Raw genomic sequence first — 68,191 nt, 5'->3', positions numbered from 1 at the left:
TTTTTATTAACATATTTTTCAACAGGGTAGGAATGTAATGAGGTGATGGACCTGAACAGCTATGGAGTTGGAGCATCCCAAGAGTCCCCCATACCCTTCTTCCCACTCCCCTCCTCCACACACACTCCCACTTCTTGGCCCGGGCATTCCCCTGTACTGAGGCATATAATCTTTGCAAGACCAATGTGCCTCTCTTTCCAATGATGGCCGACTAGGCCAGCTTCTGATACATATGCAGCTCAAGACACAAGTTCTGGGAGTGGGGGGGTACTGGTTAGTCAATATTGTTGTTCCACCTATAGGGTCCCAGTCTGGGACATATATCAAGATAAATCTGGCATGGAGGTGCATGAACACTTTCCTGTACTGAAAACAGAATGGTGGAGGTAGAAGTATGATGCATGGTTAATTGGCCACCAAGTTAGCATTGTGTTCCTGGATTTCATCTCAGGACAAGGAAGTGGAGAGTCTCTGATGGCTTCTGTCTAGCTCCTTGAAAGGTTTTACATCCATGACTGGGAAGCATATTACAGGAACAGCATGAAATAGACTGCTGGCTTGTAACAAATTTGCTACAGATATGGTATGGGGAAAGCCTTATCAGAGAGACCTTTGTATCACTAGGAAAGAAGTCTGCGTGACCTTACTATAGCCTTACCTTACAAGATCCATGGTCTCAACAGAAGCTCTTTGGAAGGAGGACAGAGAATGTGCTTGTTACCTGTAATAAGGGGCCTCAGAAGTATTGCTCAGCCTGGTCAGTGCCTATTTCACCTTACTCTGTCCATGCAGAGGAACCCAAGGTGTCATCACACCTTCCCTTTGAGCCGTGTCTAGGCACAAAAACGCCAGGACACAGTGCTGGTGTCCCACTCCTCACTTATGCTCAATTTTCAGCTAATGAACTTTTTAAACAAATACAGTGTGGTCACTTGTTATTGATAGTCTTGACATCTTACTGAGGGCACCAACTGCTTGACTACACGCAACTCTCTAAAAAGTCTGCGCCCTGCGACATATATCAAGATAAATCTGGCATGGAGGTGCATGAACACTTTCCTGTACTGAACATAGAAAGGTGGAGGTAGAAGTATGATGTATGGTTAATTAGCCACCAAGTTCACATTGTGTTCCTGGATTTCATCTCAGGACAAGGAAGTGGAGAGTCTCTGATGGCTTCTGTCTAGCCCCTTGAAAGGTTCTCTGAGCTTTGGCCTCAGCACTTAATACTTCCTGCTGGGGCAGCAACACTAAAGGAAGCTAAGATTATCATCAGCACAGTACCACGCTAGCAGCAGTGGATATTACTCAGTTGTTCAGATGATGATACTCACTTCCATTTGTTCTTAATGTGGGCTGAGGGGAAAAGAGAACATGGTCCTTAGAATGGAAAGATCATTTTCACTTCTCCATCTTCCCAGAAAGAAAGACTGGAAGGGAGAGAATGGTAAGTTCTTTATAACAGACAAGAATTGGCTAGTGAGGCCTTGCATGTAGTGTTTGTTTCAGTGTTGTTTTCTGAAACAGGGTCTCAAATACTCCATGTGGACCAGGTTAACCTTGAGCTCAGACAATTCTGCTTCCACTTTCCTATATTTGGGCATCCAATTGGGGTCTCCAAGTACTATGAATACAGAACTGGTCATTGTGAGAGACCTGGATAATCTAATGCTAATGCATGTACCGCCCAGTATAGCAAGAGCCTTTGTGTTCTATCTCTACCCCCTATTCAGATAGTTGCTGTCATATGACAGCCAATTATCAACACAGAAAAACAACTTGACTCAGAGCAAATTCATGGTGTCCACATCCTGTTGTGTTCTGTATGAGGCTTGTTAATCTTACAATGGTTCATAAACCATTCCATGGGACCCCTCCAATTAAAGGTCAGTATGCAGTTATATCTAAAATGGTCTGATCAGAACACCACTGGATACTTCCCTAACTTTAAATGAACTAATTGTGTTTTTCATTTGTTTTTGTTTGTTTGGTTGGTTTGGTTTTGGGGTTTTGGTTTTCGTTTTTTTGTCTTTATAAGTTAACAAAGATGGATTTTTGAGGCTATGGCTCAACCCCCAAAACCTGAGCTATGGTTCTGATCAATCAACTTTAGGGTCTGCATTTAATGAATCATTCATGTTTGACTGAGATTGGGTTTTATGGGATTTGGGGGGCCAAACATGAACCCAAATACAAGATGCTAGGCCTTTGCTCTGTCAACTAACCTGTCTATAGTATTAGCCTATACTTTGTACCTGCACATCTGCAACTCTGTTGAATATATTATTTATTACATACAAAATCTCATGGTCTAGCACACAGAGGGCTATAAGCAATACTGATTGGTGAGATTGGTGCAGTGAGAAAAGCCCCCACACAATCTGAGGGCCACTCATTGGTGGCTCCAATATTTCAGTTTCCTCTACCAAAACATCTCTCGACTGTTGTCAGAACCATGATGACTGCATGATGACTGCATGTCTCGCTCCTAAGGGATCTTGGGGCAAATTTCAAATGCTAAGCACAAGGCTTCATGAGTGTGGCCCCTAACACACACCCACACTACACCTGGCCCTGCAGGCTCAGCCTGGATGAGATTTCATACACCTGTACATGATGAGACAGGAGTAGATTTTGGCTGCATATTTGAACTGGTATGATTTCTCAGTAGGTTTTAATGGCTCCTATTGCTGATTGAGGAAAATTTAAGGTAGGATGAGATATTTCTGAGAAGGGTTTGGAAAGGAAACACTCAGTTAGATACATAGGAATTACTTAGGTGTTGCCAATCAAGCCTAGAGCAAACCCTGGCTTTGGAAGGAGGATGTGCTCAATGGCTATGCCCCAGGAAAGGGCCATTCAGCTTCCTGTCAGTACAGGGAAACATTAGCAGGGAACCAAAGGCTGTATGTACTCCATGACATCAGCAGTCCCTTCTTGGACATTCTATTGTCTCCTGGAGAGTTCTTAGCAACCTCCGTGATGTCACCAGTGTTGTAGTAACAACAAACTCACTGAGATTTCTCAGTCAGAGGCTGGATATTGCAGTGATGGCCTTGTTTGCCCGACTCTGCAGACTCTTTCAGAGAGCCAATGTGAATGGGAGAGAGACCAGAGAGGGGAGGAAGGATGCTAACCTTCCACCTGAGAGTAATGAAGGACGAAGGAGGTGGACTTGGCGAATGTGGAGTAAGTCCTGGGAAGTGGATGTTGAGCTTCCTGGTAGGGGTGGCCTGAGCTGGCCTTTCCAGTAATGTGGAACTGGAGACTCTGGGTAGCGAAAACATTTCCATGGTTATCACAATTCTTGAACATCAAGGATTTCAGAACAGTACTTTTCCATCCCCTAAGGAAGGAATTGACAAGGTCAAAGCTGTTATGCTATGAACCTCAAGTCTTTTTTTGCACTGGGTATTGTGGGTGTTACATGGGGACAGAATGAGACCATCAGGAGTGACAATGGGTCTAAGCAATGCCAGTTTGGGGGAGGGAAATCCTGCACTTCAGTCCATGGCTTCTTTTAGCTCCTGTAGTTATCTGACATTAGTGACAGGGAGAGAAGGGTGCTCCAGACCAAGACCTCATGTTCTCAGAACTACTCTGACCTCCTGTTTGTGAAAGTTCCTACCTTAACTTTCTTTATCACCAATTGTAGGGGGCAGGTATTTCTACACTGTAAACAAAGAACTATCAGTTGATAGACCCACAGGAGGATTCTATTCCTACTTCTGGGATGGTTTATGTTTCGGGGGGGGGGGCGGCGGGGAAGTTGATTATTGTGTTGACTATGTTCTCCCCCTGCATGACTTTTTAAGCCAATTCCTTGGCTTAGAGTAACACTTAGAATATCGGAGCATCTCCAAGATCTCAAATACTTTTGAGTAGTGTATTTATCATCTGACTTGTGAAACCACAGGGCTCAGGGCTCTGAAGCCAAATTGTACCCTGGAGAAGACATCTCTCTGGTCCTCATAAGCATGTTTAAGGAGAATGAGGAAACATCTGCCTACTTACATCGCCTGATCTCTCTAGAGTGATGGTAGAACTGAGATCCACTGAGAAGAAATCTCATGCTGGCACCAATCTCTTGGTGGTGTCACGAGGTTACAGGCATTTTTCCTTCTCTGTGGTCAGTCTACACTCTTTGCATTCTCACATCTAATATTCTGGTATTCATCTACGTACAGTGGCTCACAGACAGACAACATCCTCTGTACCTGTCACAAGCAAAAAGCAGTTTGAGAAGGAAGAGAAGGAGCTGATCAAAAAGATCCAGCTCACTACCAAGGAGACAAATGAGCTGAGAGATCGCCTGATCTACGTGACCGAGGGATCCATGAACAAGAGGTATACATTGCTCCAAAACCTGTGGTGTCAGTCTGGGGTCTGCAATGCCTCCCTCATCTTATGCTTTTAAAGGTGTGGGGTCTAGGAAGCTATGCCACCAGAACATACCTGGGCCCCACTTCATGCCCCTAAATACTTATTAGAGGAGAGGCTGCACCTGAAGATTTGTCAGGAGTGAGAAGGGTAATATCCTCCTCTGCTCCCTCCACTTGAAAAGAGGAACTTGGAGTCTGAGTGAAGAACTCAGGGATAGAAGCAGTGATGATTTCCTATGGTTCTTTGGAAAGCCTTTGACAGCAGGTTTCTAGGTAATGGGAGTTTGTAGTTGTGTTTTTACTTGTCTCGCAGGTGACAGTGCTGGAACCTCCAGGTAGCAGCTGGAGGGGCCTGGCCCACATGGTTCTTTTCAGTGCTTGATTAGAATGTCTGAAGTTCATGCCTGTCCCTCCTTGTCTGTGTGCCTTATACTCTGAGGCAGTAATGTTGCATACATTATTCTACCTGTCATTGTGTTCCCTTTGTCTCTGTCTGTCTATTTGTCTGCCTGCCTCTCTCTGTCTCTATGTCTCTGTCTCTGTCTCTGTCTCTGTCTCTGTCTCTCTGTCTCTCTGTCTCTCTCTGTCTCTCTCTCTCTGTCTCTCTCTCTGTCTCTCTCTCTCTCTCTCTCTCTCTCTCTCTCTCTCCCATTCTCTCACTCTTTCTTTCTCCATCTTGTGTATAGGTCTAAGTCTGTGAGTCTATGTGCATGCACAGGTACTGACCTGTGAAGATGTTTTGTATGTTTTTATTTCTCTCCACAATTTGGAATCTAGGGGTAGGTGTTTTGGCCTGAGGATTTACCTGCCTAACCGTTTCCAGGTGAGGTGGGTCCTGAGGTCTGGGAGTCCCCACTTTAAATAGCATTGCACTTTGACTATGTGGTCAGAAGTGTTCATACATTTGTATCTATTGAGCAGATTATATATCTGTGGAGATTTCTGGCCTCATCTCCAGAATTATGTGTAATATCTGTCTCTACAGTATTAGGCATCCAGGGTTTAGAATCCCTTTTATGAAAACTGGAGAAATACCATCACAGGTTTCTGGTGGGCAAAGACCCGTAGCTTAGGCTCCTGAGAACATAACTGTTTAGTCTGCCCTTCAGCACTACTGAGTAAGGCAGAGAGCCAGGGCACCCTCCATCTGGATGCCTAGCTTCTGGTGTTCTGGGGCTAGGATAGCCAGTTTCCCAAGGATAAGAAAATCCCAGCATTTAGAATGCAGAGTGTGGTTTCCATGGCTGCAGTAGTCCAGGACCCAGCCTGAGTTCATGTGTTACTAAAAGCCTAAGTTCATGGAGTTCTGTCTTCCTGGGGTCAGGCCCTACCACAGGCAAACTCGACATTATAAAGAACTGAAATTAAAGGAGAAGGAGATCATGACATATCTACACAACTTAGAGATGGAGAACATGGAGGCCCGAGAGAACAAGCAGGAGTTCAAGAAGGAGAAAAATTTCTATCGGTAAGTTCTTGTCAGGGAGGCCAACACTTGTGAAATGGCCATTTCTACTTTCCTTTTTTTCTGGTCTGGACCATCTGCAGGTCTCCTTCTATCCTTTCTGCTTTTCAGCCATCAGTTTGCCTTGGATCTTTTGGACTCAGTTTTCCTAGGCCTCTTAGAGACTCTTACCACTGCCAGTGTTCTCCAGGCATCCTCTGGAGCCTCTAGACAGACAAGTGATTCAGATCATGAGAAAGTTTTATGCTGTACTGGGCCTCTGGGGCTCAGGCAGGTTTTACAGAGCTAACTGAGGTGTAACACAACGATAGAGTGCCCTCCCTGTGGTTCTACTGACTTCCCTGATTTCATTTGCAGCCTACTAATTGGGATTGCCCCAATTCATTGGCTGTCATAGGTAGATGGAGATCTCTCTTTCTTTTGGAGAAACATGGACCCTTTTTGGCGTTTGGACTGCAGCAAAAATTTCTTCTTCCTTGAAATGGCTGGTTGCTGTTTGTACAGCTGTCATGGATGTATTGAGGTGGATTGTATTAGGTCTTCATTGGAACCAGGGTCCAGGTCAGGTTAATGGGACCTGTAAGTAGAAATGGGAGGAGGAGGCTGCAGGATCTTACTATGCAGAGTGTGTTTCCAGTAACCTGCACACCCGGATCCTGCTGGAGGAGAATCTTATAAAGAAAAAGTTGGCGATATTGCAGCAGGAGAGCAAGGAAATACATGCTGATTGGGCCATCATTCAAGAACGTTTGGTGGAGTTGAACCTGAGTTGTAAAGATGAACAGGAGAAGACCAGCAACCTGGAGACTCAAGAAAATCAGGTAGGGACAAACAATTTCGTAAGGCTATGACTATGTGATACCATTGGCACATTAGATCTATCTTTGCTTCCCCCACCAACTTTCTAGTCCATACTCCCAAGCAGCCACCCTCCTCATGGAATATAGCTGTTCTTTGCTCTGTCTTCACACAAATATTCTGGGAAATTAGTCTCTTGTGAGACACTGAATTAGCCTCTTTTGAGACACTGTTACCACTGGCAAGTGTACTTTCAACTCTGCTTTAGTCTGCATTCCACTCAGGGTGACAGGTGAATAACATGTCACATTCTTGCATGCATGTCTTCAAGATAGGTGGAATGCTATGTGGAGGTTAAGTGAGTCCTGGGTCCTTAGACAGGAGACAGGCAGAGGTCATATGACATTCTAGGTCAATTCACCTTGGAGGGATTAGAGCCAAGTACAAATGTCAAATGAGTGCTTCTCATTATCATTGATCTGGGTGGCATGTGGCCTTCTCCTTTCTTCCTGTAATCCACTGAGGTCTCTTCCTTTGCCATGTTCTTGTTTGGAGCTGATAGAAGCCTGAGTTGATCTTTTTCAGCCCAGGTTTTGTGACTGTTTTTGAATACTTTGCCTGTCTGCAGATTTCACAGCAGTAATTTCAGTTAAAATATTAATGTTGACTGTCAAGTAAAGTTGAGGAAGTGGGAGAATGCAGCCTGAGAGCTGCCATGCCTTTCCCCACCATTCCTGTGTCTTAGTAACTGCCTTCCTCTCCCAGGTCTCAGAAGCTGCAAGAGAGCTGGGATTGGCCACAGCTGAAGAAGACAGCATCTTGCAGAATGAGTTGCCATGCCAGGAGGCCCCTGCTGAGCACCATACCCAGAACCCACCATCTTCCTCGGATGAATCTTCCTCAGATGAATCTTCTTATAGCACATGTCCTGCGTGGGAATAGGCCCTACCGAGGAAGCCATGGCTGATTCAGGGCATTGTTCCCTTTTCTCTTCAGACAACGACTCTTGGTAGAGAACTGAGGCGGCTGCACTGCTACCAAGTGTCCAAGAGGAGCAGCAGGCTGGAGGGCTGTGCTGCTAAAAGTGCAGAAAAAAGCTGCTGAACAATAATTTTCCTTTAGAGTTTTGGTTGAAGTTTTCATTTTTGTTCTTTGAGTTATTGTTATGTTATTTAGAAGTTATATGTTCTTGTTCTTGTATTTCATTGTTTGTTTTTGCCTTTATCTCTATATTAATTGAACTTTTAAAACCTATTTTTTAAAAATTCTATTTCTTATGCAGAAAAATTGATTTGCAAGTAGTGACTCTTGAGACAAGCTTCCTTATTCAGGTGTTCTATCCCCTGCTGTAGACCTAGAACTCACATCCAGTGATGGATCTTTGTAAGTTCCAGGCAGCCAGGGCTGTATAGTAAAGTCATAGCCTAGCCACCTAGGGGTATAAAAGGTGATGATCTTTTGTGTCAATGATATTACTTACCCCATGGAAACACACTTGATGATGTAATCACTGCCATATTGCATCCATTGTGTCATGAATTCTATTACTGGTAACATATAGCACTCTATAACACACATTCATTCATGATCCCGTGAACCAGATACTGAGTAATATACAGCCATTGTTCTAGAGCGGCTGCAGATATAAAAACACTCAGAAAGGAATATAAAATAAATCAGGAAGGCCAGAGCCATCTGCCTCAGTTTACTTGCAATAGACCATCAGTGATTGAGGAGAACAATGGCTTCCCTTTGGTTCTGGCCTGAAAGGGTCAGAGCCGTTAACTGGGGAAAGGTCATGGGTCATCCCTCCTGAAAGGGAGGGATGTCTAAACATGACTTTCTGTGAGCCAGAGTTTTTCCTTGTTCCTAGTCAAGAGTTAATATTTACCCTGAGAGAAGATGTCCTTGGGTCTTCAGATAACAGTTTCTTCTTCTGAAATTCATTCTTGTTATGAGAAAATGACTCCAAAATTGATAATATTGTTTGCCAGATGCAACTAAGTAAAAATGTTATTTTTTGAGCAAAATTTGCAAAGTCATACCCCATGTTTTTAAGCTGTAGAAATCAGTAAAGCTTTGCTACTTGCCACCAGAGCGGTAGTCCATCTGTTTCTTTAAGGCATTCTCGAAGCTGGTCTTCATCAAGTGTTAACCACATAGCAGATATAATGACCTTCCATGGCTTGCTGGGAAATAGCTTTTGATAGATGCTGCTGTCCTTGACCATAAACTTGCTGTGTTTTTGCTGTTGCTGATTAGACTTATGTTTAACATTTATGTGAATGGGTGTCTTTCCTACTGAATGTAATACAGTATGTGGCTCCTCCTGAGGGACATTTCTCTCAGAGGACAGAAGAAGGAACCACAACCATTCCTGGAGATGGTTGTTAGGCACCATGTGGGTCTTCTAGAGAGTAGCAGATGCTCTAACCTGTGAGGCATCCCCACACCTCCTGCAGTTGGCTTTTGTCCTTCCAGAGAATGTGCTGTTTAGATGGCCAGGATCAAGTCCAGTTGAGTGGAGAAATCTCAGGAGATGTGTAGGTACAGTGCCTGACCTGCGCATACTCATTGTCCTATGCTGCCAGGCATGTATGCAGGGCTCTGAAGTTACCACTGGCAGTTCTGTGTTTAGAGCCTTTTAATTGGACAAAATGGGGTAGGGGGAAAGTTGTGGATTGCTGTTTGTGTTTTCTGCTCCCTCAAGAGTCCCTAAACACGGGTGCAGTCAGGTGAAATCTTAATTGGTCAGATAAGGCTAGAGGCTCTTATTGGACAATTGGGAACACAGGCAGAGCTGAAATATTAGAGAGTGGAAGTGTGATGGAGAAGAGAGAGGGAATGGAGGACAAAAGATGGAGGAATAGGAAGATGGTGCTAGACTACGGGGCCCTAGTGTCCATAAATACCTGGGGATTTCATAAATGGGAAATAGAGTAATGTAGGTACATTTTCCTGATCTAAGTGTGCAGGTTGTATTTATATGTGTTGAGTTTTGTATTGCTTGAATGGGCACTTTGTGCTTGTAGATTTCCCCTAAGTCTTTTGTGTTATTATTTTAAGAGGTAGAGGGGAAGTGTGAGTGGCAGTCAGCTCACTGTAGGCTAGCCACAGGTGGTGGATGGCATTGGAAGTATGAACAGCCTGGCAGCAGCTAACCATGGGAAACAGGGCAAGAGTGCTGCATGGGGCTGGCCACTCAAGGTTACCGAGATCATCTTGCCTGTCCCTAACCACTTTAGCATGGATTGGATTTTGTTTTTATGTTTTGTTGTTTTGGTTTTGGGTTTTTTTAAGTTTCTTTTTTTGCTACAAGCTACAATCATGCATTTCCTTTTGTGCTGAGCATAGTAGCAATCTGTCTGTATTAGTCGGGGTTCTCTAGAGTCACAGAACTTATGGATAGTCTCTAGATAGTAAAGGAATTTATTGATGACTTACAGTCGGCAGCCCAATTCCCAACAATGATTCAGTCACAGCTGTGAATGGAAGTCCAAGGATCTAGCAGTTACTCAGTCTCATGCAGCAAGCAGGTGAAGGAGAAGAGCTAGAGCTAGACTCCCTTCTTCCAATGTTCTTATACTGTCTCCAGCAGAAGGTGTAGCCCAGATTAAAGGTGTGTTCCACCACACCTTTAATCCCAGATGAAAGGTGTAGCCCAGATTAAAGGTGTTTTCCTTAAACTTGGAGATTCAATCTTCTGGAATCCATAGCCACTATGGCTCAAGATCTCCAAACCAAGATCCAGATAAGGATCTCCAAGCCTCAAGATAAGGGTCACTGGTGAGCCTTCCAATTCCGGATTGTAGTTCATTCCAAATATTGTCAAGTTGACAACCAGGAATAGCCACTACACCGTCCAACTTGAAGAAAACAATAAAAGATCCCCCATGCTCTGTTTCTTTTGTCTGTGATCCAAGCCCTCCCCAAACTGTGTAAAAGCCCTGTCTGATAAGTTTGTTGCAAAGTGGGAGTCTTAACATAAGCACAGGGTAGGTGGTGGAGTGAAGGGTTTGATAGGGGAATCTGGAAGAGTATTGGGTGGCCTAGGGCAGGCCAGCTGCTGTAAGCATTCAGCATACACACCTATTATCCCCTGCTGTGTCTATTCTTATCCATATTTCTACATGTAAGAGACTTTTCTGTTAGTTTCTGTAATTTGTACATAGTTTTTAAACTTTGGTAATAAAAAAGTTTACTTACTGAAAGAATGGAATATTGGAACATGCTTCCCTCCACCCAAATTCAGAATAGCTACAGTCACAGTCCTGTAGAATACATACTCCTTTTGCAAACAAAACAGGCTCAGAAACCAAAAAAAATAACAAAAAATAACAAAACAAAACCCCAGTCCACACAGATCAATTTTAAGAGTACAGATGTCACAGCATCTACTTTATTCCTTACATGGAATTTTAACTCCAGAAGGGAAGGCAACATAAAGTGAATGACCATGCTGTGTGGCCTCCTGTGGAAGAAGTGACTCGGGCATTTCCAGGACTGTTTATAAGGAAGGTATTCATAACAAAGCTGCCTGTCACAGTGGGGATTTGCTGCACATCTCATAAAAGTCTCTTCTTGGTCAAATCCCCCTAAGTTCTCCCTGATTTAATCCTAAGAAAAGCCTTGAGCTTCAGTGCAAGGGACAATGATTCAACCCAAGACAGCCACCACCATGCATGTGACTAGTAGAGGCTATCCTACCTATGCATGCCTTGGACCTAAGTAGCCAAAAGTGGCTTTCACTGTTTCTCCAGAGGGGCCAGCTAAGCAACTGTGAATCTGAACCAGCTACAGCAATCTCCAGTCCCAGTCCTCTGCACTCCTAAACGTGGACCTGACTGAAAGAAAAGATGGGGAAAACCTAACAACGATTCCTTTGTTTACTATTATTGCTGCTAACACAATCGCTATTGTTTTTATTCCCAGTGAAGGCCCTGGGTCTACACTGTAATAAGAAATAATATTGATCTCTTATCAATAGCTAGGCAGCTGTCTCAGCATCTCACTTAAACAACATCAATGTGAGGTCTGGATTCTTATCATCAATGACAGATAAGGAAGCCAAAGCTCAATATGCTGGGCCCACTTGCCCAAGGCTGTACTTAGAGCTTGGCTCTGAGGAAATGTCAGTCCTGATTATGCTCACCCACTCTTCCTTCTTTGATACCACACCCAACTTGCAGGGTAACAGACCATCTGCCCACATCATTGAATTAGTCCTGACCCCTCATCACTGCGCCTCCTAGTGGTCACAGTGATCAATGCTCTACTCTCCACAAGCCCGAGCAAGTCCTCATCTTGTGAGGTGAGTGAGGACTGAGTGAGGCCCAGGGAAGCCTGGCATGCTCAGGCCTTCAGTCATGAGGCTGTGGCTCTCAGCTGGCTCCATGGCACACTCCCTCACCCTGTCCTTGATTTGGTGATGTTCTGAACCCATGCTGGTATAATAGCCATCTTTGCTTTCAACTTTCTAGCTCCTATTAATTCTATCAATCCAGAAAGGTGACAAACTTACTCTGCGTAGAAAGAAAAGCAAGGCTGAAACACAAGAAAAATAACACTTTTATGCTTTTGTTCTATTTATGTTTTTTAAACTCCAGATCTGCCCTCTGTCTCTTCCACATCCCATACCTCTCCCCTGCCCCTCCTCTGTCCATGGGGATCCCCAAACCCACCCCACCAGACCTCTGAACTTCCAGAGATCTCGGTCTCTTTAGGGTCAGTTGCAACTTCTCTGACTAAACCCAGACCCAGCTATCCTTTTCTGTATATGTGTGAAGTCATAGCCACCTAGGGATACACGAGGCGATGGTCTCTTGTGTGTGGATCATGTGGCTTACCCCATGTACACACTAAGATGTATTCACCACCATACTGTATCCATGCTGTTATGAATTCTCATACTCCTAACATATAGTACTCTGTAACACACATCCATTCATGACTCTGTAGCCAAATATTGAGTTATATTTATAACTCAATTTATTTATTTATAAAATGAATCAGGAAGGCCAGAGTCACGTGCCTCAGTTTTGCTTGCAATACGGCATCAGTGATAACCACACACCAGATATGATAACCTTCAAAGTCACTCTGGGAAATAGCTTTGATAGATGCGGTTGTCCTTGACCATACACTTGCTGTGTTTTGTTGTTGCTAATTAGGAAGGACATTTGAAGCTCCCCTTTTGCCATAGCAGATATAAGAGTATATTGTGGAAGTACTTGTTCCAGGTGACTGGGTGAGTTTTACTGAATGGAACTGACTCTGCTTGGGGATGAATCAGAGAGTTAATGTGTGAATGAATTAACCCTGTGCTTCCACAAAGAGTTGCTGGCAAGCCAGGACTTTTAAAATTTCAGCACCTACACAGGCAGGATAGAGGTTTGAGTATACACTGGCACAGGTCCTCTGGGTTTTATGAACTGATTCAGCCAGAGAAAGGGTCATCCGCAACACAGTGGAAAGTGGGTGAAACTTGATTTACCCAACTGCCAAGATACTACTATAGTGGTTGGTTCTCCTTCTCCATCTTAGAACTGGAAGGGGCCTGGGTTTTACAAAGCCTACTCAAGTATGGGTCCTCACAACATTGTGTGGTTTGTTTGGTAAATGTATACATTATCCTGGATTTTTCTACTGGCACTTGTGATATGAAATAATATTTCATGTCAGCCCTTACCAGACTAAGCTGTCCTAAATGTGCAGTGTGGATCACAGTGTCTCATTTTCTCTCCCAGACTGCAAAGCATTTCTAGACTTGGAACCATGTTGCCAGCCATTCTTTTTTTTTTAAATAATTTAATTTTTACTGGGTTTTGCATTCATTTACATTTCAACTGTTATCCCTTTCCCAGTTTACCTTCCCCAAACCCCCTATCCCATCCATCTTTTCCCTGCTTCTATGAGGGTACTTCCCCACGCACCCATGCACCCAAGAACTCCCACCTCATTGTCCTAGCATTCCCCTACACTGGAACATCTAGCCTTCACAGGACCAAGGGCATCCCCTCTCACTGGTGCCAGATAAGGCCATCCTTTGCAACATATGCAGCTGGAACCATGGGTCCTCTCTGAAAATCAGTCTGGTGGTTCCTCAGAAAACTGGACAGAGGATCCTGCAATACCGCTCATGGGTATATATTCAGAAGATGTTCCAACTGGTAACAAGAACACATGCTCCACTATGTTCGTAGCAGCCTTATTTATAATAGTCAGAAGTTGGAAAGAAGCCAAATGTCCCTCAACAGAGGAACGGACAGAAGATGAGGCACATTTACACAATGGAGTATTACTCAGCTATTAAAAAGAATGAATTTATGAAATTCCTAGGCAAATGGATGGAACTGGAGGGCATCATCTTGAGTGAGGTAACCCAAGCACAAAAGAACTCACACAATATATACTCACTGATAAGTGGATATTAGCCCAGAAACTTAGAACACCCAAGATACAAGATACAATTTGCAAAACACATGAAACTCAAGAGGAACAAAAACCAAAATTTGGACACTTTGCCCCTTCTTAGAATTGGAAACAAAACACCCTTAGAAGGAGTTACAGAGACAAGGTTTGGAGCTGAGAGGAAAGGATGGACCATCTAGAGACTGCCATACCTGGGGATCCATGCCATAAGCAGCCTCCAAATGCTGACACCATTGCATACACTAGCAAGATTTTGCAGAAAGGACCTTCATATAGCTGTCTCTTGTGAGACTATGCTGGGGCCCAGCAAACACAGAAGTGGATGCTCACAATCAGTTATTGGATGGATCATAGGGCCCCCAATGGAGGAGCTAGATAAAGTACCCAAGGAGCTAAAGGGGGTCTGCAACGCTATAGGTGGAACATCAATGTTAACTAACCAGTACCCCTTCCCCCCCAGAACTTCTGTCTCTAGCTGCATATGTATCAGAAGCTGGCCTAGTCGGCCATCAGTGGAAAGAGAAGCACATTGGTCTTGCAAAATTTATATGCCTCAGTACAGGGGAACACCAGGGCCAAGAAGTGGGAGTGTGTGGGGAGGAGGGGAGTGGAAAGAAGGGTATTGGGGACTCTTGGGATACCATTGGAAATGTAAATGAAGAAAATACCTAATTTAAAAAAAAAAGAAAAGAAAAGTGGATTGAGGCAAAGTGAGTTGCGGATTTTGACTGAAGTATCTTGTAAAAGAACAGTTAAAGACACACATGGATTGAGACATTTTATTTATGTTTTTGTTAATATAGGTAAGAATTTGTATGTTTTTTCTCCAGGCCATATAAAATTCAAGTTATATAATCAGGAAATAAAGACAGGCACATTAGTTCAGATCAGGAAGACAGGCACATGCGTGCAGATCAGTATAAATACCTGTGTATGCCTCTATACATAGGAAGACTGTGGACTCCTGAGCAAGAGGGCATAATCATTAGCATAATAATATTCCTTGCTAGATGCTTGGAATATATAATAGCAGCCATGAAATAATCCTATTAGGGAACACATTTGTGCGTGTATCTATATATCCACACAATCACACACACACACATGCACACAGAACACATACAAACACACATACACACACATACACAAACACACATACAGACACATACACACACACATCCCTTTTTAATTAATAGAAGCACATGAAGCACAAATAGAGGTTGAGGTATTTATACTTGGTGACACAAGATGTTTTTTCCATCAATATTCTACTAAGAAGACAAATGGTAAACATTTAAACTAAACAGTGCAGGGAAATATATAAGGAAATGAGGACAGAGAATGCAATGAGAAAATTAATACACAGCACTGTTAATGAAATTATGTAATCTATGAGGATGCTATGTGAGGGGTACATTCTAGAATACATGTCAATAAAGAGATTTGTTGGTATAACAACAACAAAAAAAATTCCATGTATCTTTCTGGCTTTTGTACAAGTCTATATAGAAAGGATGTCTTTATTTCGAATAGAAACTAGTTCTATTAATTATTGTCTTAGGTAGGGTTTTACCTGCTGGGAAGAGACACCATGACCTAGGCAACTCTTATAAGAACAATATTTAATTGGGGCTGGCTTTCAGATTCAAATTAGTCCATTATGATTAAGGTGGGGGCAAGGTGCCATCCAGTCAGGCATGGTGCAGGAGGAGCTGAGAGTTCTACAACTTCATCTTAATACTGCTAGCAGAATACTGGCTTCCAGGCAGCTAGGATGAGGGTCTTAAAGCCCAAGCTCATAATGACAGACCTACTCCAACAAGGCCACACCTACTCTGACACCTTCTAATAGTGTCATTCCCTGGGCCAAGCATATACAAACCATCACAAGTATAGACTTGTGAAAATCTAAGGACATTTTCACGCATATGTGAATACTAATCAAGTCATTGTCCCAATCATGTGGCTCACAGAGTTCAATAATGAAGAGGTATTTTTAGGCTAGTAGGTCAAAGTTAGGAAAACACACCAAAGTATTCAGCCTGTCTACCATGAGATGGGAGGCATTAGAGCAGTGTTCTGGGCTGTGGCTTGTGCACCTCTTTAGTGTGCAGGACATGGAGAAGGCTAGCCACTTTTATTTTCAGGACTAGTGAGCCACTCAGTGGAAAGAGCCATTGGTCAACTACTCTCCTGTTGGCCAGAGATCTGGATTGGGAGATCTGGACCAAGTCTTACAACATTAGGATTGGGAAGGGACAAGAGGTAGCAAAGGCCAGAAAGCAGGTGTCATTGTGCTTGCTACATAGGCCAGGGCTGTGCTCTGGAGGGAAGCAAGGTAATGGAAGGTGTCTCTGCCTACCCCAACCCGTTTAAGAGTCAGAAGGAAGCTGTGAAGAGGGAGTTAAGATAGAAAGAATTTGCAATGGGAATTGAGTGTTCAAAACTCTGACAAAGTCTAATGCTCTGATGTGCTTTAATTTGGCAGTTTTGAAGGAGTTTTTATTAAGATATTTTTCAACAGGGTAGGAATGTAATGAGGTGATGGTCCTGAGCAGCTATGGATTTGGAGCAACCCAAGAGTCCCCAATACCCTTCTTCCCACTTCCCTCCTCCCCACACACTCTCACTTCTTGGTCCTGGTGTTCTCCTGTACTGAGGCATATAATGATTGCACGACCAATGTGCCTCTCTTTCCAATGATGGCCGACTAGGCCAGCTTCTGATACAGATGCAGCTAGAGACACAATTTCTAAGGAGGGGGGGGGATACTGGTTAGTCAATATTGTTCTTCCACCTATAGGGTCCCAGTCTGGGACATATATCAAGATAAATCTGGCATGGAGGTGCATGAACACTTTCCTGTACTGAAAACAGATTGGTGGAGGTAGAAGTATGATGCATGGTTAATTGGCCACCAAGTTAGCATTGTGTTCCTGGATTTCTTCTCAGGAGAAGGAAGTGGAGAGTCTCTCATGGCTTCTGTCTAGCTCCTTGAAAGGTTTTACATCCATGACTGTAAAGCATATTACAGGAACAGCATGAAATAGACTGCTGGCTTGTAACAAACTTGCTACAGAGATGGTATGGTGTAAGCCTTATCAGAGAGAACTTTGTATCACTAGGAAAGAAGTCTGCGAGACCTGACTATAGCCTTACCTTAAAAGATCCATGGTCTCAACAGAAGCTCTTTGTAAGGAGGACAGAGAATGTGCTTGTTACCTGTAATAAGGGGCCTCAGAAGTATTGCTCAGCCTGGTCAGTGCCTATTTCACCTTACTCTGTCCATGCAGAGGAACCCAAGTTGTCCTCACACCTTCCCTTTGAGCCATGTCTAGGCACAAAAACGCCAGGACACAGTGCTGGTGTCCCACTCCTCACTTATGCTCAATTTTCAGCTAATGAACTTTTTAAACAAATACAGTGTGGTCACTTGTTATTGATAGTCTTGACATCTTACTGAGGGCACCAACTGATTGACTACACCCAACTCTCTAAAAAGTCTGCGCCCTGGGACATATATTAAGATAAATCTGGCATGGAGGTGCATGAACACTTTCCTGTACTGAACATAGAAAGGTGGAGGTAGAAGTATGATGTATGGTTAATTAGCCACCAAGTTCATATTGTGTTCCTGGATTTCATCTCAGGACAAGGAAGTGGAGAGTCTCTGATGGCTTCTCTCTAGCCCCTTGAAAGGTTCTCTGAGCTCTGGCCACAGACCTTAATACTTCCTGCTGGGGCAGCAACACTAAAGGAAGCTAAGATTATCATTGGCACAGTACCACGCTAGCAGCAGTGGATATTACTCAATTGTTCATATGATGATACTCACTTTCATCTGTTCTTATTGTGGGCTGAGGGGACAAGAGAACATGGTCCTTAGAATCGAAAGATCATTTTCACTTCTCCATCTTCCCAGAAAGAAAGACTGGAAGGGAGAGAATGTTAAGTTCTTTATAACAGACAAGATTTGGCTAGTGAGGCCTTGCATGTCGCGTGTGTTTCAGTGTTGTTTTCTGAAACAGGGTCTCAAATACCCCATGTGGACCAGGTTAACCTTGAGCTCAGACAATTCTGCTTCCACTTTCCTATATTTGGGCTTCCAAGTGGGGTCTCCAAGTACTGTGAAAACTGAACTGGTCATTGTGAGAGACCTGGATAATCTAATGCTAAGGCATGTACTGCCCAGTATAGCAAGAGCCATTGTGTTCTATGTCTGCCCCCTATTTCAGATAGTTGCTGTCATATGACAGCCAATCATAAACACAGAAAAACAACTTGACTCAGAGCAAAGTCATGGTATCCACATCCTGTTGTGTTCTGTATGAGGCTTGTTAATCTTACAATGGTAAATAAACCAATCCATGGGACCCTCCAATTAAAGGTCAGTATGCAGTTATATCTAAAATGGCCTGATCAGAACAGACCACTGGATATTTCCCTAACTTTAAATGAACTAATTGTGTTTTTTCATTTGTTAATGTTTGTTTGTTTGGTTTGGTTTTAGGGTTTTGGTTTTTGCTTTTTTTGTCTTTATAAGTTAACAAAGATAGATTTTTGAGGCTATGGCTCAACCCCCAAAACCTGAGCTATGGTTCTGATCAATCAACTTTAGGGTCTGCATTTAATGAATCATTCATGTTTGACTAGGATTGGGTTTTGTGTGGTTTGTGGATCCAAACATGAACCCAAATACAAGATGCTAGACCCTTGCTCTGTCAACTAACCTGTCTATAGTATTAGACTACACTTTCTACCTGCACATCTGCAACTCTGTTGAATATATTATTTATTACAAACAAAATCTCATGGTCTAGCACACAGAGGGCTATAAGCAATACTGATTGGTGAGTTTGGTGCAGTGAGAAAAACCCACACACAATCTGAGGGCCACTCATTGGTGGCTCCAATATTTCAGTTTCCTCTGCCAACAGATCTCTAGACTGTTGTCAGAAGCATAATGACTGAGTGATGACTGCATGATGACTGCATGTCTCCCTCCTAAGGGATCTTGGGGCAAATTTCAAATGCTAAGCACAAGGCTTCATGAGTGTGGCCCCTAACACACACCCACACTACACCCAGCCCTGCAGGTTCAGCCTGGATGAGATTTCATGCACCTGTACATGATGAGACAGGAGTAGATTTTGGCTGCATATTTGTACTGGTATGATTTCTCAGTAGGTTTTAATGGCTCCTACTGCTGATTGAGGAAAATTTAAGGTAGGATGAGATATTTCTGAGAAGGGTTTGGAAAGGAAACACTCAGTTAGATACATAGGAATTACTTAGGTGTTGCCAATCAAGCCTAGAGCAAACCCTGGCTTTGGAAGGAGGATGTGCTCAATGGCTATGCCCCAGGAAAGGGCAGCTCAGTTTCCTATCAGTACAGGGAAACATTAGCAGGGAACCAAAGGCTGTATGTAGTCCATGACATCAGCAGTCCCTTCTTGGACGTTCTATTGTCTCCTGGAGAGTTCTTAGCAACCTCCGTGATGTCACCAGTGTTGTAGTGACAACAAACCCACTGAGATTTCTCAGTCAGAGGCTGGACATTGCAGTGATGGCCTTGTTTGCCCGACTCTGCAGACTTTTTCAGAGAGTCAATGTGGATGGGAGAGAGACCAGAGAGGGGAGGAAGGATGCTGACCTTCCATCTGAGAGGAATGAAGGACGAAGGAGGTGGACTTGGCGAATGTGCAGTAAGTCCTGGGAAGTGGATATTGAGCTTCCTGGTAGGTGTGGCCTGAGCTGGCCTTTCCAGTAATGTGGAACTGGAGACTCTGGGTAGCGAAAACATTTCCATGGTTATCACAATTCTTGAACATCAAGGAATTCAGAACAGTACTTTTCCATCCCCTAAGGAAGGAATTGACAAGGTCAAAGCTGTTATGCCATGAACTTCAAGTCTTTTTTTGCACTGGGTATTGTGGGTGTTACATGGGGACAGAATGAGACCATCACGAGTGACAGCGGGTCTAAGCTATGCCAGTTTTAGGGAAGGAAATCCTGCACTTCAGTCCATGGCTTCTTTTAGCTCCTGTAGTTATCTGACATTAGTGACAGGGAGAGAATGGTGCTCCAGACCAAGACCTCATGTTCTCAGAACTACTCTGACCTCCTGTTTGTGAAAGTTCCTACCTTAACTTTATCACCAATTGTAGGGGGCAGGCATTTCTACACTGTAAACAAATAACTATCAGTTGATAGACCCACAGGGGGATTCTATTCCTACTTCTGGGATGTTTTGTGTTTAGGGGCGGGTTGGGAAATTGATCAATGTGTTGACTATGTTCTGCCCCCTGCATGACTTTTTAAGCCAATTCCTTGGCTTAGAGTAACAGGTAGGATATTGGAGCATCTCCAAGATCTCAAATACTTTTGAATAGTGTATTTATCATCTGACTTGTGAAACCACAGGGCTCAGGGCTCTGAAGCCAAATTGTACCCTGGAGAAGACATCTCTCTGGTCCTCATAAGCATGTTTAAGGAGAATGAGGAAACATCTGCCTACTTACATCGCCTGATCTCTCTAGAGTGATGGTAGAACTGAGATCCACTGAGAAGAAATCTCATGCTGGCACCAATCTCTTGGTGGTGTCACGAGGTTACAGGCATTTTTCCTTCTCTGTGGTCAGTCCACACTCTTTGCATTCTCACATCTAATATTCTGGTATTCATCTACGTACAGTGGCTCACAGACAGACAACATCCCCTGTACCTGTCAAAAGCAAAAAGCAGTTTGAGAAGGAAGAGAAGGAGCTGATCAAAAAGATCCAGCTCACTACCGAGGAGACAAATGAGCTGAGAGATCGCCTGATCTACGTGACCGAGGGATCCATGAACAAGAGGTATACATTGCTCCAAAACCTGTGGTGTCAGTCTGGGGTCTGCAATGCCTCCCTCATCTTATGCTTTTAAAGGTGTGGGTTCTAGGAAGCTATGCCACCAGAACATACCTGGGCCCCACTTCATGCCCCTAAATACTAATTAGAGGAGAGGCTGCACCTGAAGATTTGTCAGGAGTGAGAAGGGTAATAGACTCCTCTGCTCCCTCCACTTGAAAAGAGGAACTTGGAGTCTGAGTGAAGAACTCAGGGATAGAGGCAGTGATGATTTCCTATGGTTCATTTGGAAAGCCTGTGACAGCAGGTTTCTAGGTGATGGGTGTTTGTAGTTGTGTTTTTACTTGTCTCGCAGGTGACAGTGCTGGCACCTCCAGGTAGCAGCTGGAGGGGCCTGGTCCCACATGGTTCTTCTCAGTGCTTGATTAGAATGCCTGAAGTTCATGCCTGTCCCTCCTTGTCTGTGTGCCTTATAGTCTGAGGCAGTAATGTTGCATACATTATTCTACCTGTCATTGTGTTCCCTTTGTCTCTATCTGTCTATCTGTCTGCCTGCCTCTCTCTGTCTCTATGTCTCTGTCTCTGTCTCTGTCTCTCTCTCTCTCTCTCTCTCTCTCTCTCTCTCTCTCCCATTCTCTCACTCTTTCTTTCTCCATCTTGTGTATAGGTCTAAGTCTGTGAGTCTATGTGCATGCACAGGTACTGACCTGTGAAGATGTTTTGTATGTTTTTATTTCTCTCCACAATTTGGAATCTAGGGCTAGGTGTTTTGGTCTGAGGATTTACCTGCCTAACAGTTTCCAGGTGAGGTGGGTCCTGAGGTCTGGGAGTCCCCACTTTAAATAGCATTGCACTTTGACTATGTGGTCACAAGTGTTCATACATTTGTATCCCTTGGGCAGATTATAAATCTGTGGTTATGTCTGGGCCTCATCTCCAGAATTATGTGTAATATCTGTCTCTACACTACTAGGTATCCAGGATTTAGAATCCCTTTTATGAAAACAGGAGAAACACCATCACAGGTGTCTGGTGGGCAAAGACCCGTAGCCTAGGCTCCTGAGAACATAACTGTTTAGTCTGCCCTTCAGCCCTACTGAGTAAGGCAGAGAGCCAGGGCACCCTCCATCTGGATGCCTAGTTTCTGGTGTTCTGGGGCCAGGATAGCCAGTTTCCCAAGGATAAGAAAATCCCAGCATTTAGAATGCAGAGTGTGGTTTCCATGGCTGCAGTAGTCCAGGACCCAGCCTGAGTTCATATGTTACTAAAAGCCTAAGTTCATGGAGTTCTGTCTTCCTGGGGCCAGGCCCTACCACAGGCAAACTCGACATTATAAAGAACTGAAATTAAAGGAGAAGGAGATAATGACATATCTACACGACTTAGAGATGAAGAACATGGAGGCCCGAGAGAACAATCAGGAGCTCAAGAAGGAGAAAAATTTCTATCGGTAAGTTCTTGTCAGGGAGGCCAACACTTGTGAAATGGCCATTTCTACCTTCCTTTGTTTCTGGTCTGGAGAGTCTGCAGGTCTCCTTCTATCCTTTCTGCCTTTTAGCCATCAGTGTGCCTTGGATCTTTTGGACTCAGTTTTCCTAGGCCTCTAAGAGACTCTTACCACTGCCAGTGTTCTCCAGGCATCCTCTGGAGCCTCTAGACAGACAAGTGATTAGGATCATGAGAAGGTTATTATGCTGTACTGGGCCTCTGGGGCTCAGGCAGGTTTTACAGAGCTAAGTGAGGAGTAACACAACAATAGAGTGCCCTCCCTGTTGTTCTCTTGAGTACCCTGATTGTAGTTGCACCCTACTAATTGGTATTGCCCCAATGCATGGGCTGTCATGGGTAGATGGAGATCCCTTTTTCTTTTGGAGAAACATGGACCCTTTTTGGTGTTTGGACTACAGCCAAAATTTCTTCTTCCCTGAAATTGTTCTTTGCTGTTTGTACAGCTGTCATGGATGTATTGAGGTGGATTGTATTAAGTCTTCATGGGATCCAGGGTACAGGTCAGGTTAAAGGGAAGTAAGTAGAAACGGGAGGAGGAGGCTGCAGGATCTTACCATGCAGAGTGTGTTTCCAGTAACCTGCACACCCGGATCCTGCTGGAGGAGAATCTTATAAAGAAGAAGTTGGTGATATTGCAGCAGGAGAGCAAGGAAGTACATGCTGATTGGGCCACCATTCATCAAAGTTTGGTGGAGTTGAACCTGAGTGGTAAAGACGAACAGGAGAAGACCAGCAACCTGGAGACTCAAGAACATCAGGTAGGGACAAACAATTCAGTCAGGCTATGACTATCTGATACCATTGACACATTAGATCTATCTTTGCTTCCCCCCGCCAACTTTCTAGTCCATGCTTCCAAGCAGCCACCCTCCTCATGGAATGTAGCTGTTCTTTGCTCTGTCTTCACACAAGTATTCTGGGAAGTCAACCTCTTGTGAGACTCTGAATTAGCCTCTTTTGAGACACTGTTACCACTGGCAAGTGTACCTTTCAACTTTGCTTTAGGCTGCAGTCCACTCAGGGTGACAGGTGAACAACATGTCACATTCTTGCATGCATGTCTTCATGATAGGTGGAATGCTATATGGAGGTTTGAGTGAGTTCTGGGTCCTTAGACAGGAGACAGGCAGAGGTCATATGACATTCTAGGTCAATTCACCTTGGAGGGATTAGAGCCAAGTACAAATGTCAAATGAGTGCTTCTCATTATCATTGATCTGGGTGGCATGTGGCCTTCTCCTTTCTTCCTGTAATCCACTGAGGTCTCTTCCTTTACCATGTTCTTTTTTGGAGCTGATAGAAGCCTGAGTTGATCTTTTTCAGTCCATGTTTTGTGACTGTTTTTGAATTCTTTGCCTGTCTGCAGATTTCACAGCAGTAATTTCAGTTAAAATATTAATGATGACTGTCAAGTAAAGTTGAGGAAGTGGGAGAATGCAGCCTGAGAGCTGCCATGCCCTTCCCCACCATTCCTGTGTCTTAGTAACTGCCTTCCTCTCCCAGGTCTCAGAAGCTGCAAGAGAGCTGGGATTGGCCACAGCTGAAGAAGACAGCATCTTGCAGAATGAGTTGCCATGCCAGGAGGCCCCTGCTGAGCACCATCCCCAGCACCCACCATCTTCCTCAGATGAATCTTCCTCAGATGAATCTTCTTATAGCACATGTCCTGAGTGGGAATAGGCCCTACCGAGGAAGCCATGGCTGATTCAGGGCATTGTTCCCTTTTCTCTTCATACAACGCCTCTTGGCAGGGAATTGAGTTGATTCCTCTGCTACCAAGTGTCCAAGAGGAGCAGCAGGCTGTAGGGCTGTGCTGCTAAAAGTGCAGAAAAAGGCTGCTGAACAATAATTTTCCTTTAGAGTTTTGTTTGAAGTTTTGGTTTTTGTTCTTTCAATTGTTGCTAAGTTATTTAGAAGTTATATGTTCTTATATTTCATTGTTTTTTCCTTTATCTCTATATTAATTGAACTTTTAAAACCTATTTTTTAAAAATTCTATTTCTTATGCATAAAAACTGATTTGTAAGAAGTGACTCTTGAGACCATCTTCCTTATTCAGGTGTTCTATCCCAGCTGTAGACGTAGAACACACATCCAGAGATGGATCTTTGTAAGTTCCAGGCAGCCAGGGCTATATGGCAAAATTATACCCTAGGCACCTAGGGGTATACAAGGTGATGAACTTTTGTGTCAATAATTATACTTACCCCATGGATAAACACTTGATGATGTAATCACTGCCATACTGCATCCATGGTGTCATGAATTCTCTTACTCCTAACATATAGCACTCTATAACACACATTCATTCATGATCCTGTGAACCAGATACTGAGTAATATACAGCCATTTTTCAGGAGCTTCTGCGGATATAAAAACATTCAGAAAGGAATATAAAATAAATCAGGAAGGCCAGAGCCATCTGCCTCAGTTTACTTGCAATAGAGCAACAGTGATTGAGGAGAGCAATGGCTTCCCTTTGGTTCTGGCCTGAAAGGGTCAGAGCCGTTAACTGGGAGAAAGGTCATGGGTCGTTCCTCCTGAAAGGGAGGGATGTCTAAACATGACTTTCTGTGAGCCAGAGTTTTTCCTTGTTCCTAGTCAAGAGTTAATATTTACCCTGATAGGAAGATGTCCTTGGGTCTTCAGATAACAGTTTCTTCTTCTGAAGTTTGTTCTTGTTATGAGAAAATGACTCCAAAAATGATAATATTGTCTGCCAGGTGCAACTAAGTAAAAATGTTATTTTTTGAGCAAAATTTGTAAAGTCATACCCCATGTTTTTAAGCTGTAGAAATCAGTAAAGCTTTGCTACTTGCCACCAGAGCGGTAGTCCGTCTGTTTCTTTAAGTCGTTCCCAAACCTGGTCTTCCTCAAGTGTTAACCACATAGCATATATAATGACCTTCCATGGCTTGCTGGGAAATAGCTTTTGATAGATGCTGCTTGTCCTTGCTGTGTTTTTGCTGTTGCTGATTACACTTATGTTTAACATTTATGTGAATGGGTGTCTTTCCGACTGAATGTAATACAGTATGTGGCTCCTCCTGAGGGACATTTCCCTCAGAGGACAGAAGAAGGAACCACAACCATTCCTGGAGATGGTTGTTAGGCACCATGTGGGTCTTCTAGAGAGTAGCAGATGCTCTAACCTGTGAGTCATCCCCACACCTCCTGCAGTTGGCTTTTGTCCTTCCAGAGAATGTGCTGTTTTAGATGGCCAGGATCAAGTCCAGTTGAGTGGAGAAATCTCAGGAGATGTGTAGGTACAGTGCCTGACCTATGCATACTCATTCATGTAAGCAGGGCTCTGATGTTACCACTGGCAGGACTGTGTTCAGAGCCATTTAATTGGACAAAATGGGGTAGTGGGAAAGTTGTGGATTGCTGTTTGTGTTTTCTGCTCCCTCAAGAGTCCCTAAACAAAGGTGCAGTCAGGTGAAATCTTAATTGGTCAGATAAGGCTAGAGGCTCTTATTGGACAATTGGGAAGAAATGCAGAGCTGAAATATTAGAGAGGGGAAGTGTGATGGAGAAGAGAGAGGGAACGGAGGACAAAAGATAGAGGAATGGGAAGATGGTGCTAGACTACGGGGCCCTAGTGTCCATAAATAACTGGGGATTTCATAAATGGGAAATAGAGTAATGTAGGTACATTTTCCTGATCTAAGTGTGCAGGTTGTATTTATATGTGTTGAGTTTTGTATTGCTTGCATGGGCACTTTGTGCTTGTAGATTTCCCCTAATAAATTTGGCTGGCATATTACAAGTCTTTTGTGTTATTATTTTAAGAGGTAAAGGGGAAGTGCAAGTGGCAGTCAGCTCACTGTAGGCTAGCCACAGGTGGTGGATGGCATTGGAAGTATGAACAGCCTGGCAGCAGCTAACCATGGGAAACAGGGCAAGAGTGCTGCATGGGGCTGGCCACTCAAGGTTAATGAGATCATCTTGCCTGTCCCTAACCACTTTAGCATGGATTGGATTTTGTTTTTATGTTTTTTTTTTTTTTTTGGTTTTGGGTTTTTTTTTAACTTTTTTTTTCTACAAGCGACATTCATGTATTTCCTTTTGTTCTAAGCATAGTAGCAATCTGTCCAACTTGAAGAAAAAAATAAAGATCCCCCATGCTCTGTTTCTTTTGTCTGTAATCCAAGCCCTCCCCAAACTGTGTAAAAGCCCTGTCTGATAAGTTTGTTGGAAAGTGGGAGTCTTAACATAAGCACAGGGTAGGTGTTGGAGTGAAGGGTGTGATGGGGGAATCTGGAAGAGTATTGGGTGGCCTAGAGCAGGCCAGCTGCTGTAAGCACTCAGCATACACACCTATTATCCCCTGCTGTGTCTACTCTTATCCATATTTCTACATGTAAGAGACTTTTCTGTCAGCTTCAGTAATTTGTACATAGTATTTTAATTTGTGTTATAAAAATGTTTACTTACTGAAAGAATGGAATATTGGAACATGCTTCCCATCACCCAAATTCAGAATAGCTAGTCACAGTCCTGTAGAATACATACTCCTCTTGCAAACAAAACAGGCTCAGAAACCAAAAAAATTCAAAAAAATAACAAAACAAATCCCCAGTCCACACAGATCAATTTTAAGAGTACAGATGTCATAGGATCTACTTTATTCTTTACATGGAATTTTAACTCCAGAAGGGAAGGCAACATAAAGTGAATTACCATGCTGTGTGGCCTACTGTGGAAGGAGAAGTGACCCGGGCATTTCCAGGACTGTTTATAAGGAAGGTATTCATAACAAAGCCGCCTGTCACAGTGGGGATTTGCTGCACATCTCATAAAAGTCTCTTCTTGGTCAAATCCCCCTAAGTTCTCCCTGATTTAATCCTAAGAAAAGCCTTGAGCTGCAGAGCAAGGGACAATGATTCAACCCAAGACAGCCACCACCATGCATGTGACTAGTAGAGGCTATCCTACCTATGCATGCCTTGGACCTAAGTAGCCAAAAGTGGCTTTCACTGTTTCTCCAGAGGGGCCAGCTAAGCAACTGTGAATCTGAACCAGCTACAGCAGTCTCCAGGCCCAGTCCTCTGCACTCCTAAACTTGGACCTGACTGAAAGAAAGGATGGGAAAAACCTAACAACGATTCCTTTGTTTACTATTATTGCTGCTAACACAATCGTTATTTTTGTTATTACCCAGTGAAGGCCCTGGGTCTACACTGTAATAAGCAATAATATTGATCTCTTTTCAATAGCTAGGCAGCTGTCTCAGCATCTCACTTAAGCAACATCAATGTGAGGTCTGGATTCTTATCATCAATGACAGATAAGGAAGCCAAAGCTCAGTATGATGGGCCCACTTGCCCAAGGCTGTACTTAGAGCTTGGCTCTGAGGAAATGTCATTCCTGATTATGCTCAGCCACTCTTCCTTCTCTGATACCACACCCAACTTGCAGGGTAACAGACCATCTGCCCACATCATTGAATTAGTCCTGACACCTCATCACTGCACCTCCTAGTGGTCACAGTGATCAATGCTCTACTCTCCACAAGCCAGAGCAAGTCCTCATCTTGTGAGGTGAGTGAGGACTGAGTGAGGCCCAGGGAAGACTGGCATGCTCAGGCCTCCAGTCATGAGGCTGTGGCTCTCAGCTGGCTCCATGGCCCACTCCCTCACCCTGTCCTTGATTTGGTGACGTTCTGAACCCATGCTGGTATAATAGCCATCTTTGCTTTCAATTTTCTAGCTCTTATTAATTCTATCAATCCAGAAAGGTGACAAACTTACTCTGCTTAGAAAGAAAAGCAAGGCTGAAACACAAGAAAAATAACACTTTTATGCTTTTGTTTTACTTATGTTTTTTTTAACTCCAGATCTGCCCTCTGTCTCTTCCACATCCCATTACTCATTCCATGCCCCTCCTCTGTCCATGAGGATCCCCAAACCCACCCCACCAGACCTCTGAACTTCCAGAGACCTCGGTCTCTTTAGGGTCAGTTGCATCTTCTCTGACTAAACCCAGACCCAGCTATCCTTTTCTGTATATGTGTGAAGACATAGCCACCTAGGGATACACGAGGCGATGATCTGTTGTGTGTGAATCATGTGGCTTACCCCATGTACACACTAAGATGTATTCACCACCATACTGTATCCATGCTGTCATGAATTCTCATACTCCTAACATATAGTACTCTGTAACACACATCCATTCATGACTCTGTAGCCAAACACTGAGTAATATACAGTCATTGCTCTACAGCTGCTGAGGAAATAAAAACAATCACAAAAGTATATAAAATAAATCAGGAAGGCCAGAGTCATGTGCCTCAGTTTTGCTTGCAATACAGCATCAGTGATAACCACACACCAGATATGATAACCTTCAAAGTCACTCTGGGAAATAGCTTTGATAGATGCGGTTGTCCTTGACCATACACTTGCTGTGTTTTGTTGTTGCTAATTAGGAAGGACATTTGAAGCTCCCCTTTTGACATAGCAGATCTAAGAGTATATTGTGGAAGTACTTGTTCCAGGTGACTGGTTGGGTATTTACTGAAAGGAACTGACTCTGTGTGGGGATCAATCAGAGTTAATATGTGAAAGAGTTAACCATGTGCTTCCACAAAGAGTTGCTGGCAAGCTAGGACTTTTAAAAGATCAGCACCTACACAGGCCGGGTAGAGGTTTTGATTATACACTGGCACAGGTCCTCTGGGTTTTATGAACTGATTCTGCCAGAGAAAGGGTCATCCGCAACACAGTGGGAAGTAGGTGAAACTTGATTTAACCCACACTGCCAAGATACTACTATAGTGGTTGGTTCTCATTTTCCATCTTAGAACTGGAAGGGGCCTGGGTTTTGCAAAGCCTACTCAAGTATGGGTCCTCACAACATTGTGTGGTTTGTTTGGTAAATGCTACCAGATGGATACATTATCCTGGATTTTTCTACTGGCACTTGTGATATGAAATAATATTTCATGTCAGTCCTTACCAGACTAAGCTGTCCTAAATGTTCAGTATGAAGCACAGTGTCTTATTTTCTCTTCCAGACTGCAAAGCATTTCTAGACTTGGAAGCATGTTGCCAGCCATTCTTTTTTTTTTTTTTTTTTAATAATTTCGTTTTTACTGGGTTTTGCGTTCATTTACATTTCAACTGTTATCCCTTTCCCAGTTCACCTTCCCCAAACCCCCTATCCCATCCATCTTACCCCTGCTTCTATGAGGGTACTTCCCCACACACCCTCACACTCCCACCTCACCGTCCTAGCATTCCCCTACACTGGAGCATCTAGCCTTCACAGGACCAAGGGCATCCCCTCTCATTGATGCCAGATAAGGACATCCTTTGCAACATATGCAGCTGGAGCCATGGGTCCTCTCTGAAAATCAGTCTGGTGGTTCCTCAGAAAACTGGACAGAGGATCCTGCAATACCTCTCATGGGTATATATCCAGAAGATGTTCCAACTGGTAGCAAGGACACATGCTCCACTATGTTCATAGCAGCCTTATTTATAATAGCCAGAAGTTGGAAAGAACCCAAATGTCCCTCAACTGAGGAACGGATACAGAAGATGAGGCACATTTACACAATGGAGTATTACTCAGCTATTAAAAAGAATGAATTTATGAAATTCCCTGGCAAATGGATGGACCTGGAGGGCACCATCTTGAGTGAGGTAACCCAAGCACAAAAGAATTCACACAATATGTACTCACTGATAAGTGGATATTAGCCCAGAAACTTAGAACACCCAAGATACAAGATACAATTTGCAAAACACATGAAACTCACGAAGAACAAAGACCAAACTGTGGACACTTTGCTCCTTCTTAGAATTGGGAACAAAACACCCTTAGAAGGAGTTACAGAGACAAGGTTTGGAGCTTAGATGAAAGGATGGACCATCTAGAGACTGCCATACCTGTGGATCCATGCCATAATCAGCCTCCAAATGCTGACACCATTGCATACACTAGCAAGATTTTGCTGAAAGGACCCTCATGTAGCTGTCTCTTGTGAGACTATGCAGGGGCCCAACAAACACAGAAGTGAATGCTCACAATCAGTTATTGGATGGATCACACGGCCCCCAATGGAGGAGCTAGATAAAGTACCCAAGGAGCTAAAGGGGGTCTGCAACCCTATAGGTGGAACAACAATGTTAACTAACCAGTACCCCCCTGTCCCCAGAACTTGTGTCTCTAGCTGCATCTGTATCAGAAACTGGCCAGGTCGGCCATCATTGGAAAGAGAGGCACATTGTTCTTGCAAACTTTATATGTCTCAGTACAGGGGAACACCAGGACCATGAAGTGGGAGTGTGTGGGGTGAGGGGAGTGGGAAGAAGGGTATGGGGGACTCTTGGGATACCATTGGAAATGTAAATGAAGAAAATTCCTAATTTAAAAGAAAAAGAAAAGTGGATTGAGGCAAAGTGAGTTGCGGAATTTGACTGAAGTATCTTGTAAAAGAACAGTTAAAGACACACATGGATTGAGACATTTTATTTATGATTTTGTTAATATAGGTGAGAATTTGTATTTTCTTTCACCAGGCCATATAAAATTCAAGTTATATAATCAGGAAATAAAGACAGGCACATTAGTTCAGATCAGGAAGACAGGCACATGTGTGCAGATCAGGATAAATACCTGTGTATGCCTCTATACATAGGAAGACTGTGGACTCCTGAGCAAGAGGGCATAATCATTAGCATAATAATATTCCTTGCTAGATGCTTGGAATATAGAATAGCAGCCATGAAATAATCCTATTAGCGAACACATTTGTGCGTGTATCTGTATATCCACACAATCACACACACATGCACACAGAACACATACAAACACAAATACACACACATACACATACACACATACAGACACATACACACACATCCCTTTTTAATGAATAGAAGCACATGAAGCAGAAATAGAGGTTGAGGTATTTATACTTGGTGACACAATTTCTTTTTCCATCAATATTCTACTAAGAAGACAAATGGTAAACATTTAAACTAAACTGTGCAGGGAAATATATAAGGAAATGAGGACAGAGAATGCAATGAGAAAATTAATACACAGCACTGTTAATAAAATGATGTAATCTATGAGGATGCTATGTGAGGGGTGCATTCTAGAACACATGTCAATAAAGAGATTTGTTAGTATAACAACAACAACAAAAAGTCCATGGATCTTTCTGGCTTTTGTACAAGTCAATATAGAAAGGATGTCTTTATTTCAAATAGAAACTCGTTCTATTAATTATTGTCTTAGGTAGGATTTTATCTGCTAGGAAGAGACACCATGACTGAGGCAACTCTTATAAGAACAATATTTAATTGGGGCTGGCTTTCAGATTCAAATTAGTCCATTATGATTAAGGTGGGAGCATGGTGCCATCCAGGCAGGCATGGTGCAGGAGGACCGGAGAGTTCTACAACTTCATCTTAATACTGCTAGCAGAATACTGGCTTCCAGGCAGCTAGGATGAGGGTCTTAAAGCCCAAGCTCATAATGACAGACCTACTCCAACAAGGCCACACCTACTCTGACACCTTCTAATAGTGTCATTCCCTGGGCCAAGCATATACAAACCATCACAAGTATAGACTTGTAAAAAACATAAGGACATTTTCACCCATATGTGAATACTAATTAAGTCACTGTCCAATCATGTGGCTCACAGAGGTCAATATGAAGACTTTTTTTAGGTCAAAGTTAGGAATACACACCAAAGTATTCAGCCTGTCTACCATGAGATGAGAGGCATTAGAGCAGTGTTCTGGGCTGTGGCTTGTGCACCTCTTTAGTGTGCAGGACATGGAGAAGGCTAGCCACTTTTATTTTCAGAACTAGTGAGCCACTCAGTGGAAAGAGCCATTGGTCAACTACTCTCCTGTTGGCCAGAGATCTGGATTGGGAGATCTGGACCAAGTCTTACAACATTAGGATTGGGAATGGACAAGAGGTAGCAAAGGCAAGAAAACACGTGCCATTGTGCTTGCTACATAGGCCAGGGCTGTGCTCCGGAGGGAGGCAAGGTAATGGAAGGTGTCTCTGCCTACCCCAACCCCTTTAAGAGTCAGAAGGAGGCTGTGCAGAGGGAGTTAAGATAGAAAGAATTTGCAATGGGTATTGAGTGTTCAAAACTCTGCCAAAGTCTAATGCTCAGATGTGCTTTAATTTGGCAGAGTTTTGAAGGAGTTTTTATTAAGATATTTTTCAACAGGGTAGGAATGTAATGAGGTGATGGTCCTGAACAGCTATGGAGTTGGAGCATCCCAAGAGTCCCCCATACCCTTCTTCCCACTTCCCTCCTCCCCACACACTCTCACTTCTTGGTCCTGGTGTTCCCCTGTACTGAGGCATATAAAGTTTGCAAGACCAATGTGCCTCTCTTTCCAATGATGGCCAACCTGGCCAGCTTCTGATACATATGCAGCTAGAGACACAAGTTCTGAGTGGGGATATTGGTTAGTTAATATTGTTGTTCCACCTATAGGGTCCCAGTCTGGAACATATATCAAGATAAATCTGGCATGGAGGTACATGAACACTTTCCTGTACTGAACACAGAATGGTGGAGGTAGAAGTATGATGCATGGTTAGTTGGCCACCAAGTTCACATTGTGTTCCTGGATTTCATCTCAGGACAAGGAAGTGGAGAGCCTCTGATGGCTTCTGTCTAGCTCCTTGAAAGATTTTACATCCATGATTGGGAAACATATTACAGGAACAGCATGAAATAGACTGCTGGCTTGTAACAAACTTGCTACAGATATGGTATGGGGTAAGCCTTATCAGAGAGAACTTTGTATCACTAGGAAAGAAGTCTGCGTGACCTTACTATAGCCTTACCTTACAAGATCCATGGTCTCAACAGAAGCTCTTTGGAAGGAGGACAGAGAATGTGTTTGTTACCTGTAATAAGGGGCCTCAGAAGTATTGCTCAGCCTGGTCAGTGCTATTTCACCTTACTCTGTCCATGCAGATGAACCCAAGTTGTCCTCACACCTTCCCTTTGAGCCGTGTCTAGGCACAAAAACGCCAGGACACAGTGCTGGTGTCCCACTCCTCACTTATGCTCAATTTTCAGCTAATGAACTTTTTTTTAATTATGCAAAGAAAAGGTTATTAAGAACAAAATAAGACAATGAAACAAGGAAAAAACTACCAGGACAGAAATAATCATGGAATCTGCTGCTGGGCGTAGCTGCTCGATTATAATCTCAGCACTTGGCCCTGAGTTCCAGGGGAGCCTTGGTTCCATAGTGAATGCCAGCCCTGCACTTGACAATATCTAAAACCCAAGCCAATTAAACAAAAGCCACCGGTTACAAACAAAATGACAACTATTTCTGGAGTAACAAGGTTAATTAACATTACTTAGTGTGGTTCCAATTTATCACTTAAAGCAATCCATTGGCCAAATGTACCACCTGAACCAACATCAAAAAGCACTCTACTTTTAATATTATATTTAGTGTCAAAGTTTTCCTAATACAAGGGGTCTTATTTAGAACCACTGTAACTACCTTGTTTTTCTCAAGCACTCTCCACATTGGTGCCCAGGTTACTGGCTTCACATACAACCTCTACCGACAGTAAAAGTTAAAAGCAACACCAGGTACCTGCATCCATTTAAAATACTTGCAAATCACAGGTAGATATAATTTTCCCCCGCCCTCCCCGCTTTGATAAATACACAAGCTTTGTTATAAAAATAATGCAAAAATGTTGAAACCAATCTACTATAACGCAGTATCCAAAGTAAAGTAAAAAAGGCAGTCCTTAACTTATTCCTGGTTCTGGCTATATCGTTTCTATAATTCTCATATTCTCAAAATACACCAATTTCCAGTCAGTGTCTCTATTAATTCGTCCAGCACTGACTCGAGGGAAGGCAAACCCGTCCCTTTAATGTCAAATGTCATTGAGGGCAGCGGCCACCTATACAGCCCAAGATAACTTTTAGTACAGTCCCAGCTTTTCAGAACAGGTCCCGAGGGGAGAACACTACTTCCTCCTCTTCCCACCTTGGGGCAGCACTCCTTTCTTCTTGCCACCTAAAGCAGAAGGCCAGGAATGCTTTTTGCTTCCCAACCCTCCTTTCCTCTTTTCTCCCTGACCCGGCAGGCCGCCCTTTCTCTTGCCAGAAGGTCCTTGCCGGCCCCTTTCCTCTTACCTTTCTGGCTCATTTTCCTCCTCTTGGCAGCCTCCTCTTGGTCCTCTTCCCTCATCTGCTTGTTGGTGGCCCTTGTCACGTCCAGCCGAGGTTTCTTGCTGTTCATGACTCAAAGTAGCTCCAACTGGTTCTTTTATCTAGGCTGCAAAGTCCCCAAAGAAGGGCTGAAACTTCCTCTTCTTGCAGGAGCCCCGGGGAGCTTTCTCCTTGGGAAGGCACTCCTGGAAGCATCCCACCGAATCAGTGGAAACCTTGGCCACTTGCATGGCAAGGCACAGCTCCTCCTTACTCTGGTGTCCAGTAGGGTGCAGGCCGGCTGAGCTGGGCATCTGCATCTTGTGCACGCGAGCCAGGTTCCGCAGACGGTTCAGCTCATTCTTGGCCACGCGTTCTTTCTTGGCCTGAGTCCTCTTGGCGAACTGGTCTTCCATGGGGTTGGAGCTCCCAGGCACCTCGATCACCCATTCCTTAGTGTCATCCCAGGCGAGCTTGTAGCCCCAATGGCGCCTCCACTGGCCACTCGCCTTGTTCCACAGGAGGTTGGTATTCTTCTTGGGACTGATTCCCTTAAGGCTAGCGAACTGCTGCCAGCAGGTGAGCGGCCTTGGTCGGGGCAGCGGCTTCTCGCGGGGCAGGCGAGTGGCGGGCTCCAGCAAGCGCGCGACCATCGCCTCCTCCACGCGCTCGGTCGGCAGCCGCCACAGCTGGTTGATGAGCAGCTGCGTGTTGTCCCACGCAAGCGCTCGCAGCTCCGCCTCTGGCGACGGCCCGGGCTGGCACAGCACGGTCGGGGGTTGCGGTCCAAAGCCAGCAGGTTGCTCAGGTCGAACTCCAGCTCCAGCTCCTTGTGCACCATGATGCGCTGCAGCTTCTCTGCCTCCTCCTGCTCTACCTTGGCCAGCAGCTCCTACACGTGCTGGCCCTCCATGGCTCTTGCTGTGGCTGGGATCCCTCACTTCTGGACAGTGGCGGGACTTATCGCCACTACAGCATCACCCTAAACAGGCAACCAGGTGCGGACGTCCGGACCCGTAATCTCGCTAATGAACTTTTTAAACAAATACAGTGTGGTCACTTGTTATTGATAGTCTTGACATCTTACTGAGGGCACCAACTGCTTGACTACACGCAACTCTCTAAAAAGTCTGCGCCCTGCGACATATATCAAGATAAATCTGGCATGGAGGTGCATGAACACTTTCCTGTACTGAACACAGAATGGTGGAGGTAGAAGTATGATATATGGTTAATTAGCCACGAAGTTCACATTGTGTTCCTGGATTTCATCTCAGGACAAGGAAGTGGAGAGTCTCTGATGGCTTCTGTCTAGCCCCTTGAAAGGTTCTCTGAGCTTTGGCCTCAGCACTTAATACTTCCTGCTGGGGCAGCAACACTAAAGGAAGCTAAGATTATCATCAGCACAGTACCACACTAGCAGCAGTGGATATTACTCAGTTGTTCAGATGATGATACTCACTTTCATTTGTTCTTAATGTGGGCTGAGGGAAAAAGAGAACATGGTCCTTAGAATGGAAAGATCATTTTCACTTCTCCATCTTCCCAGAAAGAAAGACTGGAAGGGAGAGAATGGTAAGTTCTTTATAATAGACCAGAATTGGCTAGTGAGGCCTTGCATGTAGTGTGTGTTTCAGTGTTGTTTTCTGAAACAGGGTCTCAAATATCCCATGTGGACCAGGTTAACCTTGAGCTCAGACAATTCTGCTTCCACTTTCCTATATTTGGGCTTCCAAGTGGGGTCTCCAAGTACTGTGAAAACTGAACTGGTCATTGTGAGAGACCTGGATAATCTAATGCTAAGGCACGTACCGCCCAATATAGCAAGAGCCATTGTGTTCTATGTCTGCCCCCTATTCAGATAGCTGCTGTCATATGACAGCCAATCATCAACACAGAAAAACAACTTGACTCAGAGCAAAGTCACGGTGTCCACATCCTGTTGTGTTCTGTATGAGGTTTGTTAATCTTACAATGGTTCATAAACCAATCCATGGGACCCTCCAATTAAAGGTCAGTATGCAGTTCTATCTAAAATGGCCTGATCAGAACAGACCACTGGATATTTCCCTAACTTTAAATGAACTAATTGTGTTTTTCATTTGTTTTTGTTTGTTTGTTTATTTTGGTTTTAGGGTTTTGGTTTTCGGTTTTCTTGTCTTTATAAGTTAACAAAGATAGATTTTTGAGGCTATGGCTCAACCCCCAAAACCTGAGCTATGGTTCTGATCAATCAACTTTAGGGTCTGCATTTAATGAATCATTCATGTTTGACTGAGATTGGGTTTTGTGTGGTTTGTGGATCCAAACATGAACCCAAATACAAGATGCTAGGCCCTTGCTCTGTCAACTAACCTGTCTACAGTATTAGACTACACTTTCTACCTGCACATCTGCAACTCTGTTGAATATATTATTTATTACATACAAAAATCTCATGGTCTACCACACAGAGGGCTATAAGCAATACTGATTGGTGAGTTTGGTGCAGTGAGAAAAGCCCCCACACAATCTGAGGGCCACTCATTGGTGGCTCCAATATTTCAGTATTCTCTGCCAACAGATCTCTAGACTGTTGTCAGAAGCATGATGACTGCGTGATGACTGCATGATGACTGCATGTCTCCCTCCTAAGGGATCTTGGGGCAACTTTCAAATGCTAAGCACAAGGCTTCATGAGTGTGGCCCCTAACACACACCCACACTACACCCGGCCCTGCAGGCTCTGCCTGGATGAGATTTCATGCACCTGTACATGATGAGACAGGAGTAGATTTTGGCTGCATATTTGAACTGGTATGATTTCTCAGTAGATTTTAATTGCTCCTACTGCTGACTGAGGAAAATTTAAGGTAGGATGAGATATTTCTGAGAAGGGTTTGGAAAGGAAACACTCAGTTAGATACATAGGAATTACTTAGGTGTTGCCAATCAAGCCTAGAGCAAACCCTGGCTTTGGAAGGAGGATGTGCTCAATGGCTATGCCCCAGGAAAGGGCAGCTCAGTTTCCTATCAGTACAGGGAAAAATTAGCAGGAAACCAAAGGCTGTATGTAGTACATGACATCAGCAGTCCCTTCTTGGACATTCTATTGTCTTCTGGAGAGTTCTTAGCAACCTTCGTGATGTCACCAGTGTTGTAGTGACAACAAACTCACTGAGATTTCTCAGTCAGAGGCTGGACATTGCAGTGATGGCCTTGTTTGCCCGACTCTGCAGACTTTTTCAGAGAGCCAATGTGGATGGGAGAGAGACCAGAGAGGGGAGGAAGGACGCTGACCTTCCACCTGAGAGTAATGAAGGACGAAGGAGGTGGACTTGGCGAATGTGGAGTAAGTCCTGGGAAGTGGATGTTGAGCTTCCTGGTAGGGGTGGCCTGAGCTGGCCTTTCCAGTAATGTGGAACTGGAGACTCTGGGTAGCGAAAACATTTCCATGGTTATCACAATTCTTGAACATCAAGGATTTCAGAACAGCACTTTTCCATCCCCTAAGGCAGGCGTTGGCAAGGTCAAAGCTGTTAAGCTATGAACTTCAAGTCTTTACTTGCACTGGGTATTGTGGGTGTTACATGGGGACAGAATGAGACCATCACGAGTGACAGCGGGTCTAAGCTATGCCAGTTTTGGGGAGGGAAATCCTGCACTTCAGTCCATGGCTTCTTTTAGCTCCTGTAGTTATCTGACATTAGTGACAGGGAGAGAATGGTGCTCCAGACCAAGACCTCATGTTCTCAGAACTACTCTGACCTCCTGTTTGTGACAGTTCCTACCTTAACTTTCTTTATCACCAATTGTAGGGGGCAGGCATTTCTACACTGTAAACAAAGAACTATCAGTTGATAGACCCACAGGGTAATTCTATCCCTACTTCTGGGATGTTTTGTGTTTCGGGACGGGTTGGGAAATTGATCATTGTGTTGACTATGTTCTCCCCCTGCATGACTTTTTAAGCCAATTCCTTGGCTTAGAGTAACAGGTAGGATATTGGAGCATCTCCAAGATCACAAATACTTTTGAATAGTGTATTTATCATCTGACTTGTGAAACCACAGGGCTCAGGGCTCTGAAGCCAAATTGTACCCTGGAGAAGACATCTCTCTGGTCCTCATAAGCATGTTTAAGGAGAATGAGGAAACATCTGCCTACTTACATCGCCTGATCTCTCTAGAGTGATGGTAGGACTGAGATCCACTGAGAAGAAATCTCATGCTGGCACCAATCTCTTGGTGGTGTCACGAGGTTACAGGCATTTTTCCTTCTCTGTGGTCAGTCTACACTCTTTGCATTCTCACATCTAATATTCTGGTATTCATCTACCTACAGTGGCTCACAGACAGAAAACATCCCCTGTACCTGTCACAAGCAAAAAGCAGTTTGAGAAGGAAGAGAAGGAGCTGATCAAAAAGATCCAGCTCACTACCGAGGAGACAAATGAGCTGAGAGATCGCCTGATCTACGTGACCGAGGGATCCATGAACAAGAGGTATACATTGCTCCAAAACCTGTGGTGTCAGTCTGGGGTCTGCAATGCCTCCCTCATCTTATGCTTTTAAAGGTGTGGGGTCTAGGAAGTTATGCCACCAGAACATACCTGGGCCCCACTTCATGCCCCTAAATACTTATTAGAGGAGAGGCTGCACCTGAAGATTTGTCAGGAGTGAGAAGGGTAATATCCTCCTCTGCTCCCTCCACTTGAAAAGAGGAACTTGGAGTCTGAGTGAAGAACTCAGGGATAGAAGCAGTGATGATTTCCTAGGGTTCATTTGGAAAGCCTTTGACAGCAGGTTTCTAGGTGATGGGAGTTTGTAGTTGTGTTTTTACTTGTCTCGCAGGTGACAGTGCTGGCACCTCCAGGTAGCAGCTGGAGGGGCCTGGCCCACATGGTTCTTTTCAGTGCTTGATTAGAATGTCTGAAGTTCATGCCTGTCCCTCCTTCTCTGTGTGCCTTATAGTCTGAGGCAGTAATGTTGCATACATTATTCTACCTGTCATTGTGTTCCCTTTGTCTCTGTCTGTCTATCTGTCTACCTGTCTCTCTCTGTCTCTCTCTCTTTCTGTCTCTCTGTCTCTGTCTCTCTGTCTCTGTCTCTGTGTCTCTCTGTCTCTCTGTCTCTCTGTCTCTGTGTCTCTCTGTCTCTCTGTCTCTCTGTCTCTCTCTGTCTCTCTCTGTCTCTCTCTGTCTCTCTCTCCCATTCTCTCACTCTTTGATTCTCCATCTTGTGTATAGGTCTAAGTCTGTGAGTCTATGTGCATGCACAGGTACTGACCTGTGAAGATGTTTTGTATGTTTTTATTTCTCTCCACAATTTGGAATCTAGGGGTAGGTGTTTTGGCCTGAGGATTTACCTGCCTAACAGTTTCCAGGTGAGGTGGGTCCTGAGGTCTGGGAGTCCCCACTTTAAATAGCATTGCACTTTGACTATGTGGTCACAAGTGTTCATACATTTGTATCTATTGAGCAGATTATAAATCTGTGGTGATTTCTGGCCTCATCTCCAGAATTATGTGTAATATCTGTCTCTACAGTATTAGGTATCCAGGATTTAGAATCCCTCTTATGAAAACAGGGGGAATACCATCACAGGTGTCTGGTGGGCAAAGACCCGTAGCCTAGGCTCCTGAGAACATAACTGTTTAGTCTGCCCTTCAGCCCTACTGAGTAAGGCAGAGAGCCAGGGCACCCTCCATCTGGATGCCTAGCTTCTGGTGTTCTGGGGCTAGGATAGCCAGTTTCCCAAGGATTAGAAAATCCCAGCATTTAGAATGCAGAGTGTGGTTTCCATGGCTGCAGTAGTCCAGGACCCAGCCTGAGTTCATGTGTTACTTAAAACCTAAGTTCATGGAGTTCGGTCTTCCTGGGGCCAGGCCCTACCACAGGCAAACTCGACATTATAAAGAACTGAAATTAAAGGAGAAGGAGATCATGACATATCTACATGAATTAGAGATGAAGAACATGGAGGCCCGAGAGAACAAGCAGGAGCTCAAGAAGGAGAAAAATTTCTATCGGTAAGTTCTTGTCAGGGAGGCCAACACTTGTGAAATGGCCATTTCTACTTTCCTTTGTTTCTGGTCTGGAGAGTCTGCAGGTCTCCTTCTATCCTTTCTGCTTTTCAGCCATCAGTTTGCCTTGGATCTTTTGGACTCAGTTTTCCTAGGCCTCTAAGAGACTCTTACCACTGCCAGTGTTCTCCAGGCATCCTCTGGAGCCTCTAGAAAGACCAGTAATTCCGATCATGAGAAGGTTACTATGATGTACTGGGCCTCTGGGGCACAGGCAGGTTTTACAGAGCTAAGTGGGGTGTAACACAACGATAGAGTGCCCTCCCTGTGGTTCTACTGACTTCCCTGATTGCATTTGCAGCCTACTAATTGGGATTGCCCCAATGCATTGGCTGTCATAGGTAGATGGAGATCTCTCTTTCTTTTGGAGAAACATGGACCCTTTTTGGCGTTTGGACTGCAGCAAAAATTTCTTCTTCCTTGAAATGGCTGGTTGCTATTTGTACAGCTGTCATGGATGTATTGAGGTGGATTGTATTAGGTCTTCATGGGAACCAGGGTACAGGTCAGGTTAATGGGACCTGTAAGTAGAAACGGGAGGAGGAGGCTGCAGGATCTTACCATGCAGAGTGTGTTTCCAGTAACCTGCACACCCGGATCCTGCTGGAGGAGAATCTTATAAAGAAGAAGTTGGCGATATTGCAGCAGGAGAGCAAGGAAATACATGCTGATTGGGCCATCATTCAACAACGTTTGGTGGAGTTGAACCTGAGTGGTAAAGACGAACAGGAGAAGACCAGCAACCTGGAGACTCAAGAACATCAGGTAGGGACAAACAATTCAGTCAGGCTATGACTATCTGATACCATTGACACATTAGATCTATCTTTGCTTCCCCCCGCCAACTTTCTAGTCCATACTTGCAAGCAGCCACCCTCCTCATGGAATGTAGCTGTTCTTTGCTCTGTCTTCACACAAGTATTCTGGGAAATTAGCCTCTTGTGAGACACTGAATTAGTCTCTTTTGAGACACTGTTACCACTGGCAAGTGTACTTTCAACTCTGCTTTAGTCTGCATTCCACTCAGGGTGACAGGTGAATAACATGTCACAATCTTGCATGCATGTCTTCAAGATAGGTGGAATGCTATGTGGAGGTTAAGTGAGTCCTGGGTCCTTAGACAGTAGACAGGCAGAGGTCATATGACATTCTAGGTCAATTCACCTTGGAGGGATTAGAGCCAAGTACAAATGTCAAATGAGTGCTTCTCATTATCATTGATCTGGGTGGCATGTGGCCTTCTCCTTTCTTCCTGTAATCCACTGAGGTCTCTTCCTTTGCCATGTTCTTGTTTGGAGCTGATAGAAGCCTGAGTTGATCTTTTTCAGTCCATGTTTTGTGACTGTTTTTGAATACTTTGCCTGTCTGCAGTTTTCAAATCTGTACTTTCAGTTAAAATATTAATGTTGACTGTCAAGTAAAGTTGAGGTAGTGGGAGACTGCAGCCTGAGAGCTGCCATGCCCTTCCCCACCATTCCTGTGTCTTAGTAACTGCCTTCCTCTCCCAGGTCTCAGAAGCTGCAAGAGAGCTGGGATTGGCCACAGCTGAAGAAGACAGCATCTTGCAGAATGAGTTGCCATGCCAGGAGGCCCCTGCTGAGCACCATCCTCAGCACCCACCATCTTCCTCGGATGAATCTTCCTCAGATGAATCTTCTTATAGCACATGTCCTGAGTGGGAATAGGCCCTACCGAGGAAGCCATGGCTGATTCAGGGCGTTGTTCCCTTTTCTCTTCAGACAACGACTCTTGGTGGAGAACTGAGGCGGCTGCACTGCTACCAAGTGTCCAAGAGGAGCAGCAGGCTGGAGGGCTGTGCTGCTAAAAGTGCAGAAAAATGCTGCTGAACAATAATTTTCCTTTAGAGTTTTGGTTGAATTTTTCATTTTTGTTCTTTGAGTTATTGTTATGTTATTTGGAAGTTATATGTTCTAGTTCTTGTATTTCATTGTTTGTTTTTCCCTTTATCTCTATATTAATTGAACTTTTAAAACCTATTTTTTAAAAATTCTATTTCTTATGCAGAAAAATTGATTTGCAAGTAATGAGTCTTGAGACCATCTTCCTTATTCAGGTGTTCTAACCCCCGCTGTAGACCTAGAACTCACATCCAGAGATGGATCTTTGTAAGTTCCAGGCAGCCAGGGCTATATAGTAAAGTCATAGCCTAGCCACCTAGGGGTATACAAGGTGATGATCTTTTGTGTCCATAATTTTACTTACCCCATGGACACACACATGATGATGTAATCACTGCCATACTGCATCCATGGTGTCATGAATTCTATTACTGCTAACATATAGCACTCTATAACACACATTCATTCATGATCCCGTGAACCAGATACTGAGTAATATACAGCCATTGTTCTAGATCTGCTGCGGATATAAAAACACTCAGAAAGGAATATAAAATAAATCAGGAAGGCCAGAGCCAGCTGCCTCAGTTTACTTGCAATAGAGCATCAGTGATTGAGGAGAACAATGGCTTCCCTTTGGTTCTGGCCTGAAAGGGTCAGAGCCGTTAACTGGGAGAAAGTTCAGGGGTCATTCGCCTGAAAGGGAGGGATGTCTAAACATGACTTTCTGTGAGCCAGAGTTTTTCCATTTCCTAGTCAAGAGTTAATATTTACCCTGAGAGGAAGATGTCCTTGGGTCTTCAGATAACAGTTTCTTCTTCTGAAATTCATTCTTGTTATGAGAAAATGACTCCAAAATTGATAATATTGTTTGCCAGAAGCAACTAAGTAAAAATGTTATTTTTTGAGCAAAATTTGCAAAGTCATACCCCATGTTTTTAAGCTGTAGAAATCAGTAAAGCTTTGCTACTTGCCAACAGAGCGGTAGTCCATTTGTTTCTTTAAGGCATTCTCGAAGCTGGTCTTCATCAAGTGATAACCACATAGCAGATATAATGACCTTCCATGGCTTGCTGGGAAATAGCCTTTGATAGATGCTGCTGTCCTTGACCATAAACTTGCTGTGTTTTTGCTGTTGCTGATTAGACTTATGTTTAACATTTATGTGAATGGGTGTCTTTCCTACTGAATGTAATAATGTATGTGGCTCCTCCCGAGGGACATTTCCCTAAGAGGACAGAAGAAGGAACCACAACCGTTCCTGGAGATGATTGTTAGGCACCATGTGGGTCTTCTAGAGAGTAGCAGATGCTCTAACCTGTGAGGCATCCCCACACCTCCTGAAGTTGACTTTTGTCCTTCCAGAGAATGTGCTGTTTTAGATGGCCAGGATCAAGTCTAGTTGAGTGGAGAAATCTCAGGAGATGTGTAGGTACAGTGCCTGACCTGGGCATACTCATTGTCCTATGCTGCCAGGCATGTATGCAGGGCTCTGATGTTACCACTGGCAGGTCTGTGTACAGAGCCATTTAATTGGACAAAATGGGGTAGGGGGAAAGTTGTGGATTGCTGTTTGTGTGTTCTCCTCCCACAAGAGTCCCTAAACACAGGTGCAGTCAGGTGAAATCTTAATTGGTCAGATAAGGCTAGAGGCTCTTATTGGACAATTGGGAAGAAATGCAGAGCTGAAATATTAGAGAGGGGAAGTGTGATGGAGAAGAGAGAGGGAATGGAGGACAAAAGATGGAGGAATAGGAAGATGGTGCTAGACTATGGGGCCCTAGTGTCCATAAATAACTGGGGATTTCATGAATGGGAAATAGAGTAATGTAGGTACATTTTCCTGATCTAAGTGTGCAGGTTGTATTTATATGTGTTGAGTTTTGTATTGCTTGCATGGGCACTTTGTGCTTGTAGATTTCCCCTAATAAATTTGGCTGGCATATTACAAGTCTTTTGTGTTATTATTTTAAGAGGTAAAGGGGAAGTGCAAGTGGCAGTCAGCTCACTGTAGGCTAGCCACAGGTGGTGGATGGCATTGGAAGTATGAACAGCCTGGCAGCAGCTAACCATGGGAAACAGGCAAGAGTGCTGCATGGGGCTGGCCCCTCAAGGTTAATGAGATCAGCCTGCCTGTCCCTAACCACTTTAGCATGGATTGGATTTTGTTTTTATGGTTTTTTTTTTTCGGTTTTGGGTTTTTTTTTTTTTAAGTTTTTTTTTTTCTACAAGCTACAATCATGTATTTCCTTTTATTCTAAGCATTGTAGCAATCTGTCCAACTTGAAGAAAAAAATAAAGATCCCCCATGCTCTGTTTCTTTTGTCTGTAATCCAAGCCCTCCCCAAACTGTGTAAAAGCCCTGTCTGATAAGTTTGTTGGAAAGTGGGAGTCTTAACATAAGCACAGGGTAGGTGGTGGAGTGAAGGGTGTGATGGGGGAATCTGGAAGAGTATTGGGTGGCCTAGAGGAGGCCAGCTACTGTAAGCACTCAGCATACACACCTATTATCCCCTGCTGTGTCTACTCTTATCCATATTTCTACATGTAAGAGACTTTTCTGAAAGCTTCAGTAATTTGTACATAGTTTTTTAATTTGGGTTATAAAAATGTTTACTTACTGAAAGAATGGAATATTGGAACATGCTTCCCATCACCCAAATTCAGAATATCTAGTCACAGTCCTGTAGAATACATACTCCTCTTGCAAACAAAACAGGCTCAGAAACCAAAAAAAATAACAAAAAATAACAAAACAAATCCCCAGTCCACACAGATCAATTTTAAGAGTACAGATGTCATAGGATCTACTTTATTCTTTACATGGAATTTTAACTCCAGAAGGGAAGGCAACATAAAGTGAATTACCATGCTGTGTGGCCTACTGTGGAAGGAGAAGTGACCCAGGCATTTCCATGACTGTTTATAAATAAGGTATTCATAAGAAAGCCGCCTGTCACAGTGGGGATTTGCTGCACATCTCATAAAAGTCTCTTCTTGGTCAAATCCCCTAAGTTCTCCCTGATTTAATCCTAAGAAAAGCCTTGAGCTGCAGTGCAAGGGACAATGATTCAACCCAAGACAGCCACCACCATGCATGTGACTAGTAGAGGCTATCCTACCTATGCATGCCTTGGACCTAAGTAGCCAAAAGTGGCTTTCACTGTTTCTCCAGAGGGGCCAGCTAAGCAACTGTGAATCTGAACCAACTACAGCAGTCTCCAGGCCCAGTCCTCTGCACTCCTAAACTTGGACCTGACTGAAAGAAAGGATGGGAAAAACCTAACAATGATTCCTTTGTTTACTATTATTGCTGCTAACACAATCGTTATTGTTGTTATTCCCAGTGGAGGCCCTGGGACTACACTGTAATAAGCAATAATATTGATCTCTTTTCAATAGCTAGGCAACTGTCTCAGCATCTCACTTAAACAACATCAATGTGAGGTCTGGATTCTTATCATCAATGACAGATAAGGAAGCCAAAGCTCAGTATGATGGGCCCACTTGCCCAAGGCTGTACTTAGAGCTTGGCTCTGAGAAAATGTCAGTCCTGATTATGCTCACCCACTCTTCCTTCTCTGATACCACACCCAACTTGCAGGGTAACAGACCATCTGCCCACATCATTGAATTAGTCCTGACCCCTCATCACTGCGCCTCCTAGTGGTCACAGTGATCAATGCTCTACTCTCCACAAACAAGAGCAAGTCCTCATCTTGTGAGGTGAGTGAGGACTGAGTGAGTCCCAGGGAATCCTGGCATGCTCAGGCCTCCAGTCATGAGGCTGTGGCTCTCAGCTGGCTCCATGGCCCACTCCCTCACCCTGTCCTTGATTTGGTGATGTTCTGAACCCATGCTGGTATAATAGCCATCATTGCTTTCAATTTTCTAGCTCCTATTAATTCTATCTATCCAGAAAGGTGACAAACTTACTCTGCTTAGAGAGAAAAGCAAGGCTGAAACACAAGAAAAATAACACTTTTATGCTTTTGTTTTATTTATGTTTTTTTTAAACTCCAGATCTGCCCTCTGTCTCTTCCACATCCCATACCTCTCCCCTGCCCCTCCTCTGTCCACGGGGATCCCCAAACCCACCCCACCAGACCTCTGAACTTCCAGAGACCTCGGTCTCTTTAGGGTCAGTTGCATCTTCTCTGATTAAACCCAGACCCAGCTATCCTTTTCTGTATATGTGTGAAGTCATAGCCACCTATGGATACACGAGGCGATGGTCTCTTGTGTGTGAATCATGTGGCTTACCCCATGTACACACTAAGATGTATTCACCACCATACTGTATCCATGCTGTCATGAATTCTCATACTCCTAACATATAGTACTCTGTAACACACATCCATTCATGACTCTGTAGCCAAACACTGAGTAATATACAGTCATTGCTCTACAGCTGCTGAGGAAATAAAAACAATCACAAAAGTATATAAAATAAATCAGGAAGGCCAGAGTCATGTGCCTCAGTTTTGCTTGCAATACAGCATCAGTGATAACCACACACCAGATATGATAACCTCCAAAGTCACTCTGGGAAATAGCTTTGATAGATGCGGTTGTCCTTGACCATACACTTGCTGGGTTTTGTTGTTGCTAATTAGGAAGGACATTTGAAGTTCCCCTTTTGCCATAGCAGATCTAAGATTATATTGTAGAAGTACTTGTTCCAGGTGACTGGGTGAGTATTTACTGAATGGAACTGACTCTGCGTGGAGATCAATCAGAGAGTTAATGTGTGAAAGAGTTAACCCGGTGCTTCCACAAAGAGTTGCTGGCAAGCCAGGATTTTTAAAAGTTCAGCACCTACAGAAGCAGGGTAGAGGTTTTGATTATACACTGGCACAGGTCCTCTGGGTTTTATGAACTGATTCTGCCAGAGAAAGGGTCATCCGCAACACAGTGGAAAGTGGGTGAAACTTGATTTAGCCCACACTGCCAAGATACTACTAGTGGTTGGTTCTCATTTTCCATCGTAGAACTGGAAGGGGCCTGGGTTTTGCAAGCCTACTCAAGTATGGGTCCTCACAACATTGTGTGGTTTGTTTGGAAAATGCTACCAGATGTATACATTATCCTGGATTTTTCTATTGGCACTTGTGAAATGAAATAATATTTCATGTCAGCCCTTACCAGACTAAGCTGTCCTTAATGTGCAGTGTGGAGCACAGTGTCTAATTTTCTCTCCCAGACTGCAAAGCATTTCTAGACTTGGAAGCATGTTGCCAGCCATTCTTTTTTTTTTTAATAATATCGTTTTTACTGGATTTTGCATTCATTTACATTTCAACTGTTAACCCTTTCCCAGTTCACCTTCCCCAAACCCCCTATCCCATCCATCTTACCCCTGCTTCTATGAGGGTACTTCCCCACGCACCCACACACTCCCACCTCACCGTCCTAGCATTCCCCTACACTGGAGCATCTAGCCTTCACAGGACCAAGGGCATCCCCTCTCATTGATGCCAGATAAGGCCATCCTTTGCAACATATGCAGCTAGAGCCATGGGTCCTCTCTGAAAATCAGTCTGGTGGTTCCTCAGAAAACTGGACAGAGGATCCCACAATACCTCTCATGGGTATATATCCAGAAGATGTTCCAACTGGTAACAAGGACACATGCTCAACTATGTTCATAGCAGCCTTATTTATAATAGCCAGAATTTGGAAAGAACCCAAATGTCCCTCAACAGAGGAACGGATACAGAAAATGAGGCATTTTTACACAATGGAGTATTACTCAGCTATTACAAAGAATGAACTTATGAAAATCCTAGGCAAATGGATTGACCTGGAGGGCACCATCTTGAGTGAGGTAACCCAAGCACAAAAGAACTCACACAATATGTACTCACTGATAAGTGGATATTAGCCCAGAAACTTAGAACACCCATTATACAAGATACAATTGGCAAAACACATGAAACTCAAGAAGAACAAAGACCAAACTGTGGACACTTTGCTCCTTCTTAGAACTAGGAACAAAACACCCTTAGAAGGAGTTACACAGACAAGGTTTGGATCTTAGATGAAAGGATGGACCATCTAGAGACTGCCATACCTGGGGATCCATGCCATAATCAGCCTCCAAATGCTGACACCATTGCATACACTAGCAAGATTTTGCTGAAAGGACCCTCATGTAGCTGTCTCTTGTGAGACTATGCAGGGGCCCAACAAACACAGAAGTGAATGCTCACAATCAGTTATTAGATGGATCACAGGGCCCCCAATGGAGGAGCTAGATAAAGTACCCAAGGAGCTAAAGGAGGTCTGAAACCCTATAGGTGGAACAACAATGTTAACTAACCTGTACCCCCCTGTCCCCAGAAGTTGTGTCTCTAGCTGCATATGTATCAGAAACTGGCCAGGTCGGCCATCATTGGAAAGAGAGGCACATTGGTCTTGCAAACTTTATATGTCTCAGTACAAGGGAACACCAGGACCATGAAGTGGGAGTGTGTGGGGATGAGGGGAGTGGGAAGAAGGGTATGGGGGACTCTTGGGATACCATTGGAAATGTAAATGAAGAAAATTCCTAATTTAAAAAAAAAAGAAAAGTGGATTGAGGCAAAGTGAGTTGTGGAATTTGACTGAAGTATCTTGTAAAAGAACAGTTAAAGACACACATGGATTGAGACATTTTATTTATGATTTTGTTAATATAGATGAGAATTTGTATTTTCTTTCACCAAGCCATATAAAATTCAAGTTATATAATCAGGAAATAAAGACAGGCACATTAGTTCAGATCAGGAAGACAGGCACATGCCTGCAGATCATGATAAATACCTGTGTATGCCTCTATACATAGGAAGACTGTGGACTCTTGAGCAAGAGGGCATAATCATTAGCATAATAATATCCCTTGCTAGATGCTTGGAATATATAAGAGCAGCCATGAAATAATCCTATTAGGGCACACATTTGTGCGTGTATCTGTATATCCACACAATCACACACACACATGCACACAGAACACATACAAACACACATACACGCACATACACATACATACACACACATCCCTTTCTAATGAATAGAATCTCATGAAGCACAAATAGAGGTTGAGGTATTTATACTTGGTGATACAAGATGTTTTTTCCATCAATATTTTACTAAGAAGACAATTGGGAAACATTTAAACTAAACAGTGCAGGGAAATATATAAGGAAATGAGGACAGAGAATGCAATGAGAAAATTAATACACAGCACTGTTAATGAAATTATGTAATCTATGAGGATGCTATGTGAGGGGTACATTCTAGAACACATGTCAATAAAGAGATTTGTTGGTATAACAACAACAACAAAAAGTCCATGGATCTTTCTGGCTTTTGTACAAGTCAATATAGAAAGGATGTCTTTATTTCGAATAGAAACTAGTTCTATTAATTATTGTCTTAGGTAGGATTTTACCTGCTGGGAAGAGACACCATGACCTAGGCAACTCTTATAAGAACAATATTTAATTGGGGCTGGCTTTCAGATTCAAATTAGTCCATTATGATTAAGGTGGGAGCATGGTGCCATCCAGGCAGGCATGGTGCAGGAGGAGCTGAGAGTTCTACAACTTCATCTTAATACTGCTAGCAGAATACTGGCTTCCAGGCAGCTAGGATGAGGGTCTTAAAGCCCAAACTCATAATGACAGACCTACTCCAACAAGGCCACACCTACTCCGCCACCTTCTAATAGTGACATTCCCTGGGCCAAGCATATACAAACCATTACAAGTATAGACTTGTGAAAATCTACGGACATTTTCACCCATATGTGAATACTAACCAAGTCATTGTCCCAATCATGTGGCTCACGGAGGTCAATAATGAAGAGGTTTTTTTAGGCAGTAGGTCAAAGTTAGGAATACAAAACAAATTATTCAGCCTGTCTACCATGAGATGGGAGGCATTAGAGCAGTGTTCTGGGCTGTGGCTTGTGCACCTCTTTAGTGTGCAGGACATGGAGAAGGCTAGCCACTTTTACTTTCAGGACTAGTGAGCCACTCAGTGGAAAGAGCCATTGGTCAACTACTCTCCTGTTGGCCAGAGATCTGGATTGGGAGATCTGGACCAAGTCTTACAACATTAGGATTGGGAAGGGACAAAAGGTAGCAAAGGCCAGAAAGCAGGTGTCATTGTGCTGGCTACATAGGCCAGGACTCTGCTCCGGGGGGAGGCAAGGTAATGGAAGGTGTCTCTTCCTACCCCAACCCCTTTAAGAGTCAGAAGGAGGCTGTGCAGAGGGAGTTAAGATAGAAAGAATTTGCAATGGGCATTGAGTGTTCAAAACTCTGCCAAAGTCTAATGCTCAGATGTGCTTTAATTTGGCAGAGTTTTGAAGGAGTTTTTATTAAGATATTTTTCAACAGGGTAGGAATGTAATGAGGTGATTGTCCTGAACAGCTATGGAGTTGGAGCATCCCAAGAGTCCCCCATACCCTTCTTCCCACTTCCCTCCTCCCCACACACTCCCACTTCTTGGCCCTGGTGTTCCCCTGTACTGAGGCATATAAAGTTTGCAAGACCAACGTGCCTCTCTTTCCAATGATGGCCGACCTGGCCACCTTCTGATACATATGCAGCTAGAGACACAAGTTCTGAGTGGGGGTACTGATTAGTTAATATTGTTGTTCCACCTATAGGGTCCCAGTCTGGAACATATATCAAGATAAATCTGGCATGGAGGTACATGAACACTTTCCTGTACTGAACACAGAATGGTGGAGGTAGAAGTATGATGCATGGTTAATTGGCCACCAAGTTAGCATTGTGTTCCTGGATTTCATCTCAGGACAAGGAAGTGGAGAGTCGCTGATGGCTTCTGTCTAGCTCCTTGAAAGGTTTTACATCCATGAATGGGAAGCATATTACAGGAACAGCATGAAATAGACTGCTGGCTTGTAACAAATTTGCTACAGATATGGTATGGGGCAAGCCTTATCAGAGAGACCTTTGTATCACTAGGAAAGAAGTCTGCGTGACCTTACTATAGCCTTACCTTACAAGATCCATGGTCTCAACAGAAGCTCTTTGGAAGGTGGACAGAGAATGTGTTTGTTACCTGTAATAAGGGGCCTCAGAAGTATTGCTCAGCCTGGTCAGTGCCTATTTCACCTTACTCTGTCCATTCAGAGGAACCCAAGTTGTCCTCACACCATTCCTTTGAGCCGTGTCTAGGCACAAAAATGCCAGGGCACAGTGCAGGTGTCCCACTCCTCACTTATGCTCAATTTTCAGCTAATGAACTTTTTAAACAAATACAGTGTGGTCACTTGTTATTGATAGTCTTGACATCTTACTGAATTCACCAACTTCTTGACTACACGCAACTCTCTAAAAAGTCTGCGCCCTGCAACATATATCAAGATAAACCTGTCATGGAGGTGCATGAACACTTTCCTGTACTGAACATAGAAAAATGGAGGTAGAAGTATGATGTATGGTTAATTAGCCACCAAGTTCACATTGTGTTCCTGGATTTCATCTCAGGACAAGGAAGTGGAGAGTCTCTGATGGCTTCTGTCTAGCTCCTTGAAAGGTTCTCTGAGCTTTGGCCTCAGCACTTAATACTTCCTGCTGGGGCAGCAACACTAAAAAAAGCTAAGATTATCATCGGCACAGTACCACGCTAGCAGCAGTGGATATTACTCAGTTGTTCAGATGATGATACTCACTTTCATTTGTTCTTAATGTGGGCTGAGGGGAAAAGAGAACATGGTCCTTAGAATGGAAAGATCATTTTCACTTCTCCATCTTCCCAGAAAGAAAGACTGGAAGGGAGAGAATGGTAAGTTCTTCATAATAGACAAGAATTGGCTAGTGAGGCCTTGCATGTAGTGTGTGTTTCAGTGTTGTTTTCTGAAACAGGGTCTCAAATACCCCATGTGGACCAGGTTAACATTGAGCTCAGACAATTCTGCTTCCACGTTCATATATTTGGGCTTCCAAGTGGGGTCTCCAAGTACTATGAACACAGAACTGGTCATTGTGAGAGACCTAGATAATCTAATGCTAATGCATGTACTGCCCAGTATAGCAAGAGCCATTGTGTTCTATGTCTGCCCCCTATTTCAGATAGTTGCTGTCATAAGACAGCCAATCATAAACACAGAAAAACAACTTGACTCAGAGCAAAGTCACTGTGTCCACATCCTGTTGTGTTCTGTATGAGGCTTGTTAATCTTACAATGGTTCATAAACCAATCCATGGGACCCTCCAATTAAAGGTCAGTATGCAGTTCTATCTAAAATGGCCTGATCAGAACAGACCACTGGATATTTCCCTAACTTTAAATGAACTAATTGTGTTTTTCATTTGTTTTTGTTTGTTTGTTTGTTTTGGTTTTAGGGTTTTGGTTTTCGGTTTTTTTGTCTTTATAAGTTAACAAAGATAGATTTTTGAAGCTATGGCTCAACCCCCAAAACCTGAGCTATGGTTCTGATCAATCAACTTTAGGGTCTGCATTTAATGAATCATTGATGTTTGACTAGGATTGGGTTTTGTGTGGTTTGTGGATCCAAACATGAACCCAAATACAAGATGCTAGACCCTTGCTCTGTCAACTAACCTGTCTATAGTATTAGACTACACTTTATACCTGCACATCTGCAACTCTGTTGAATATATTATTATTACAAACAAAATCTCATGGTCTAGCACACAGAGGGCTATAAGCAATACTGATTGGTGAGTTTGGTGCAGTGAGAAAAACCCCCACACAATCTGAGGGCCACTCATTGGTGGCTCCAATATTTCAGTTTCCTCTGCCAACAGATCTCTAGACTGTTGTCAGAAGCATAATGACTGAGTGATGACTGCATGATGACTGCATGTCTCCCTCCTAAGGGATCTTGGGGCAAATTTCAAATGCTAAGCACAAGGCTTCATGAGTGTGGCCCCTAACACACACCCACACTACACCCAGCCCTGCAGGTTCAGCCTGGATGAGATTTCATGCACCTGTACATGATGAGACAGGAGTAGATTTTGGCTGCATATTCGAACTGGTATGATTTCTCAGTAGGTTTTAATGGCTCCTACTGCTGACTGAGGAAAATTTAAGGTAGGATGAGATATTTCTGAGAAGGGTTTGGAAAGGAAACACTCAGTTAGATACATAGGAATTACTTAGGTGTTGCCAATCAAGCCTAGAGCAAACCCTGGCTTTGGAAGGAGGATGTGCTCAATGGCTATGCCCCAGGAAAGGGCAGCTCAGTTTCCTATCAGTACAGGGAAACATTAGCAGGGAACCAAAGGCTGTATGTAGTCCATGACATCAGCAGTCCCTTCTTGGACGTTCTATTGTCTCCTGGAGAGTTCTTAGCAACCTCCGTGATGTCACCAGTGTTGTAGTGACAACAAACCCACTGAGATTTCTCAGTCAGAGGCTGGACATTGCAGTGATGGCCTTGTTTGCCCGACTCTGCAGACTTTTTCAGAGAGTCAATGTGGATGGGAGAGAGACCAGAGAGGGGAGGAAGGATGCTGACCTTCCATCTGAGAGGAATGAAGGACGAAGGAGGTGGACTTGGCGAATGTGCAGTAAGTCCTGGGAAGTGGATGTTGAGCTTCCTGGTAGGGGTGGCCTGAGCTGGCCTTTCCAGTAATGTGGAACTGGAGACTCTGGGTAGCGAAAACATTTCCATGGTTATCACAATTCTTGAACATCAAGGAATTCAGAACAGTACTTTTCCATCCCCTAAGGAAGGAATTGACAAGGTCAAAGCTGTTATGCCATGAACCTCAAGTCTTTTTTTGCACTGGGTATTGTGGGTGTTACATGGGGACAGAATGAGACCATCACGAGTGACAGCGGGTCTAAGCTATGCCAGTTTTGGGGAGAAAAATCCTGCACTTCAGTCCATGGCTTCTTTTAGCTCCTGTACTTATCTGACATTAGTGACAGGGAGAGAATGGTGCTCCAGACCAAGACCTCATGTTCTCAGAACTACTCTGACCTCCTGTTTGTGACAGTTCCTACCTTAACTTTCTTTATCACCAATTGTAGGGGGCAGGCATTTCTACACTGTAAACAAAGAACTAGCAGTTGATAGACCCACAGGGGGATTCTATTCCTACTTCTGGGATGTTTTGTGTTTAGGGGCGGGTTGGGAAATTGATCAATGTGTTGACTATGTTCTGCCCCCTGCATGACTTTTTAAGCCAATTCCTTGGCTTAGAGTAACAGGTAGGATATTGGAGCATCTCCAAGATCTCAAATACTTTTGAATAGTGTATTTATCATCTGACTTGTGAAACCACAGGGCTCAGGGCTCTGAAGCCAAATTGTACCCTGGAGAAGACATCTCTCTGGTCCTCATAAGCACGTTTAAGGAGAATGAGGAAACATCTGCCTACTTACATCGCCTGATCTCTCTAGAGTGATGGTAGAACTGAGATCCACTGAGAAGAAATCTCATGCTGGCACCAATCTCTTGGTGGTGTCACGAGGTTACAGGCATTTTTCCTTCTCTGTGGTCAGTCTACACTCTTTGCATTCTCACATCTAATATTCTGGTATTCATCTACGTACAGTGGCTCACGGACAGACAACATCCCCGGTACCTGTCAAAAGCAAAAAGCAGTTTGAGAAGGAAGAGAAGGAGCTGATCAAAAAGATCCAGCTCACTACCGAGGAGACAAATGAGCTGAGAGATCGCCTGATCTACGTGACCAAGGGATCCATGAACAAGAGGTATACATTTCTCCAAAATCTGTGGTGTCAGTCTGGGGTCTGCAATGCCTCCCTCATCTTATGCTTTTAAAGGTGTGGGTTCTAGGAAGCTATGCCACCAGAACATACCTGGGCCCCACTTCATGCCCCTAAATACTAATTAGAGGAGAGGCTGCACCTGAAGATTTGTCAGGAGTGAGAAGGGTAATAGACTCCTCTGCTCCCTCCACTTGAAAAGAGGAACTTGGAGTCTGAGTGAAGAACTCAGGGATAGAGGCAGTGATGATTTCCTATGGTTCATTTGGAAAGCCTGTGACAGCAGGTTTCTAGGTGATGGGTGTTTGTAGTTGTGTTTTTACTTGTCTCGCAGGTGACAGTGCTGGCACCTCCAGGTAGCAGCTGGAGGGGCCTGGTCCTCACATGGTTCTTCTCAGTGCTTGATTAGGTTGCCTGAAGTTCATGCCTGTCCCTCCTTGTCTGTGTGCCTTATAGTCTGAGGCAGTAATGTTGCATACATTATTCTACCTGTCATTGTGTTCCCTTTGTCTCTGTCTGTCTATTTGTCTGTCTGTCTGTCTGTCTGTCTGTCTCTCTCTCTCCCATTCTCTCACTCTTTGTTTCTCCATCTTGTGTATAGGTCTAAGTCTGTGAGTCTATGTGCATGCACAGGTACTGACCTGTGAAGATGTTTTGTATGTTTTTATTTCTCTCCACAATTTGGAATCTAGGGCTAGGTGTTTTGGCCTGAGGATTTACCTGCCTAACAGTTTCCAGGTGAGGTGGGTCCTGAGGTCTGGTAGTCCCCACTTTAAATAGCATTGCACTTTGACTATGTGGTCACAAGTGTTCATACATTTGTATCTATTGAGCAGATTATAAATCTGTGGTGATTTCTGGCCTCATCTCCAGAATTATGTGTAATATCTGTCTCTACAGTATTAGGTATCCAGGATTTAGAATCCCTCTTATGAAAACAGGGGGAATACCATCACAGGTGTCTGGTGGGCAAAGACCCGTAGCCTAGGCTCCTGAGAACATAACTGTTTAGTCTGCCCTTCAGCCCTACTGAGTAAGGCAGAGAGCCAGGTCACCCTCCATCTGGATGCCTAGCTTCTGGTGTTCTGGGACTAGGATAGCCAGTTTCCCAAGGATAAGAAAATCCCAGCATTTAGAATGCAGAGTGTGGTTTCCATGGCTGCAGTAGTCCAGGACCCAGCCTGAGTTCATGTGTTACTAAAAGCCTAAGTTCATGGAGTTCTGTCTTCCTGGGGTCAGGCCCTACCACAGGCAAACTCGACATTATAAAGAACTGAAATTAAAGGAGAAGGAGATCATGACATTTCTACACGACTTAGAGATGAAGAACATGGAGGCCCGAGAGAACAATCAGGAGCTCAAGAAGGAGAAAAATTTCTATCGGTAAGTTCTTGTCAGGGAGGCCAACCCTTGTGAAATGGCCGTTTCTACTTTCCTTTGTTTCTGGTCTGGAGAGTCTGCAGGTCTCCTTCTACCCTTTCTGCTTTTCAGCCATCAGTTTGCCTTGGATCTTTTGGACTCAGTTTTCCTAGGCCTCTAAGAGACTCTTACCACTGCCAGTGTTCTCCAGGCATCCTCTGGAGCCTCTAGACAGACAAGTGATTCAGATCATGAGAAGGTTATTATGCTGTACTGGGCCTCTGGGGCTCAGGCAGGTTTTACAGAGCTAACTGAGGTGTAACACAACGATAGAGTGCCCTCCCTGTGGTTCTACTGACTTCCCTGATTCCATGTGCAGCCTACTAATTGGGATTGCCCCAATGCATTGGTTGTCATAGGTAGATGGAGATCTCTCTTTCTTTTGGAGAAACATGGACCCTTTTTGGTGTTTGGACTACAGCAAAAATTTCTTCTTCCTTGAAATGGCTCTTTGCTGTTTGTACAGCTGTCATGGATGTATTGAGGTGGATTGTATTAGGTCTTCATGGGAACCAGGGTACAGGTCAGGTTAATGGGACCTGTAAGTAGAAATGGAAGGAGGAGGCTGCAGGATCTTAACATGCAGAGTGTGTTTCCAGTAACCTGCACACCCGGATCCTGCTGGGGGAGAATCTTATAAAGAAGAAGTTGGCGATATTGCAGCAGGAGAGCAAGGAAATACATGCTGATTGGGCCATCATTCAACAACGTTTGGTGGAGTTGAACCTGAGTGGTAAAGACGAACAGGAGAAGACCAGCAACCTGGAAGCTCAAGAAAATCAGGTAGGGAAAAACAATTCAGTCAGGCTATGACTATCTGATACCATTGACACATTAGATCTATCTTTGCTTCCCCCCGCCAACTTTCTAGTCCATACTTGCAAGCAGCCACCCTCCTCATGGAATGTAGCTGTTCTTTGCTCTGTCTTCACACAAATATTCTGGGAAATTAGCCTCTTGTGAGACACTGAATTAGCCTCTTTAGAGACACTGTTACCACTGACAAGTGTACTTTCAACTCTGCTTTAGTCTGCATTCCACTCAGGGTGACAGGTGAATAACATGTCACATTCTTGCATGCATGTCTTCAAGATAGGTGGAATGCTATGTGGAGGTTTAAGTGAGTCCTGGGTCCTTAGACAGGAGACAGGCAGAGGTCATATGACATTCTAGGTCAATTCACCTTGGAGGGATTAGAACCAAGTACAAATGTCAAATGAGTGCTTCTCATTATCATTGATCTGGGTGGCATGTGGCCTTCTCCTTTCTTCCTGTAATCCACTGAGGTCTCTTCCTTTGCCATGTTCTTGTTTGGAGCTGATAGAAGCCTGAGTTGATCTTTTTCAGTCCGTGTTTTGTGACTGTTTTTGAATACTTTGCCTGTCTGCAGTTTTCAAATCTGTAATTTCAGTTAAAATATTAATGTTGACTGTCAAGTAAAGTTGAGGAAGTGGGAGAATGCAGCCTGAGAGCGGCCATGCCCATCCCCACCATTCCTGTGTCTTAGTAACTGCCTTCCTCTCCCAGGTCTCAGAAGCTGCAAGAGAGCTGGGATTGGCCACAGCTGAAGAAGACAGCATCTTGCAGAATGAGTTGCCATGCCAGGAGGCCCCTGCTGAGCACCATCCTCAGCACCCATCATCTTCCTCGGATGAATCTTCCTCAGATGAATCTTCTTATAGCACATGTCCTGAGTGGGAATAGGCCCTAACGAGGAAGCCATGGCTGATTCAGGGCGTTGTTCCCTTTTCTCTTCAGACAACGACTCTTGGTAGAAAACTGAGGCAGCTGCACTGCTACCAAGTGTCCAAGAGGAGCAGCAGCCTGGAGGGCTGTGCTGCTAAAAGTGCAAAAAAATGCTGCTGAACAATAATTTTCCTTTAGAGTTTTGGTTGAAGTTTTCATTTTTGTTCTTTGAGTTATTGTTATGTTATTTAGAAGTTATATGTTCTTGTTCTTGTATTTCATTGTTTGTTTTTGCCTTTATCTCTATATTAATTGAATTTTAAAACCTATTTCTTAAAAATTCTATTTCTTATGCAGAAAAATTGATTTGCAAGTAGTGACTCTTGAGACCATCTTCCTTATTCAGGTGTTCTATCCCCTGCTGTAGACCTAGAACTCACATCCAGAGATGGATCTTTGTAAGTTCCAGGCAGCCAGGGCTGTATAATAAAGTCAGAGCCTAGCCACCTAGGGGTATACAAGGTGATGATCTTTTGTGTCGATAATTTTACTTACCCCATGGACACACACTTGATGATGTAATCACTGCCATACTGCATCCATGGTGTCATGAATTCTATTACTGCTAACATATAGCACTCTATAACACACATTCATTCATGATCCCGTGAACCAGATACTGATTAATATACAGCCATTGTTCTAGAGCAGCTGCGGATATAAAAACACTCAGAAAGGAATATAAAATAAATCAGGAAGGCCAGAGCCAGCTGCCTCAGTTTACTTGCAATAGAGCAACAGTGATTGAGGAGAACAATGGCTTCCCTTTGGTTCTGGCCTGAAAGGGTCAGAGCCGTTAACTGGGAGAAAGTTCAGGGGTCATTCCTCCTGAAAGGGAGGGATGTCTAAACATGACTTTCTGTGAGCCAGAGTTTTTCCTTGTTCCTCGTCAAGAGTTAATATTTACCCTGAGAGGAAGATGTCCTTAGGTCTTCAGATAACAGTTTCTTCTTCTGAAATTCATTGTTGTTATGAGAAAATGACTCCAAAATTGATAATATTGTTTGCCAGATGCAACTAAGTAAAAATGTTATTTTTTGAGCAAAATTTGCAAAGTCATACCCCATGTTTTTAAGCTGTAGAAATCAGTAAAGCTTTGCTACTTGCCAGCAGAGCGGTAATCTATCTGTTTCTTTAAGGCATTCTCGAAGCTGGTCGTCATCAAATGTTAACCACATAGCAGATATAATGACCTTCCATGGCTTGCTGGGAAATAGCTTTTGATAGATGCTGCTGTCCTTGACCATAAACTTGCTGTGTTTTTGCTGTTGCTGATTAGACTTATGTTTAACATTTATGTGAATGGGTGTCTTTCCTACTGAATGTAATACAGCATGTGGCTCCTCCTGAGGGACGTTTCCCTCAGAGGACAGAAGAAGGAACCACAACCATTCCTGGAGATGGTTGTTAGGCACCATGTGGGTCTTCTAGAGAGTAGCAGATGCTCTAACCTGTGAGGCATCCCCACACCTCCTGAAGTTGACTTTTGTCCTTCCAGAGAATGTGCTGTTTAGATGGCCAGGATCAAGCCCAGTTGAGTGGAGAAATCTCAGGAGATGTGTAGGTACAGTGCCTGACCTGCTCATACTCATTGTCCTATGCTGCCAGGCATGTATGAAGGGCTCTGATGTTACCACTGGCAGTTCTGTGTTCAGAGCCTTTTATTTGGACAAAATGCGGTAGAGGGAAAGTTGTGGATTGAAGTTTGTGTGTTCTGCTCCCTCAAGAGTCCCTAAACACAGGTGCAGTCAGGTGAAATCTTATTTGGTCAGATAAGGCTAGAGGCTCTTATTGGACAATTGGGAAGAAATGCAGAGCTGAAATATTAGAGAGTGGAAGTGTGATGGAGAAGAGAGAGGGAACGGAGGACAAAGATAGAGGAATGGGAAGATGGTGCTAGACTACGGGACACTAGTGTCCAAAAATAACTGGGGATTTCATAAATGGGAAATAGAGTAATGTAGGTACATTTTCCTGATCTAAGTGTGCAGGTTTTATTTATATGTGTTGAGTTTTGTATTGCTTGCATGGACATTTTGTGCTTGTAGATTTCCCCTAATAAATTTGGCTGGCATATTACAAGTCTTTGTGTTATTATTTTAAGAGGTAAAGGGGAAGTGTGAGTGGCAGCCAGCTCACTGTAGGCTAGCCACAGGTGGTGGATGGCATTGGAAGTATGAACAGCCTGGCAGCAGCTAACCATGGGAAACAGGGCAAGAGTGCTGCATGGGGCTTGCAACTCAAGGTTACTGAGATCATCTTGCCTGTCCCTAACCAAATTAGCATGGATTGGATTTTGTTTTTATGTTTTGTTGTTTTGGTTTTGGGTTTTTTTAAGTTTCTTTTTTTGCTACAAGCTACAATCATGTATTTCTTTTTGTGCTAAGCATAGTAGCAATCTGTCCAACTTGAAGAAAAAAATAAAAGATCCCCCATGCTCTGTTTCTTTTGTCTGTGATCCAAGCCCTCCCCAAACTGTGTAAAAGCCCTGTCTGATAAGTTTGTTGCAAAGTGGGAGTCTTAACATAAGCACAGGGTAGGTGTTGGAGTGAAGGGTGTGATGGGGGAATCTGGAAGAGTATTGGGTGGCCTAGGGCAGGCCAGCTGCTGTAAGCACTCAGCATACACACCTATTATCCCCTCCTGTGTCTACTCTTATCCATATTTCTATGTGTAAGAGACTTTTCTGTCAGCTTCTGTAATTTGTACATAGTTTTTAAATTTGGGTTATAAAAAAGTTTACTTACTGAAAGAATGGAATATTGGAACATGCTTCCCTCCACCCAAATTCAGAATAGCTAGTCACAGTCCTGTAGAATACATACTCCTCTTGCAAACAAAACAGGCTCAGAAACCAAAAAAATTAACAAAAAATAACAAAACAAAACTCCAGTCCACACAGATCAATTTTAAGAGTACAGATGTCATAGGATCTATTTTATTCTTTACATGGAATTTTAACTCCAGAAGGGAAGGCAACATAAAGTGAATTACCATGCTGTGTGGCCTCCTGTAGAAAAAGTGACTCAGGCATTTCCAGGACTGTTTATAAAGAAGGTATTCATAACAAAGCCGCCTGTCACAGTGGGGATTTGCTGCACATCTCATAAAAGTCTCTTCTTGGTCAAATCCCCCTAAGTTCTCCCTGATTTAATCCTAAGAAAAGCCTTGAGCTGCAGTGCAAGGGACAATGATTCAACCCAAGACAGCCACCACCATGCATGTGACTAGTAGAGGCTATCCTACCTATGCATGCCTTGGACCTAAGTAGCCAAAAGTGGCTTTCACTGTTTCTCCAGAGGGGCCAGCTAAGCAACTGTGAATCTGAATCAGCTACAGCTCTCTCCAGGCCCAGTCCTGTGCACTCCTAAACTTGGACCTGACTGAAAGAAAAGATGGGAAAAACCTAACAACGATTCCTTTGTTTACTATTATTGCTGCTAACACAATCGTTATTGTTGTTATTCCCAGTGAAGGCCCTGGGTCTACACTGTAATAAGCAATAATATTGATCTCTTTTCAATAGCTAGGCAGCTGTCTCAGCATCTAACTTAAACAACATCAATGTTAGGTCTGAATTTTATCATCAATGACAGATAAAGAAGCCAAAGCTCAGTATGATGGGCCCACTTGCCCAAGGCTGTACTTAGAGTTTGGCTCTGAGAAACTGTCAGTCCTGATTATGTTCACCCACTCTTCCTTCTCTGATACCACACCCAACTTGCAGGGTAATAGACCATCTGCCACATCATTAAATTAGTCCTGACCCCTCATCACTGCGCCTCCTAGCGGTCACAGTGATCAATGCTCTACTCTCCACAAGCCAGAGCAAGTCCTCATCTTGTGAGGTGAGTGAGGACTGAGTGAGGCACAGGGAATCCTGACATGCTCAGGCCTCCAGTCATGAGGCTGTGGCTCTCAGCTGGCTCCATGGCACACTCCCTCACCCTGTCCTTGATTTGGTGATGTTCTGAACCCATACTGGTATAATAGCCATCTTTGCTTTCAATTTCTAGCTCCTATCAATTCTATCTATCCAGAAAGGTGACAAACTTACTCTGCTTAGAAAGAAAAGCAAGGCTGAAACACAAGAAAAATAACACTTTTATGCTTTTGTTTTATTTATTTATTTTTTTAAACTCCAGATCTACCCTCTATCTCTTCCACATCCCAAACCTCTCCCCTGCCCCTCCTCTGTCCACGAGGATCCCCAAACCCACCCCACCAGACCTCTAAACTTCCAGAGACCTCGGTCTTTTAGGGTCAGTTGCATCTTCTCTGACTAAACCCAGACCCAGCTATCCTTTTCTGTACATGTATGAAGTCATAGCCACCTAGGGATATACGAGGCGATGGTCTCTTGTGTGTGAATCATGTGGCTTACCCCATGTACACACTAAGATGTATTCACCACCATACTGTATCCATGCGGTCATGAATTCTCATACTCCTAACATATAGTACTCTGTAACACACATCCATTCATGACTCGGTAGCCAAACACTGAGTAATATACAGTCATTGCTCTACAGCTGCTGAGGAAATAAAAACAATCACAAAAGTATATAAAATAAATCAGGAAGGCCAGAGTCATGTGCCTCAGTTTTGCTTGCAATACAGCATCAGTGATAACCACACACCAGATATGATAACCTTCAAAGTCACTCTGGGAAATAGCTTTGATAGATGTGGTTGTCCTTGACCATACACTTGCTGTGTTTTGTTGTTGCTAATTAGGAAAGACATTTGAAGCTCCCCTTTTGAAGATTATATTGTGGAAGTACTTGTTCCAGGTGACTGGGTGAGTTTTACTGAATGGAACTGACTCTGCATGGAGATCAATCAGAGAGTTAATGTGTGAAAGAGTTAACATTGTGCTTCCACAAAGAGTTGCTGGCAAGCCAGGACTTTAAAAGTTCAGCACCTAAAGAAGCAGGGTAGAGGTTTTGATTATACACTGGCACAGGTCCTCTGGGTTTTATGAACTGATTCTGCCAGAGAAAGGGTCATCCGCAACACAGTGGAAAGTGGGTGAAACTTGATTTAGCCCACACTGCCAAGATAATACTATAATGGTTGGTTCTCATTTTCCATCTTAGAACTGGAAGGGGCCTGGGTTTTACAAAGCCTACTCAAGTATGGGTCCTCACAACACTGTGTGGATTGTTTGGTAAATGCTACCAGATGTATACATTAACCTGGATTATTCTACTGGCACTTGTGATATGAAATAATATTTCATGTCATCCCTTACCAGACTAAGCTGTCCTAAATGTTCAGTGTGGATCACAGTGTCTCATTTTCTCTCCCAGACTGCAAAGCATTTCTAGACTTGGAAGCATGTTGACAGCCATTCTTTTTTTTTTTTAATAATTTCGTTTTTATTGTATTTTGCATTCATTTACATTTCAACTGTTATACCTTTCCCAGTTCACCTTCCCCAAACCCCCAATCCCATCCTTCTTCCCCCTGATTCTATGAGGGTACTTCCCCACGCACCCATGCACTCCCACCTCACCGTCCTAGCATTCCCCTACACTGGAGCATCTAGCCTTCACAGGACCAAGTACATTCCATCTCATTGATGCCAGATAAGGCCATCCTTTGCAACATATGCAGCTAGAGCCATGGGTCCTCTCTGAAAATCAGTCTGGTTGTTCCTCAGAAAACTGGACAGAGGATCCCGCAATACCTCTCATGGGTATATATCCAGAAGATGTTCCAACTGGTAACAAGGACACATGCTCCACTATGTTCATAGCAGCCTTATTTATAATAGCCAGAAGTTGGAAAGAAACCAAATGTCCCTCAACAGAGGAACAGATACAGAAAATGAGGCACTTTTACACAATGGAGTATTACTCAGCTATTACAAAGATTGAACTTATGAAATTCCTAGGCAAATGGATGGACCTGGAGGGCACCATCTTGAGTGAGGTAACCCAAGCACAAAAGAACTCACACAATATGTACTCACTGATAAGTGGATATTAGCCCAGAAACTTAGAACACCCATTATACAAGATACAATTGGCAAAACCCATGAAACTCAAGAAGAACAAAGACCAAACTGTGGACACTTTGCTCCTTCTTAGAACTAGGAACAAAACACCCTTAGAAGGAGTTACACATACAAGGTTGGAGCTTAGATGAAAGGATGGACCATCTAGAGACTGCCATACCTGGGGATCCATGCCATAAGCAGCCTCCAAATGCTGACACCATTGCATACACTAGCAAGATTTTGCTGAAAGGACCCTCATGTAGCTGTCACTTGTGAGACTATGCAGGGGCCCAACAAACACAGAAGTGAATGCTCACAATCAGTTATTAGATGGATCACACGGCCCCCAATGGAGGAGGTAGATAAAGTACCCAAGGAGGTAAAGGGGGTCTCTAACCCTATAGGTGGAACAACAATGTTAACTAACCAGTACCCCCCTGTCCCCAGAACTTGTGTCTCTAGCTGCATCTGTATCAGAAACTGGCCAGGTCGGCCATCATTGGAAAGAGAGGCACATTGGTCTTGCAAACTTTATATGCCTCAGTACAGGGGAACACCAGGGCCAAGAAGTGGGAGTGTGTGGGGAGGAGGGGAGTGGGAAGAAGGGTATTGGGGACTCTTGGGATACCATTGGAAAAGTAAATGAAGAAAATTCCTAATTTAAAAAAAAAAGAAAAGTGGATTGAGGCAAAGTGAGTTGCGGAATTTGACTGAAGTATCTTGTAAAAGAACAGTGAAAGACACACATGGATTGAGACATTTTATTTATGATTTTGTTAATATAGGTGAGAATTTGAATTTTCTTTCACCAGGCCATATAAAATTCAAGTTATATAATCAGGAAATAAAGACAGGCACATTAGTTCAGATCAGGAAGACAGGCACATGTGTGCAGATCAGGATAAATACCTGTGTATGCCTCTATACATAGGAAGACTGTGGACTCCTGAGCAAGAAGGCATAATCATTAGCATAATAATATTCCTTGCTAGATGCTTGGAATATATAAGAGCAGCAATGAAATAATCCTATTAGGGCACACATTTGTGCGTGTATCTGTATATCTACACAATCACACACACACATGCACACAGAACACATACAAACACACATACACGCACATACACATACATACACACACATCCCTTTCTAATGAATAGAATCTCATGAAGCACAAATAGAGGTTGAGGTATTTATACTTGGTGATACAAGATGTTTTTTCCATCAATATTTTACTAAGAAGACAATTGGGAAACATTTAAACTAAACAGTGCAGGGAAATATATAAGAAAATGAGGACAGAAAATGCAATGAGAAAATTAATACACAGCACTGTTAATAAAATTATGAAATCTGTGAGGATGCTATGTGAGGGGTACATTCTAGAATACATGTCAATAAAGAGATTTGTTGGTATAACATCAACAACAAAAAGTCCATGGATCTTTCTGGCTTTTGTACAATTCAATATAGAAAGGATGTCTTTATTTCGAATAGAAACTAGTTCTATTAATTATTGTCTTAGGTAGGGTTTTACCTGCTGGTAAGAGACACCATGACCGAGGCAACTCTTATAAGAACAATATTTAATTGGGGCTGGCTTTCAGATTCAAATTAGTCCATTATGATTAAGGTGGGAGCATGGTGCCATCCAGGCAGGCATGGTGCAGGAGGAGCTGAGAGTTCTACAACTTCATCTTAATACTGCTAGCAGAATACTGGCTTCCAGGCAGCTAGGATGAGGGTCTTAAAGCCCAAGCTCATAATGACAGACCTACTCCAACAAGGCCACACCTACTCTGACACCTTCTAATAGTGTCATTCCCTGGGCCAAGCATATACAAACCATCACAAGTATAGACTTGTGAAAATCTAAGGACATTTTCACCCATATGTGAATACTAACCAAGTCATTGTCCCAATCATGTGGCTCACGGAGGTCAATAATAAAGAGGTTTTTTTAGGCTAGTAGGTCAAAGTTAGGAATACACACCAAAGTATTCAGCCTGTCTACCATGAGATGGGAGGCATTAGAGCAGTGTTCTGGGCTGTGGCTTGTGTACCTCTTTAGTGTGCAGGACATGGAGAAGGCTAGCCACTTTTATTTTCAGGACTAGTGAGCCACTCAGTGGAAAGAGACATTGGTCAACAACTCTCCTGTTGGCCAGAGATCTGGATCGTGAGATCTGGACCAAGTCTTACAACATTAGGATTGGGAAGGGACAAGAGGTAGCAAAGGCCAGAAAGCAGGTCATTGTGCTGGCTACATAGGCCAGGACTGTGCTCCGGGGGGAGGCAAGGTAATGGAAGGTGTCTCTGCCTACCCAAACCCCTAAGAGTCAGAAGGAGGCTGTGAAGAGGGAGTTAAGATAGAAAGAATTTGCAATGGGCATTGAGTGTTCAAAACTCTGCCAAAGTCTAATGCTCAGATGTGCTTTAATTTGGCAGAGTTTTGAAGGAGTTTTTATTAAGATATTTTTCAACGGGGTAGGAATGTAATGAGGTGATGGTCCTGAACAGCTATGGAGTTGGAGCATCCCAAGAGTCCCCCATACCCTTCTTCCCACTCCCCTCCTCCCCACACACTCCCACTTCTTGGCCCTGGTGTTCCCCTGTCCTGAGGCATATAAAGTTTGCAAGACCAACGTGCCTCTCTTTCCAATGATGGCTGACCTGGCCACCTTCTGATACATATGCATCTAGAGACACAAGTTCTGAGTGGGGGTACTGATTAGTTAATATTGTTGTTCCCCCTATAGGGTCCCAGTCTGGAACATATATCAAGATAAATCTGGCATGGAGGTACATGAACACTTTCCTGTACTGAACACAGAATGGTGGAGGTAGAAGTATGATGCATGGTTAATTGGCCACCAAGTTCACATTGTGTTCCTGGATTTCATCTCAGGACAAGGAAGTGGAGAGTCTCTGATGGCTTCTGTCTAGCTCCTTGAAAGGTTTTACATCCATGACTGGGAAGCATATTACAGGAACAGCATGAAATAGACTGCTGGCTTGTAACAAATTTGCTACAGATATGGTATGGGGAAAGCCTTATCAGAGAGAACTTTGTATCACTAGGAAAGAAGTCTGCGTGACATTACTATAGCCTTACCTTACAAGGTCCATGGTTTCAACAAAAGCTCTTTGTAAGGAGGACATAGAATGTGCTTGTTACCTGTAATAAGGGGCCTCAGAAGTATTGCTCAGCCTGGTCACTGCCCATTTCACCTTACTCTGTCCATGTAGAGGAACCCAAGGTGTCTTCACACCTTCCCTTTGAGCCATGTCTAGGCACAAAAATGCCAGGGCACAGTGCAGGTGTCCCACTCCTCACTTATGCTCAATTTTCAGCTAATGAACTTTTTAAACAAATACAGTGTGGTCACTTCTTATTCGTGACATCTTACTGAGGGCACCAACTGCTTGACTACACGCAACACTCTAAAAAGTCTGCGCCCTGCGACATATATCAAGATAAATCTGGCATGGAGGTGCATGAACTCTTTCCTGTACTGAACATAGAAAGGTGGAGGTAGAAGTATGATGTATGGTTAATTAGCCACCAAGTTCACATTGTGTTCCTGGATTTCATCTCAGGACAAGGAAGTGGAGAGTCTCTGATGGCTTCTGTCTAGCTCCTTGAAAGGTTCTCTGAGCTTTGGCCTCAGCACTTAATACTTCCTGCTGGGGCAGCAACACTAAAGGAAGCTAAGATTATCATGGGCACAGTACCATGCTAGCAGCAGTGGATATTACTC

At 43.6% G+C, this 68,191-nt stretch overlaps 4 protein-coding genes and 1 pseudogene across 6 annotated transcripts; 4 read left to right on the top strand and 1 right to left on the bottom strand.

Moving 5' to 3' along the window:
- Window positions 1-3,028: 3,028 nt before the first annotated feature.
- On the top strand, window positions 3,029-8,264 carry Speer4a (spermatogenesis associated glutamate (E)-rich protein 4A). The gene is made up of 5 exons (NM_029376.2): window positions 3,029-3,189; window positions 4,188-4,347; window positions 5,707-5,850; window positions 6,485-6,668; window positions 7,411-8,264. The coding sequence occupies exons 1-5, from the start codon at window positions 3,051-3,053 to the stop codon at window positions 7,585-7,587; spliced, it is 804 nt and encodes a 267-aa protein (NP_083652.2). The 5' UTR covers window positions 3,029-3,050; the 3' UTR covers window positions 7,588-8,264.
- An 11,378-nt stretch (window positions 8,265-19,642) lies between these two features.
- Gm5862 (predicted gene 5862) lies at window positions 19,643-24,113 on the top strand. The gene is made up of 5 exons (NM_001281525.1): window positions 19,643-19,781; window positions 20,771-20,930; window positions 22,231-22,374; window positions 23,008-23,191; window positions 23,937-24,113. Exons 1-5 carry the CDS (start codon window positions 19,643-19,645, stop codon window positions 24,111-24,113), a joined length of 804 nt encoding a protein of 267 aa, NP_001268454.1.
- A 10,294-nt stretch (window positions 24,114-34,407) lies between these two features.
- Gm5067 lies at window positions 34,408-35,545 on the bottom strand (annotated as a pseudogene).
- A 552-nt stretch (window positions 35,546-36,097) lies between these two features.
- On the top strand, window positions 36,098-43,515 carry Gm1979 (predicted gene 1979). Of its 2 annotated transcripts, none has more exons than XM_030254002.1 (5): window positions 36,098-36,189; window positions 38,938-39,097; window positions 40,480-40,623; window positions 41,259-41,442; window positions 42,186-43,515. In XM_030254002.1, the coding sequence occupies exons 1-5, from the start codon at window positions 36,117-36,119 to the stop codon at window positions 42,360-42,362; spliced, it is 738 nt and encodes a 245-aa protein (XP_030109862.1). In that variant the 5' UTR covers window positions 36,098-36,116; the 3' UTR covers window positions 42,363-43,515. The 2 variants fall into 2 exon arrangements, with proteins under 2 accessions (XP_030109862.1, NP_001268448.1); NM_001281519.1 differs by lacking the exon at window positions 36,098-36,189 and adding an exon at window positions 37,807-37,945 and having other exon boundaries at window positions 42,186-42,362.
- Window positions 43,516-53,883: 10,368 nt separating this feature from the next.
- On the top strand, window positions 53,884-60,508 carry Gm21698 (predicted gene, 21698). Of its 2 annotated transcripts, none has more exons than NM_001378645.1 (5): window positions 53,884-54,093; window positions 55,087-55,246; window positions 56,501-56,644; window positions 57,280-57,463; window positions 58,208-60,504. In NM_001378645.1, exons 1-5 carry the CDS (start codon window positions 53,955-53,957, stop codon window positions 58,382-58,384), a joined length of 804 nt encoding a protein of 267 aa, NP_001365574.1. In that variant the 5' UTR covers window positions 53,884-53,954; the 3' UTR covers window positions 58,385-60,504. The 2 variants fall into 2 exon arrangements, with proteins under 2 accessions (NP_001365574.1, XP_017176743.1); XM_017321254.1 differs by having other exon boundaries at window positions 53,955-54,093; window positions 55,063-55,246; window positions 58,208-60,508.
- Window positions 60,509-68,191: the final 7,683 nt, after the last annotated feature.

This window comes from Mus musculus, chromosome 5 (genome assembly GCF_000001635.26).
Source record: "Mus musculus strain C57BL/6J chromosome 5, GRCm38.p6 C57BL/6J".
In the NCBI taxonomy this organism is placed as follows: domain Eukaryota; kingdom Metazoa; phylum Chordata; class Mammalia; order Rodentia; family Muridae; genus Mus; species Mus musculus.
The sequence above is the reverse complement of the archived record's forward strand: the minus strand, read 5'-3'. Positions and strand labels throughout refer to the sequence as shown.

What these genes read in the sequence shown, in the direction of transcription:
- Speer4a (NM_029376.2), top strand. Translation starts at nt 3,051, where the DNA reads ATGGCCTTGTTTGCCCGACTCTGCAGACTCTTTCAGAGAGCCAATGTG. An exon ending in AAGGAGAAAAATTTCTATCG is followed by an intron (nt 5,851 to 6,484) that starts GTAAGTTCTTGT and finishes GTGTGTTTCCAG; the next exon opens with TAACCTGCACACCCGGATCC. An exon ending in TGGAGACTCAAGAAAATCAG is followed by an intron (nt 6,669 to 7,410) that starts GTAGGGACAAAC and finishes TTCCTCTCCCAG; the next exon opens with GTCTCAGAAGCTGCAAGAGA.
- Gm5862 (NM_001281525.1), top strand. Translation starts at nt 19,643, where the DNA reads ATGGCCTTGTTTGCCCGACTCTGCAGACTTTTTCAGAGAGTCAATGTG. An exon ending in AAGGAGAAAAATTTCTATCG is followed by an intron (nt 22,375 to 23,007) that starts GTAAGTTCTTGT and finishes GTGTGTTTCCAG; the next exon opens with TAACCTGCACACCCGGATCC. An exon ending in TGGAGACTCAAGAACATCAG is followed by an intron (nt 23,192 to 23,936) that starts GTAGGGACAAAC and finishes TTCCTCTCCCAG; the next exon opens with GTCTCAGAAGCTGCAAGAGA.
- Gm1979 (NM_001281519.1), top strand. Translation starts at nt 37,807, where the DNA reads ATGGCCTTGTTTGCCCGACTCTGCAGACTTTTTCAGAGAGCCAATGTG. An exon ending in GTGGACTTGGCGAATGTGGA is followed by an intron (nt 37,946 to 38,937) that starts GTAAGTCCTGGG and finishes ATCTACCTACAG; the next exon opens with TGGCTCACAGACAGAAAACA. An exon ending in GAGGGATCCATGAACAAGAG is followed by an intron (nt 39,098 to 40,479) that starts GTATACATTGCT and finishes TCCTGGGGCCAG; the next exon opens with GCCCTACCACAGGCAAACTC.
- Gm21698 (XM_017321254.1), top strand. Translation starts at nt 53,955, where the DNA reads ATGGCCTTGTTTGCCCGACTCTGCAGACTTTTTCAGAGAGTCAATGTG. An exon ending in GTGGACTTGGCGAATGTGCA is followed by an intron (nt 54,094 to 55,062) that starts GTAAGTCCTGGG and finishes CTCACATCTAAT; the next exon opens with ATTCTGGTATTCATCTACGT. An exon ending in TGGAAGCTCAAGAAAATCAG is followed by an intron (nt 57,464 to 58,207) that starts GTAGGGAAAAAC and finishes TTCCTCTCCCAG; the next exon opens with GTCTCAGAAGCTGCAAGAGA.